The sequence below is a fragment of the Garra rufa genome, unplaced genomic scaffold (genome assembly GCF_049309525.1).
Source record: "Garra rufa unplaced genomic scaffold, GarRuf1.0 hap1_unplaced_003, whole genome shotgun sequence".
Lineage (NCBI taxonomy): Eukaryota > Metazoa > Chordata > Actinopteri > Cypriniformes > Cyprinidae > Garra > Garra rufa.
Window position 1 is genome coordinate 5,006,655 of NW_027394278.1, and position 72,089 is coordinate 5,078,743.

Here is a 72,089-nt window from a genome sequence, read left to right on the forward strand (position 1 = left end):
CTTTGTTCTGCGCTGAAAAGCTGTTTTCTGACATTTCAGGGTCTAACTTCAAAAATCATGCAAAACACTTCTAACACCTTCAGATATGTTTCTCTGTGTTGCAAAATAGGTTTTATTCATGCATAGAGTGTAAATTTAAAGTGGGACAGAGATTCAGCTTGCATTGCCTGAACCAACTTTGTTCTGCGCTGAAACGCTGTTTTCTGACATTTCAGGGTCTAACTTCAAAAATCATGCAAAACACTTCTAACACCTTCAGATATGTTTCTCTGTGTTGCAAAATAGCTTTTATTCTTGCACAGAGTGTAAATTTAAAGTGGGACAGAGATTCAGCTTGCATTGCCTGAACCAACTTTGTTCTGCGCTGAAACGCTGTTTTCTGACATTTCAGGGTCTAACTTCAAAAATCATGCAAAACACTTCTAACACCTTCATATATGTTTCTCTGTGTTGCAAAATAGCTTTTCTTCATGCACAGAGTGTAAATTTAAAGTGGGACAGAGATTCAGCTTGCATTGCCTGAACCAACTTTGTTCTGCGCTGAAACGCTGTTTTCTGACATTTCAGGGTCTAACTTCAAAAATCATGCAAAACACTTCTAACACTTTCAGATATGTTTCTCTGTGTTGCAAAATAGGTTTTATTCATGAATAGAGTGTAAATTTAAAGTGGGACAGAGATTCAGCTTGCATTGCCTGAACCAACTTTGTTCTGCGCTGAAACGCTGTTTTCTGACATTTCAGGGTCTAACTTCAAAAATCATGCAAAACACTTCTAACACCTTCAGATATGTTTCTCTGTGTTGCAAAATAGGTTTTATTCATGCACAGACTGCAAAGTTAAAGTGGGACCGAGATTCAGCTTGCATTGCCTGAACCAACTTTGTTCTGCGCTGAAAAGCTGTTTTCTGACATTTCAGGGTCTAACTTCAAAAATCATGCAAAACACTTCTAAAACCTTCAGATATGTTTCTCTGTGTTGAAAAATAGGTTTTATTCATGAACAGAGTGTAAATTTAAAGTGGGACAGAGATTCAGCTTGCATTGCCTGAACCAACTTTGTTCTGCACTGAAACGCTGTTTTCTGACATTTCAGGGTATAACTTCAAAAATCATGCAAAACACTTCTAACACCTTCAGATATGTTTCTCTGTGTTGCAAAATAGGTTTTATTCATGCACAGACTGCAAATTTAAAGTGGGACAGAGATTCAGCTTGCATTGCCTGAACCAACTTTGTTCTGCGCTGAAAGGCTGTTTTCTGACATTTCAGGGTCTAACTTCAAAAATCATGCAAAACACTTCTAACACCTTCAGATATGTTTCTCTGTGTTGCAAAATAGCTTTTATTCATGCACAGAGTGTAAATTTAAAGTGGGACAGAGATTCAGCTTGCATTGCCTGAACCAACTTTGTTCTGCGCTGAAAAGCTGTTTTCTGACATTTCAGGGTCTAACTTCAAAAATCATGCAAAACACTTCTAACACCTTCAGATATGTTTCTCTGTGTTGCAAAATAGGTTTTATTCATGCATAGAGTGTAAATTTAAAGTGGGACAGAGATTCAGCTTGCATTGCCTGAACCAACTTTGTTCTGCGCTGAAACGCTGTTTTCTGACATTTCAGGGTCTAACTTCAAAAATCATGCAAAACACTTCTAACACCTTCAGATATGTTTCTCTGTGTTGCAAAATAGCTTTTATTCTTGCACAGAGTGTAAATTTAAAGTGGGACAGAGATTCAGCTTGCATTGCCTGAACCAACTTTGTTCTGCGCTGAAACGCTGTTTTCTGACATTTCAGGGTCTAACTTCAAAAATCATGCAAAACACTTCTAACACCTTCAGATATGTTTCTCTGTGTTGCAAAATAGGTTTTATTCTTGCACAGACTGCAAATTTAAAGTGGGACAGAGATTCAGCTTGCATTGCCTGAACCAACTTTGTTCTGCGCTGAAACGCTGTTTTCTGACATTTCAGGGTCTAACTTCAAAAATCATGCAAAACACTTCTAACACCTTCAGATATGTTTCTCTGTGTTGCAAAATAGGTTTTATTCATGCACAGAGTGTAAATTTAAAGTGGGACAGAGATTCAGCTTGCATTGCCTGAACCAACTTTGTTCTGCGCTGAAACGCTGTTTTCTGACATTTCAGGGTCTAACTTCAAAAATCATGCAAAACACTTCTAACACCTTCAGTTATGTTTCTCTGTGTTGCAAAATAGGTTTTATTCATGCACAGACTGCAAATTTAAAGTGGGACAGAGATTCAGCTTGCATTGCCTGAACCAACTTTGTTCTGCGCTGAAACGCTGTTTTCTGACATTTCAGGGTCTAACTTCAAAAATCATGCAAAACACTTCTAACACCTTCAGATATGTTTCTCTGTGTTGCAAAATAGCTTTTATTCTTGCACAGAGTGTAAATTTAAAGTGGGACAGAGATTCAGCTTGCATTGCCTGAACCAACTTTGTTCTCCGCTGAAACGCTGTTTTCTGACATTTCAGGGTCTAACTTCAAAAATCATGCAAAACACTTCTAACACCTTCAGATATGTTTCTGTGTTGCAAAATAGATTTTATTCATGCACAGACTGCAAAGTTAAAGTGGGACCGAGATTCAGCTTGCATTGCCTGAACCAACTTTGTTCTGCGCTGAAAAGCTGTTTTCTGACATTTCAGGGTCTAACTTCAAAAATCATGCAAAACACTTCTAACACCTTCAGATATGTTTCTCTGTGTTGCAAAATAGCTTTTATTCATGCACAGAGTGTAAATTTAAAGTGGGACAGAGATTCAGCTTGCATTGCCTGAACCAACTTTGTTCTGCGCTGAAACGCTGTTCCCTGTCGATACTACACTCGTACTGCGTCGTTAAGACGCTTATGGGAAAAAGCTCCTTTTTCTCCTGAGACTGAAGTATTTCAATAACGCAGTGTAACTGCACGACCATTGGTTTGTGCAGTGAGATGAAAACAAACCAATGGCTCGGCAGCGGAGCTGCACGAGCCTGTGGCAATGATTCGCGCCCGAACGCGCCAAAAGGGGCGGAGAATTCGGCTATATAAGCGTGCATTTTGCCACAGGATCTCAGATCCTTCTCCTTCAGCGACGACTTCACATCTTCGCTGACACTGACTGACCTTCGCTCGAGAAAGAAGCCTCTCGCCGTTGAAGAGCCTCGCAGCGGATCCGCCTGCTCGTCGGTTTTGACGCTTCAAGCAGCTGACAGTGATTCCCTGCCGCGATCCGGCGATAGAAGAGCATATTCCAAAAGAGCAAATTTCATTGGCGTTGTTGCAAATGCCACGGCGTTTCTGTTGCTCGTGCAGAGCCCCTCTGCACGCTGTCGATAGTCACGCTGAGTGCGTCTCGTGTTTGGGCTCCGCCCATGCCGAGGCTGCGCTCGCTGAGACAGATTGTTCCCATTGCGGGGACATGAGTCTCGCCTCTTTGCGCTCGCGGCTCGCTTTCTTTTCAGAGAGCAGCCCCGCCCCTCGCGCCCTCCCGCTTTCTTCTTCACAAGAGCCTGTGAAGAAAAAGCAGCGGGGCAGAGTGACTCGGTGCACGGTGATTGGTGAGCTCACGCCGGCTGATCCCCCGCGTGCCTCACCTTCACCACATGAAGAGGAATCTCCCGTTCTCTTCACTCATCCAGACCAAAATCCCTCGGCTGCCGCGAGCGATCTGGTTTCTTTTGGAGTGAGTGAGGAGGAAGCCATGGATGACAGCATGTCTCTGGCTGCATCTGATGGAGAGGAGTTGTCGGGCTCGCCGCAAGACCCCGCCCCCTTTCCATCTGTTCAACCCAGCACCGCCAGCGCTGGTATGGACGCCGAACTCTTCCGCGTTCTATCTAAGGCTGTTGAAGAGCTGGGACTGGATTGGTCTCCTCCTGAGGAGCCTGTACGGAGTCGTTTGGACGAATGGTTCCTGCCGGGGCGCCGCCAAGCCCCTCGTCAGCGAGCCTCACCGTTCTTCCCGGAAGTTCACGGTGAGATCTCTAAATCCTGGCGCGCTCCGTACTCCGCCCGCCTTCGTACCTCTTCTTCCTCCGCCCTCACGACGGTTGACGGCGCCGAAGAGAAAGGATATGACAAGTTGCCCCCCCTGGATGAGTCTGTGGCCGCGCATTTGTGCCCGCCCACTGCCATCGGCTGGAAGGCAAAGGCGACTCACGTGCTTATTCTTCGGCTGGACAGGCAGCATCAGCGCTGCACTCAATGGCGGTCCTCCAAGTCTATCAAGCGAAACTCCTCCGCAGTATGGATGAGGCTGGCATAGATGACGCTGCGTTCCGTGAACTACGCAGCGCGACCGACCTGGCGTTGCGTGCTACTAAGATGACGGCACAGGCGATTGGCAGATCGATGGCCAGCTTGGTGGTGCTGGAGCGCCACCTGTGGCTAAACCTAACGGAGATCAAGGACGCTGACAAGGTCGCCTTCCTTGACTCCCCCATCTCTCCTACCGGTCTGTTCGGTCCAGCAGTAGAGGGGTTTGCGGAGCGCTTCACCGCCGCTCAGAAGTCGTCCCAGGCTATGCGACACTTCCTGCCAAAGCGCACAAGCTCTGCAACGGCTCCTAGTCGCCCCAAACCGGCGCCGACTCAGCAGCCTGCAAAGACCGCCCCGCCAGCTGCTCGGCCAGCCCCCCAGGTGGAGCCACGTCATCGCTCCCGCTCGGCCAGACGCTACCCTTTCCCTAGACGTCAGGGACCCCGACCCAAGGTCGTGTTGGACCAGGCGCCTCCAGCGTCTTCCTGATTTAAAAAACAGGAAGAGGAAGGGGTCAAGTCTCGCCAGAGCCGGACCAGCCCCCAAGATGTCTCTCTTCAGCCTCCAAACACCCCGTTCTGTTCCGGGTTCAGAGCGCTGCATGTTTCCAAACAAACTGGCTGTAACTCACGGGCCCTTTCTGTCAGCGCCCTTACAGCTTACCGCTGTGATAGCGGAAAAAATAAAAAACAAACATTTTCAAAAAGAGAGCAAATTTCCTCTTCCAGAGTTGTTAAGCGGCACCCAACCGCTCAAACCAATGCAACCCCTCAGCACACGGGCCGAGGCTTGGAAAGCCATCCCCGGGGTGTCGAAATGGGTTATGGGCATAATAGAACGAGGTTATACACTGCAGTTCGCTCGAAGACCACCCCGCTTTCGCGGAGTGGTCTCCACCTCAGTTCACAGCAAAAACATAGAGGTTTTGCGTACAGAGGTGAGGAATCTGCTGGCAAAAGGTGCCGTGGAAACGGTTCCCCCAGCACAGAGCGAGTCAGGCTTTTACAGCCGCTACTTCCTCGTCCCAAAAAAGGATGGCGGTCTGAGGCCCATCCTCGACCTCAGGCGTTTGAATTGCGCCCTCATGAGACGGCCATTCAAAATGCTCACGCTAAAACAGATCCTTTCGCACATACGCACAAAGGACTGGTTTTGCTCGCTGGATCTGAAAGATGCATACTTTCACATCCAGATTGCCCCCCACCACAGGCAATTCTTGAGATTTGCCTTCGAGGGAGCGGCCTATCAATATACAGTCCTTCCGTTCGGACTGTCTCTAGCTCCTCGCACATTTACGAAGTGCATGGACGCGGCTCTTTCCCCCCTGAGGCAGAAGGGAATCCGCGTCTTGAACTACCTCGACGACTGGCTTATCCTGGCCCAGTCAGAGAACGAGCTAATACATCACAGATCCGTGATCCTCAGCCACTTGCAATGCCTAGGACTCAGGGTCAATTTTGCCAAGAGCACTCTGTCTCCCAGCCAACGTATTGCGTTCCTGGGAGCAGTTTTCGACTCCATTCAAATGAAGGCAATGGTTGCGCCGCAGCGAGCTCAAGCCATCCGAAAGCTCGCGGCCTCCTTCAAAATCGGAGCCCTTCGCCCTCTCAAAGCTTTTCAGAAGATGCTGGGTCTTATGGCTTCAGCATCTCCAGTACTCCAGCTGGGCCTACTTCAAATGCGCCCTCTGCAGTACTGGTTGAAACCGAAAGTTCCGCCTCAGGCCTGGCGTCTAGGACGCCTGCGCATCAGGGTAGATCAGACCTGTGTCACAGCGCTGACTCCTTGGAAGAATTTTTCTTGGATGGAACAGGGCGTTCCCCTGGACATGGCGTGCAGAAGGAAGATGGTCTCGACAGATGCGTCCAACTCAGGTTGGGGAGCTCTGTGCGATGGCCAGCCGGCATTCGGCCAGTGGTCAGAAGCCGAAAAACGCCTTCACATCAACTGCCTAGAAATGCTAGCAGTGTGTTTAGGCCTCCATACACTTCTGCCAGTCTTAAAGGGACACCACGTCTTAGTCCGCTCGGACAACATGACGGTGGTATCGTACATAAATCACCAGGGAGGTCTTTCGTCGAGACGCCTTTTCACATTAGTGGAACGTCTCTTGCGATGGGCTCAGCTCAACTTTCGCTCGCTCAGAGCAACTCATGTGCCTGGCAGGCTGAATCAAGGAGCAGACATGCTGTCTCGGAGCAACGTCTCCTCAGACGAATGGATGCTTCATCCCCAGACGATTCAGGAAATATGGGCAGTCTTTGGCAAGGCTCAGGTAGACCTGTTCGCCTCAAAAGACAATTGTCACTGCCCAATTTATTTTTCAAAGGAGCAGGATGCATTGGCCCACGACTGGCCCAATCTCCTGTTATATGCTTTTCCCCCGATCGCCCTGATACCACACGTAGTCAGGCGGGTCAGGGAACAGAGACTCAAAATCCTGCTAGTGGCCCCCTTCTGGCAGAACCAACATTGGTTCCCAGATCTCCACCGGCTGCTGTCTTCAGCACCGTGGCCTGTTCCGTTGAGACGAGATCTCTTAACGCAGGCGAACAAAACGCTTTGGCACCCCCAACCGGAACTGTGGGCGCTGCACGTCTGGTCTCTCGACGGGAGCCTTTAGATCTCCCCGAGACCGTTTTAAATACTATTTCTGAGGCCAGAGCACCCTCTACCAGGCGACTCTATGGACTCAAGTGGTCTGTCTTTTCCGCCTGGTGTTCCACCCACGGTGCAGACCCGAGTTTGTGTGACATATCATTGATTTTGTCATTTCTTCAGGAGCTGTTGGACAAGGGACGCTCTCCCTCCACGCTCAGGGTTTATGTGGCGGCCATAGCGGCATTTCATGTCCCTATGGACGGTCAGTCTGTGGGAAAGAACGATCTGATCGTTCGCTTTCTGAAGGGGTCGAGAAGGCTCAACCCTCCTCGCCCCGTCACAGTTCCTACTTGGGACCTACCCACAGTGCTGAGAGCTCTGAAGAGCCCTCCATTTGAGCCGCTGCAGTCTGTTGACCTTCGACCTCTAACGCTAAAAACTGCCCTGCTACTAGCATTGGCATCAGTCAAGCGTATGGGCGACCTACAGGCTCTATCCATAAATCCTGTATGCCTAGAATTCGGGCCAAATGACTCTAAAGTCATCCTGAAGCCGAGATGCGGCTATGTACCTAAGAGTCTCTCAACACCGTTTAGAGACCAGGTTATCTCTCTCTTGGCACTTCCCCCCTCGGAGCAAGACCAAGGCTTTAATCCCCTCTGCCCCGTGAGAGCATTGAGGTGTTATTTGGAGCGTTCGGCTTCTTTTAGGAAGTCAGAACAGCTCTTTGTGTGTTTTGGAGGCCGCAACAAAGGGTTATCGGTCACAAAACATAGACTATCCAAGTGGATAGTGGAAGCTATAATGCTGGCTTACTCTTCCTTGGGTCTGCCATGTCCCATGGGGGTAAGAGCCCATTCGACTAGAGGCGTCGCCTCGTCATGGGCCCGGTCCAGCGGAGTATCCATTGCAGAAATATGTGCGGCGGCAGGCTGGGCCTCACCGTCCACATTTGCTAGGTTTTATAATCTAGATGTCCCTGTCTTGCAGACTAGGGTCCTTTCTGCATGAGGAATTCTGTTACCAGTATTGCTATGTATGCACTTGGCCTCTGGGAGTTTCCAAGTGTATCGTTTTTCCTTGGAACGGAATGTTCATTAGGTTATCCTATTGAGCAAATTGGCTCCTACTAGCCCATCCTGTGCTAGGGCCATACAGTCGTTCCTCTACCTTAGCAACGGCGGGATTGTACTGGTTCCCCATAAGCGTCTTAACGACGCAGTACGAGTGTAGTATCGACAGGGAACGTACTCGGTTACTTTCGTAACCTCGGTTCCCTGAGATACGGGAACGAGTACTGCGTTGCTTGCCGTTGCTAAGTAGCTGCACGACTCAGTCGTCGCTTCAGTCGAAGAACCTGAGATCCTGTGGCAAAATGCACGCTTATATAGCCGAATTCTCCGCCCCTTTTGGCGCGTTCGGGCGCGAATCATTGCCACAGGCTCGTGCAGCTCCGCTGCCGAGCCATTGGTTTGTTTTCATCTCACTGCACAAACCAATGGTCGTGCAGTTACACTGCGTTATTGAAATACTTCAGTCTCAGGAGAAAAAGGAGCTTTTTCCCATAAGCGTCTTAACGACGCAGTACTCGTTCCCGTATCTCAGGGAACCGAGGTTACGAAAGTAACCGAGTACGTTTTCTGACATTTCAGGGTCTAACTTCAAAAATCATGCAAAACACTTCTAACACCTTCAGATACGTTTCTCTGTGTTGCAAAATAGGTTTTATTCATGCACAGACTGCAAATTTAAAGTGGGACAGAGATTCAGCTTGCATTGCCTGAACCAACTTTGTTCTGCGCTGAAACGCTGTTTTCTGACATTTCAGGGTCTAACTTCAAAAATCATGCAAAACACTTCTAACACCTTCATATATGTTTCTCTGTGGTGCAAAATAGCTTTTATTCATGCACAGAGTGTAAATTTAAAGTGGGACAGAGATTCAGCTTGCATTGCCTGAACCAACTTTGTTCTGCTCTGAAACGCTGTTTTCTGACATTTCAGGGTCTAACTTCAAAAATCATGCAAAACACTTCTAACACTTTCAGATATGTTTCTCTGTGTTGCAAAATAGGTTTTATTCATGAACAGAGTGTAAATTTAAAGTGGGACAGAGATTCAGCTTGCATTGCCTGAACCAACTTTGTTCTGCGCTGAAAAGCTGTTTTCTGACATTTCAGGGTCTAACTTCAAAAATCATGCAAAACACTTCTAAAACCTTCAGATATGTTTCTCTGTGTTGCAAAATAGGTTTTATTCATGCACAGACTGCAAATTTAAAGTGGGACAGAGATTCAGCTTGCATTGCCTGAACCAACTTTGTTCTGCGCTGAAACGCTGTTTTCTGACATTTCAGGGTCTAACTTCAAAAATCATGCAAAACACTTCTAACACCTTCAGATATGTTTCTCTGTGTTGCAAAATAGCTTTTATTCTTGCACAGAGTGTAAATTTAAAGTGGGACAGAGATTCAGCTTGCATTGCCTGAACCAACTTTGTTCTCCGCTGAAACGCTGTTTTCTGACATTTCAGGGTCTAACTTCAAAAATCATGCAAAACACTTCTAACACCTTCAGATATGTTTCTCTGTGTTGCAAAATAGGTTTTATTCATGCACAGACTGCAAAGTTAAAGTGGGACCGAGATTCAGCTTGCATTGCCTGAACCAACTTTGTTCTGCGCTGAAAAGCTGTTTTCTGACATTTCAGGGTCTAACTTCAAAAATCATGCAAAACACTTCTAAAACCTTCAGATATGTTTCTCTGTGTTGCAAAATAGGTTTTATTCATGAACAGAGTGTAAATTTAAAGTGGGACAGAGATTCAGCTTGCATTGCCTGAACCAACTTTGTTCTGCACTGAAACGCTGTTTTCTGACATTTCAGGGTATAACTTCAAAAATCATGCAAAACACTTCTAACACCTTCAGATATGTTTCTCTGTGTTGCAAAATAGGTTTTATTCATGCACAGACTGCAAATTTAAAGTGGGACAGAGATTCAGCTTGCATTGCCTGAACCAACTTTGTTCTGCGCTGAAACGCTGTTTTCTGACATTTCAGGGTCTAACTTCAAAAATCATGCAAAACACTTCTAACACCTTCAGATATGTTTCTCTGTGTTGCAAAATAGCTTTTATTCATGCACAGAGTGTAAATTTAAAGTGGGACAGAGATTCAGCTTGCATTGCCTGAACCAACTTTGTTCTGCGCTGAAAAGCTGTTTTCTGACATTTCAGGGTCTAACTTCAAAAATCATGCAAAACACTTCTAACACCTTCAGATATGTTTCTCTGTGTTGCAAAATATGTTTTATTCATGCATAGAGTGTAAATTTAAAGTGGGACAGAGATTCAGCTTGCATTGCCTGAACCAACTTTGTTCTGCGCTGAAACGCTGTTTTCTGACATTTCAGGGTCTAACTTCAAAAATCATGCAAAACACTTCTAACACCTTCAGATATGTTTCTCTGTGTTGCAAAATAGCTTTTATTCTTGCACAGAGTGTAAATTTAAAGTGGGACAGAGATTCAGCTTGCATTGCCTGAACCAACTTTGTTCTGCGCTGAAACGCTGTTTTCTGACATTTCAGGGTCTAACTTCAAAAATCATGCAAAACACTTCTAACACCTTCATATATGTTTCTCTGTGTTGCAAAATAGCTTTTATTCATGCACAGAGTGTAAATTTAAAGTGGGACAGAGATTCAGCTTGCATTGCCTGAACCAACTTTGTTCAGCGCTGAAACGCTGTTTTCTGACATTTCAGGGTCTAACTTCAAAAATCATGCAAAACACTTCTAACACTTTCAGATATGTTTCTCTGTGTTGCAAAATAGGTTTTATTCATGCATAGAGTGTAAATTTAAAGTGGGACAGAGATTCAGCTTGCATTGCCTGAACCAACTTTGTTCTGCGCTGAAACGCTGTTTTCTGACATTTCAGGGTCTAACTTCAAAAATCATGCAAAACACTTCTAACACCTTCAGATATGTTTCTCTGTGTTGCAAAATAGGTTTTATTCATGCACAGACTGCAAAGTTAAAGTGGGACCGAGATTCAGCTTGCATTGCCTGAACCAACTTTGTTCTGCGCTGAAAAGCTGTTTTCTGACATTTCAGGGTCTAACTTCAAAAATCATGCAAAACACTTCTAAAACCTTCAGATATGTTTCTCTGTGTTGCAAAATAGGTTTTATTCATGAACAGAGTGTAAATTTAAAGTGGGACAGAGATTCAGCTTGCATTGCCTGAACCAACTTTGTTCTGCACTGAAACGCTGTTTTCTGACATTTCAGGGTATAACTTCAAAAATCATGCAAAACACTTCTAACACCTTCAGATATGTTTCTCTGTGTTGCAAAATAGGTTTTATTCATGCACAGACTGCAAATTTAAAGTGGGACAGAGATTCAGCTTGCATTGCCTGAACCAACTTTGTTCTGCGCTGAAACGCTGTTTTCTGACATTTCAGGGTCTAACTTCAAAAATCATGCAAAACACTTCTAACACCTTCAGATATGTTTCTCTGTGTTGCAAAATAGGTTTTCTTCATGCACAGACTGCAAAGTTAAAGTGGGACCGAGATTCAGCTTGCATTGCCTGAACCAACTTTGTTCTGCGCTGAAACGCTGTTTTCTGACATTTCAGGGTCTAACTTCAAAAATCATGCAAAACACTTCTAACACCTTCAGATATGTTTCTCTGTGTTGCAAAATAGGTTTTATTCATGCATAGTGTAACATAGGCTCAGAGACATTCGGATCCATGTGCAAGGCTTTATTCAGGATAACACAACTCACGGGAATTCCAATAGAGTAGTCACAAAGCAGGCGGGAATCAACAAGGCTGGCAGCAAGAATCGTCAACGATAGAAACAGTCCAGGGTCATACACGGAAAGGCAATCACAGGGAATAACGCTCAGAAATATGTCCATGGGAACGATAAGACTTCGCAAAGAAGTTCAGAATGTCCGCGCCTTATAAAGGCTAGAAATCATTGTGAAAATAGACAACACCTGAAGCGGAACAGACCGAGGTACGTGAGTAAACTGGGTCCGGGTAGGAACTAAAATGCGGGCGAAGGTTCCCGCTGCGACCGTTCGGAGAGGGCCACAGAGGCACCGTCTGTGACAGAGCCCCTCCCCTGCGAGCGGCTCCCGAAGCGAGCCACTCCTCGGCGCCGAGGTCTACCACGGGGGCGAGGGGCCGGCTTACCCGGGTGATCCCGGTGGAACGAGGCGGTGAGTTGAGGGTCGAGAATGTCCTTGGAATTGACCCATGACCTCTCCTCGGGACCGTACCCCTCCCAGTCGACAAGGTATTGGAGTACTCCCCCTCGACGCCGAGAGTCCAGGATCTGATTAACCTGATATATGTTCTCCACATCAGGTAGCAGGGAAGGGGTCTCAGCCTGGTCAGCCTCGTCCTGGTCCCCCTCTCCACCAGGGTCCGCAGCGGGCTTGAACAAAGAGACGTGAAAGGTGGGTGAGATACGATAATGGGACGGTAATTGTAAACGGAAAGAAACAGGGGTTATTTGTTTAATAATTTTGAAGGGACCCACGTACCTCGGACTGAGTTTCTTGCAGGGGAGCCGGAGGCGAAGATCTCGGGATGATAACCACACCCACTGGCCCACTTGGTAATGAGGTGCCCTCCTGCGGAGCCGATTGGCCTGACGAGTAACCCGTTGAACTGCTCTCTGTAGGTTAGTATGGGCGGCCTCCCAGGTAGCCTCACTCCTTTGCAACCAAGCGTCCAGTGTGGGGAGGTTGGTGGGTTCGCCGGACCAGGGAAACAATGGTGGTTGAAAGCCCAATACACATTGGAACGGGGTTAACTGAGTAGAGGGCTTTTTGAGTGAGTTCTGGGCGTACTCTGCCCACAGCAAGTAGTCACTCCAGTTATCTTGATTCAGATGGCAGTAGGCTCTGAGAAATTTGGTTAGTTCCTGGTTGAGCCTCTCTGCCTGCCCGTTGGATTGAGGATGATAGCCTGACGTCAGACTCACGTTGATATTTAGCTGGGAGCAGAAGGCCTTCCAGACTCGGGAGGTGAACTGAGGACCACGATCTGATACTATGTCCTCAGGTAAGCCATAGAAACGAAATACTTGATGTAGGAGCGCCTGAGCCGTCTCCCAGGCGGTGGGCAGTTTGGGGAGGGGAATGAGTCGGCAAGCCTTAGAGAAACGGTCAATAATGGTTAAAATTGTGGTGTTATGGTTAGAGGGAGGTAGATCTGTGATGAAGTCCACAGCCACGTGGGACCACGGTCGTTCAGGAACAGGCAAGGGCTGAAGGAGACCCGCTGGGCGTTGGTGCTGTGACTTAGATTTGTTGCAGGTAGCACAAGCCTTCACATAGCTGGTAATATGTTGATTCATTTTGGGCCACCAGAATTTGTTCAACACGAGTTCCTTCGTTGCTTGGATACCAGGATGTCCAGAACTGGGATTTTCATGGATTAGGGTTAGGAGACGCTGGCGAAGAGTTTCCGGCACATAAGTCAATTCGGCAGGACATTCGGGAGGCGTGGGATCGGTTTGCTGGGCGTCGGAGATCTCCGTCATAATATCCCACTGAACTGGAGAAACGATCAATGTGGCTGGTATGATAGTAGCGGGCTGTGAATCCAATTGAGAGTGATCGTGTTGTCGAGACAGAGCGTCGGCCTTGCCATTTTTCGACCCGGGGCGATAGGTGATCTGGAAGTGGAATCGTGAGAAGAATAGAGACCATCTAGCTTGACGAGCATTGAGACGTCGAGCCGACCGTAAATACTCTAAATTCTTATGATCAGTAAGAACGAGGAATGGGGTGCTGGATCCCTCCAGCCAATGCCTCCACTCCTCCAAGGCTACTTTCATGGCCAGGAGTTCCCTGTCCCCAACGTCGTAATTGCTCTCCGCAGGACTGAGTTTTCTGGAGTGGTATGCGCAGGGGTATAGTTTGGGTGGGTTACCATGACGTTGTGAGAGAATGGCCCCTGTGCCCGTGTTGGAGGCGTCTACCTCTACTACGAACTGCTTGTCGGGGTCTGGGTGCCGTAGAATGGGAGCGGACGTAAATCTGGATTTTAAATCTTGAAAAGCCTTCTCACTGGAAGGGTTCCACGCCAACTTGCCGGTGCCCTTACGGGTGAGGGAGGTGAGCGGAGCGGCCACCTGGCTGAAACCACGGATGAACCTCCTGTAAAAGTTAGCAAACCCCAGAAAGCGCTGTAACTCCTTGACAGAGTGGGGACGTGGCCATTGCACCACGGCGGATACCTTGTTGTCCTCCATAGTTATGCCCTCTGAGCTGACGATGTATCCCAGAAAGGAGACCGTAGACAGGTGAAACTGACACTTGGGAAGCTTGGCGTAAAGTTGATGCTCAATGAGTCTTTGTAGCACTGCGCGGACGTGTTCTACGTGTTCCTGTAGGTTCCTGGAGTAAATGAGGATGTCGTCAATATAGACTATTACATATTGGTTCAGCATGTCCCGGAAAATGTCATTGACTAAAGCCTGAAACACAGAGGGACTGTTGGACAATCTGAAGGGCATCACAAGATACTCGTAGTGACCAGTGGTAGTTGAAAAGGCGGTCTTCCACTCGTCGCCTGCTCGGATGCGTACAAGGTTGTAAGCGCTCCTCAAGTCCAGTTTGGTGAAGATGCGGGCCGAGCGGAGTTGTTCTAGGGCTGCAGGTACCAGGGGTAGAGGGTAACGGTACTTAACAGTAACTTCATTGAGGGCTCTATAATCAATGCATGGGCGGAGAGAGCCGTCTTTCTTCTTGACGAAGAAGAATCCGGCTGAAGCCGGTGAGGTTGAAGGACGTATGAAGCCTTTAGCCAATTCCTCCTCAATGTACTGCTGCATGCTCAGGGTTTCGGGTTGTGAAAGTGGATAGACTCGTCCCCTGGGGGGAATGACTCCTGGCAGAAGGTCGATGGCACAGTCTGAGTCGCGATGAGGTGGCAGTTGTGTTGCCTTCACTTTGCTAAAGGCCAGGCTAAGGTCCTGATAGTGCGCTGGTAGGTTCTCTAGGGTCACGGGCTCGGAAGGGACAGTGGAGGATCCTGAAGAAGTTCTCTGTGGATAGTTCAAGCAGTTCAGTTGACAGGTCGTGGACCACTGTGATATCTCTTGATCCTTCCAGGAGATCTGAGGATCATGAAGGGTTAGCCAGGGATGGCCGAGGATGATGGCGTGACTGGGTGACTGTGTTACCAGAAGCTGTATAGATTCCTGGTGCAGTGAGCTGGTGATCAGAGTGAGGTGCTGGGTGGTGAAGTGAATTCTTCCAGCCCCTAGTGGTCGTCCGTCGAGGGCTGCCACAGCCATGGGGGGTTCACATGGAATAAGAGAAATGCGGTTACGGTTAGCAAAGTCTCTGTCAATAAAATTGCCCGCAGCTCCCGAATCAACTAAAGCCTTGGTCCTAATCTGACGATTCTGAATTACTATGCATACATCTAGAAGTAATGATGGAGTCAGAGGAACATGGCTTACCCGGTTGTTAGGACGCCGAGGGGCTCGCGTCGGACATTGTGCCCGAAGGTGTCCTGGTTGGCCACAGTACAGTACACTTCTAACACCTTCAGATATGTTTCTCTGTGTTGCAAAATAGGTTTTATTCATGCACAGACTGCAAAGTTAAAGTGGGACCGAGATTCAGCTTGCATTGCCTGAACCAACTTTGTTCTGCGCTGAAAAGCTGTTCCCTTTCGATACTTTCACTCGTACTGCGTCTGAAAGACGCTTATGGGAAAAGCTCCTTTTCTCCTGAGACTGAAGCATTTCAATAACGCAGTGTAACTGCACGGCCATTGGTTCGTGCAGTGTTAAAGAAACGAACCAATGGCTCGGCAGCGGAGATGCACAAACCTATGGCGATGATTCGCGCCCGATCGCGCCAAAAGGGGCGGAGCATCTGGCTATATAAGCGAGCATTTCGCCATAGGGAACTCAGATCCTTCTTCTTCAGCGACGACTTCTGATCTTCGCAGAGACTGACTACGCAGACTTCGCTCAAGCAAGCCTCTTCTTCGCCGTTGACGAGCCTCGCAGCGGATCCTCACTGCTCGGCGGATTGACGCTCCGGAGCTGATTCCCTGCTGCTATCCGGCGAACATCTAAAAGAGCAAATTAAGAGCAAATTTCTACGGCGTTGTTTCAAATGCCACAGCGTTTTTGTCGCTCGTGCAGAGCCCCTCTGCACGCCGCTGACACTCACGCTGAGTGCGTCTCGTGCCTGGGTCACGCCCACGCTGAGGCTGCGCTCAATGAGACGGAATGTTCCCATTGCGGGAATATGAGTCTCACTTCCCTCCGCTCGCGGCTAGCTTTCTTTTCAGAGAGCGACGCCGCTTCTCACGCCCTCCCGCTTACTTCCTCGCAAGAGCCTGCTAGGAAGAAGCAGCGGGGCAGGAGAGCTAAGAGCGCGGTGACAGGCGAGCTCACGCCGGCTCAGACCCCGCGTGCCTCGCCTTCACCACATGGAGAGGAATCACCAGTTCTCTTCCTGCATCCTGACCAGCGTCCCTCTGCGGCTGCGAGCGATCTGGTCTCCTTCGGAGGAAGTGAATGCGAGGATGACAGCATGTCATTGGCCGCATCTGACGCAGAGGAGTTGTCGGGCTCTTCCCATGACCCCGCCCCCTTGCCGTCTGCGCAATCCAGCGCCGCCAGCGCCGGTATGGACGCCGAACTGTTCCGTGTCCTATCTAAAGCTGTCGAGGAGCTGGATCTTCAATGGTCTCCTCCCGAGGAGCCCTCTAGGAGCCGGTTGGACGAATGGTTTCTGCCGGGGCGCCGCCAGGCCCCTCGTCAGCGAGCTTCGCCATTCTTCCCCGAAGTCCATGACGAAATTTCTAAGTCCTGGCGTGCTCCATACTCAGCCCGCCTCCATACTTCCTCTTCTGCTGCCCTCACTACGGTCGACGGCGCCGAGGAAAAGGGCTACGAGAAGCTGCCCCCGCTGGACGAGTCAGTTGCTGCGCACCTTTGCCCGCCCACCGCTATCGGTTGGAAGGCGAGGGCGTCACACCCGTCTAAGCCTTGCAGGACGACCTCTACCCTCGCTGGACGAGCGTATTCGTCTGCTGGACAGGCAGCTTCAGCGCTTCACTCTATGGCGGTACTCCAGGTGTACCAAGCAAAGCTCCTCCGCGGTCTGGACGAGTTGAGCCTGGACGATTCCCCGCTCAGAGAAATACGTAGCGCTACGGATTTGGCGTTACGCGCCACGAAGATGACGGCTCAGGCGATCGGGCGATCGATGGCCAGTTTAGTGGTGCTGGAGCGCCACTTGTGGCTTAACCTTACGGAGATTAAGGACGCGGATAAGGTCGCCTTCCTTGACTCCCCCATCTCGCCGACCGGCCTGTTCGGCCCAGCTGTTGAGGGTTTCGCGGAGCGCTTCACCGCGGCGCAGAAATCGTCCCAAGCCATGCGACACTTTCTGCCAAAACGCTCAAGCTCCGCAACGGCTCCTAGTCGCCCCAAGCCGGCGCCGACTCAGCAGCCTGCAAAAGCCACGCCCCCAGCTGCGCAACCAGCTCCTCAGACGGAGCTCCGTCCACGTTCACGCCCAGCCAAGCGCTTTCCCTTCCCCAAGCGCCAGGGACCTCGGCCAAGAGTGGTGTTGGACCAGGCGCCGCCAGCATCTTCCTGATCTCAACAGCAGGAAGAGGGAGGGGCCAAGTCTCGCAGCAGCCGGACCAGCCCCCAAAGTGCCTCTTTTGAACCCTTCTACACTCCGTTCTGTTCCGAGTGTAAGGGAACTCATGTTTGTAAACAATGTAGCTGTAACTCACGGGCCCTTTGTATCAGCGCCCTTACAGCAAACCGCTGTGATAGCGGGAAAAATAAAAAACAAACATTTTCAAGAAAAGAGCAAATTTCCTCTTCCAATGCTTTCAGCCCCTAGCGACACGATCCGTGGCATGGCAAGCCATCCCCGGAGTGTCAAAATGGGTTTTGGGTATAATAGAACGAGGCTATGTACTCCAGTTCGCTCGAAGACCTCCTCGCTTTCATGGTGTGATCACCACCTCAGTTCGCAGCAAAGACGCAGACGTCTTGCGATTAGAGGTAAAGAATCTGTTGGCCAAGGGCGCCGTGGAAACGGTCCCCCCAACACAGAGCGAGTCAGGTTTTTACAGCCGTTACTTCCTCGTTCCAAAGAAGGATGGCGGCCTACGTCCCATCCTCGACCTCAGACAGCTGAATCGCGCCCTCATGAGACGGCCGTTCAGAATGCTTACACTAAAACAGATCCTCTCGCAGATACGCAAAGGGGACTGGTTTTGTTCACTGGATCTGAAGGATGCATACTTCCACATTCAGATCGCCCCCCATCACAGGCAATTCTTGAGATTCGCCTTCGAGGGAGTGGCATATCAATATACAGTCCTTCCGTTCGGACTGTCGTTAGCCCCTCGCACGTTTACAAAGTGCATGGACGCAGCACTTTCCCCTCTGAGACAGATGGGAATCCGCGTCCTGAACTATCTGGACGACTGGCTCATCCTAGCCCAGTCAGAGAGCGAGCTAACACACCACAGAGCCTTAATCCTCAGCCACTTAGAGTGCCTAGGACTCAAGGTCAATTTTGCCAAGAGCGTGCTGTCTCCCAGCCAACGCATTGCGCTCCTGGGAGCAGTTTTCGACTCACGTCAAATGAAGGCAGCAGTTGCGCCGCAGAGAGCCCAAGCCATTCGCAGGCTCGCGGCTTCCTTCAAAATAGGAGCCCTTCGCCCACTCAAGATTTTTCAGAAGATGCTCGGCCTTATGGCCTCAGCATCTCCAGTACTTCAGTTGGGTCTGCTTCAAATGCGCACCCCTGCAGTTCTGGTTGAAACCAAAGGTTCCTCCTCAAGCGTGGCGTTTGGGACGCCAGCGCATCAAGGTAGATCGGGCCTGTATAGCAGCCCTGGCTCCTTGGAGGTGCGCTCAATGGATGGAACAGGGCGTTCCCCTGGACTTGGTGGTCAGAAGGAAAGCGGTCTCGACAGACGCCTCCAACTTAGGTTGGGGGGCGCTGTGCGACGGCCAGCCTGCTTTCGGCCTATGGTCGAAAGCGGAGAGTCGCCTTCACATCAACTGCTTGGAAATGCTAGCAGTATGTTTAGGCCTTCACACCCTTCTACCTGCACTGAAGGGTCACCATGTCTTAGTCCATTCGGACAGCATGACAGTGGTGTCCTTCATAAATCACCAAGGGGGCCTCTCGTCGAGACGTCTATTTACGATGGTAGAACGTCTCCTGACATGGGCTCAGCTGCACTTCCGCTCTCTAAGAGCGACGCATGTGCCAGGCAAACTGAACCAGGGAGCAGACATGTTGTCTCGGAGCAACGTCTCCTCAGACGAATGGACGCTTCACCCTCACACGGTTCAGCAAATATGGGCTGTCTTTGGCAAGGCGCGAGTAGATCTTTTCGCCTCAAAAGACAATCATCACTGCCCAATTTATTTTTCGAAGGAACAGGACGCATTGACCCAAGAATGGCCCAATCTCCTGTTATACGCATTCCCTCCTATCGCTCTGCTGCCACAAGTCATCAGGCGAGTGCGGGAACAGAAACTCAAAGTCCTGTTAGTGGCTCCATTCTGGCAGAACCAGCATTGGTTTCCAGATCTTCCCAGGCTGCTCTCAAGAGCACCATGGGCCGTGCCACTGAGACGAGATCTCTTAACACAGGCGAACAGAACGATATGGCACCCCCAACCGGAATTGTGGGCGCTGCACGTTTGGGCTCTAGACGGGAGCCTTTAAGTCTCCCTGAGTCGGTTTTGAGTACTATTTCACAAGCTAGAGCACCCTCTACGAGGCGGCTCTACGATCTCAAGTGGTCTGTCTTTTCCGCCTGGTGTTCCACCCGCGGTACGGACCCAATTTTATGTGACATATCTGTGATATTGTCCTTCTTGCAAGAGCTGTTGGATAAGGGGAGATCCCCTTCTACGCTCAAGGTCTATGTTGCAGCTATAGCGGTATTCCATGACCTGGTAAACGGTCAATCTGTGGGAAGAAACGACTTGGTCGTTCGTTTTTTAAAGGGGTCAAGGCGGCTTAATCCCCCTCGCCCCGTCACGGTTCCGTCCTGGGACTTACCCACAGTATTGAGGGCCCTGAAAAGCCCTCCCTTCGAACCGCTTCAGTCCATAGGCCTTCGCCCCCTGACGTTGAAGACTGCCCTGCTATTGGCATTAGCATCAGTCAAACGCATGGGTGATTTACAGGCGCTCTCTGTGAGCCCCGTTTGCTTGGAATTCGGGCCAAATGACTCCAAGGTCATCCTGAAGCCAAGGCGTGGGTATGTTCCCAAAAGTCTCTCTACACCCTTTAGAGACCAGATTATTTCCCTTTTGGCTCTTCCTCCTGCGGAGCAAGACCAGGGATTTAACCCTCTCTGCCCTGTCAGGGCTCTGAGATGTTATATGGAGCGTTCTGCCCCTTTTAGGCAGTCAGAACAGCTGTTTGTATGTTTTGGTGGCCGCACCAAGGGGTGTTCGGTCACAAAACAGAGATTATCCAGATGGATTGTGGAAGCCATCACGCTGGCTTACTCCTCTTTGGGCCTACAATGTCCCATGGGAGTAAGGGCCCATTCGACTAGGGGCATCGCCTCGTCTTGGGCGTGGTCTAGTGGGGTTTCCATTGCAGAAATTTGTGCGGCGGCAGGCTGGGCCTCACCGTCCACATTTGCTAGATTCTATAACTTGGACGTTCCAGTCTTACAGACTCGGGTCCTTTCCACATAGTGGTATGTTGTTACCAGTATGTTATATATAGTGCATCTTGGCCTCTGTGGAGCTCCAAGTGTACTTATTCCTTGGAACGGATGTTTATCAGGCTATCTGATCGAACAAATTGGCCCTTATTAGCCCTTTAGTGCTAGGGTCATGTTAGTCGTTCCTCTACCTTAGCAACGGCGGGATTGTACTGGTTCCCCATAAGCGTCTTTCAGACGCAGTACGAGTGAAAGTATCGAAAGGGAACGTACTCGGTTACTTTCGTAACCTCGGTTCCCTGAGATACGGGAACGAGTACTGCGTTGCTGGCCGTGCTAGGTAGCTGCACGACTCAGTCGTCGCTTCAGTCGAAGTACCTGAGTTCCCTATGGCGAAATGCTCGCTTATATAGCCAGATGCTCCGCCCCTTTTGGCGCGATCGGGCGCGAATCATCGCCATAGGTTTGTGCATCTCCGCTGCCGAGCCATTGGTTCGTTTCTTTAACACTGCACGAACCAATGGCCGTGCAGTTACACTGCGTTATTGAAATGCTTCAGTCTCAGGAGAAAAGGAGCTTTTCCCATAAGCGTCTTTCAGACGCAGTACTCGTTCCCGTATCTCAGGGAACCGAGGTTACGAAAGTAACCGAGTACGTTTTCTGACATTTCAGGGTCTAACTTCAAAAATCATGCAAAACACTTCTAACACTTTCAGATATGTTTCTCTGTGTTGCAAAATAGCTTTTATTCATGCACAGAGTGTAAATTTAAAGTGGGACAGAGATTCAGCTTGCATTGCCTGAACCAACTTTGTTCTGCGCTGAAACGCTGTTTTCTGACATTTCAGGGTCTAACTTCAAAAATCATGCAAAACACTTCACCTTCAGATATGTTTCTCTGTGTTGCAAAATAGGTTTTATTCATGCACAGACTGCAAAGTTAAAGGAGAACTCCGGTGTGATATTGACCTAAAGTGTATTGAATCATGATACCGAGTGTGAACGTACCTTGCATATTTCATCTCGGTTTGTGTCCAGCTGTCCGAAATCTGGGGTCAGTTAGCCGATGCTCACAACAGCTTGTCAATGAAAGTCAATCGGGCATCGAAGGAGCCATGTAAATAAATCACTGTTTTACGCCATTTACGAGGCACAAAGTAGCTCCACACTTCATCGGTAGACTTCCTAGGGCCCTGACATTTAAAACGAGACATTGAGAACTCAGAAAAAGCACCGGTAGTTTATTTACAAGAAGATTTATACAGACATCTTCCACCAGGAACAGAGCAGTCGCCGCCATCTTAAATGTAGTCACGATAAGTCGAGTGTCGAGCACGAAGGAAACTACAACCTGATACGTTGATAACCTGATAAATTCATTGGTGCTCCACACTCGATTTATCGTGACTACATTTAAGATGGCGGCGACTGCTCTGTTCCTGGTGGAAGATGTCTGTATAAATCTTCTTGTAAATAAACTACCGGTGCTTTTTCTGAGTTCTCAATGTCTCGTTTTAAATGTCAGGGCCCTAGGAAGTCTACCGATGAAGTGTGGAGCTACTTTGTGCCTCGTAAATGGCGTAAAACAGTGATTTATTTACATGGCTCCTTCGATGCCCGATTGACTTTCATTGACAACCTGTTGTGAGCATCGGCTAACTGACCCCAGATTTCGGACAGCTGGACACAAACCGAGATGAAATATGCAAGGTACGTTCACACTCGGTATCATGATTCAATACACTTTAGGTCAATATCACACCGGAGTTCTCCTTTAAAGTGGGACCGAGATTCAGCTTGCATTGCCTGAACCAACTTTGTTCTGCGCTGAAAAGCTGTTTTCTGACATTTCAGGGTCTAACTTCAAAAATCATGCAAAACACTTCTAACACCTTCAGATATGTTTCTCTGTGTTGCAAAATAGCTTTTATTCATGCACAGAGTGTAAATTTAAAGTGGGACAGAGATTCAGCTTGCATTGCCTGAACCAACTTTGTTCTGCGCTGAAACGCTGTTTTCTGACATTTCAGGGTCTAACTTCAAAAATCATGCAAAACACTTCTAACACCTTCAGATATGTTTCTCTGTGTTGCAAAATAGCTTTTATTCATGCACAGACTGCAAATTTAAAGTGGGACAGAGATTCAGCTTGCATTGCCTGAACCAACTTTGTTCTGCGCTGAAACGCTGTTTTCTGACATTTCAGGGTCTAACTTCAAAAATCATGCAAAACACTTCTAACACCTTCAGATATGTTTCTCTGTGTTGCAAAATAGCTTTTATTCTTGCACAGAGTGTAAATTTAAAGTGGGACAGAGATTCAGCTTGCATTGCCTGAACCAACTTTGTTCTCCGCTGAAACGCTGTTTTCTGACATTTCAGGGTCTAACTTCAAAAATCATGCAAAACACTTCTAACACCTTCAGATATGTTTCTCTGTGTTGCAAAATAGGTTTTATTCATGCACAGACTGCAAAGTTAAAGTGGGACCGAGATTCAGCTTGCATTGCCTGAACCAACTTTGTTCTGCGCTGAAAAGCTGTTTTCTGACATTTCAGGGTCTAACTTCAAAAATCATGCAAAACACTTCTAACACCTTCAGATATGTTTCTCTGTGTTGCAAAATAGCTTTTATTCATGCACAGAGTGTAAATTTAAAGTGGGACAGAGATTCAGCTTGCATTGCCTGAACCAACTTTGTTCTGCGCTGAAACGCTGTTTTCTGACATTTCAGGGTCTAACTTCAAAAATCATGCAAAACACTTCTAACACCTTCAGATATGTTTCTCTGTGTTGCAAAATAGGTTTTATTCATGCACAGACTGCAAATTTAAAGTGGGACAGAGATTCAGCTTGCATTGCCAGAACCAACTTTGTTCTGCGCTGAAAAGCAGTTTTCTGATATTTCAGGGTCTAACTTCAAAAATCATGCAAAACACTTCTAACACCTTCAGATACGTTTCTCTGTGTTGCAAAATAGCTTTTATTCATGCACAGACTGCAAATTTAAAGTGGGACAGAGATTCAGCTTGCATTGCCTGAACCAACTTTGTTCTGCGCTGAAAAGCTGTTTTCTGACATTTCAGGGTCTAACTTCAAAAATCATGCAAAACACTTCTAACACCTTCAGATATGTTTCTCTGTGTTGCAAAATAGGTTTTATTCATGCACAGAGTGTAAATTTAAAGTGGGACAGAGATTCAGCTTGCATTGCCTGAACCAACTTTGTTCTGCACTGAAACGCTGTTTTCTGACATTTCAGGGTCTAACTTCAAAAATCATGCAAAACACTTCTAACACCTTCATATATGTTTCTCTGTGTTGCAAAATAGCTTTTATTCATGCACAGAGTGTAAATTTAAAGTGGGACAGAGATTCAGCTTGCATTGCCTGAACCAACTTTGTTCTGCACTGAAACGCTGTTTTCTGACATTTCAGGGTCTAACTTCAAAAATCATGCAAAACACTTCTAACACTTTCAGATATGTTTCTCTGTGTTGCAAAATAGGTTTTATTCATGCATAGAGTGTAAATTTAAAGTGGGACAGAGATTCAGCTTGCATTGCCTGAACCAACTTTGTTCTGCGCTGAAACGCTGTTCCCTGTCGATACTACACTCGTACTGCGTCGTTAAGACGCTTATGGGGAAAAAGCTCCTTTTTCTCCTGAGACTGAAGTATTTCAATAACGCAGTGTAACTGCACGACCATTGGTTTGTGCAGTGAGATGAAAACAAACCAATGGCTCGGCAGCGGAGCTGCACGAGCCTGTGGCAATGATTCGCGCCCGAACGCGCCAAAAGGGGCGGAGAATTCGGCTATATAAGCGTGCATTTTGCCACAGGATCTCAGATCCTTCTCCTTCAGCGACGACTTCACATCTTCGCTGACACTGACTGACCTTCGCTCGAGAAAGAAGCCTCTCGCCGTTGAAGAGCCTCGCAGCGGATCCGCCTGCTCGTCGGTTTTGACGCTTCAAGCAGCTGACAGTGATTCCCTGCCGCGATCCGGCGATAGAAGAGCATATTCCAAAAGAGCAAATTTCATTGGCGTTGTTGCAAATGCCACGGCGTTTCTGTTGCTCGTGCAGAGCCCCTCTGCACGCTGTCGATAGTCACGCTGAGTGCGTCTCGTGTTTGGGCTCCGCCCATGCCGAGGCTGCGCTCGCTGAGACAGATTGTTCCCATTGCGGGGACATGAGTCTCGCCTCTTTGCGCTCGCGGCTCGGTTTCTTTTCAGAGAGCAGCCCCGCCCCTCGCGCCCTCCCGCTTTCTTCTTCACAAGAGCCTGTGAAGAAAAAGCAGCGGGGCAGAGTGACTCGGCGCACGGTGATTGGTGAGCTCACGCCGGCTGATCCCCCGCGTGCCTCACCTTCACCACATGAAGAGGAATTTCCCGTTCTCTTCACTCATCCAGACCAAAATCCCTCGGCTGCCGCGAACGATCTGGTTTCTTTTGGAGTGAGTGAGGAGGAAGCCATGGATGACAGCATGTCTCTGGCTGCATCTGATGGAGAGGAGTTGTCGGGCTCGCCGCAAGACCCCGCCCCCTTTCCATCTGTTCAACCCAGCTCCGCCAGCGCTGGTATGGACGCCGAACTCTTCCGCGTTCTATCTAAGGCTGTTGAAGAGCTGGGACTGGATTGGTCTCCTCCTGAGGAGCCTGTACGGAGTCGTTTGGACGAATGGTTCCTGCCGGGGCGCCGCCAAGCCCCTCGTCAGCGAGCCTCACCGTTCTTCCCGGAAGTTCACGGTGAGATCTCTAAATCCTGGCGCGCTCCGTACTCCGCCCGCCTTCGTACCTCTTCTTCCTCCGCCCTCACGACGGTTGACGGCGCCGAAGAGAAAGGATATGACAAGTTGCCCCCCCTGGATGAGTCTGTGGCCGCGCATTTGTGCCCGCCCACTGCCATCGGCTGGAAGGCAAAGGCGACTCACCCGTCCAAGCCATGCAGAACTACTTCAGCTCTCGCTGGACGTGCTTATTCTTCGGCTGGACAGGCAGCATCAGCGCTGCACTCAATGGCGGTCCTCCAAGTCTATCAAGCGAAACTCCTCCGCAGTATGGATGAGGCTGGCATAGATGACGCTGCGTTCCGTGAACTACGCAGCGCGACCGACCTGGCGTTGCGTGCTACTAAGATGACGGCACAGGCGATTGGCAGATCGATGGCCAGCTTGGTGGTGCTGGAGCGCCACCTGTGGCTAAACCTGACGGAGATCAAGGACGCTGACAAGGTCGCCTTCCTTGACTCCCCCATCTCTCCTACCGGTCTGTTCGGTCCAGCAGTAGAGGGGTTTGCGGAGCGCTTCACCGCCGCTCAGAAGTCGTCCCAGGCTATGCGACACTTCCTGCCAAAGCGCACAAGCTCTGCAACGGCTCCTAGTCGCCCCAAACCGGCGCCGACTCAGCAGCCTGCAAAGACCGCCCCGCCAGCTGCTCAGCCAGCCCCCCAGGTGGAGCCACGTCATCGCTCCCGCTCGGCCAGACGCTACCCTTTCCCTAGACGTCAGGGACCCCGACCCAAGGTCGTGTTGGACCAGGCGCCTCCAGCGTCTTCCTGATTTAAAAAACAGGAAGAGGAAGGGGTCAAGTCTCGCCAGAGCCGGACCAGCCCCCAAGATGTCTCTCTTCAGCCTCCAAACACCCCGTTCTGTTCCGGGTTCAGAGCGCTGCATGTTTCCAAACAAACTGGCTGTAACTCACGGGCCCTTTCTGTCAGCGCCCTTACAGCTTACCGCTGTGATAGCGGAAAAAATAAAAAACAAACATTTTCAAAAAGAGAGCAAATTTCCTCTTCCAGAGTTGTTAAGCGGCACCCAACCGCTCAAACCAATGCAACCCCTCAGCACACGGGCCGAGGCTTGGAAAGCCATCCCCGGGGTGTCGAAATGGGTTATGGGCATAATAGAACGAGGTTATACACTGCAGTTCGCTCGAAGACCACCCCGCTTTCGCGGAGTGGTCTCCACCTCAGTTCACAGCAAAAACATAGAGGTTTTGCGTACAGAGGTGAGGAATCTGCTGGCAAAAGGTGCCGTGGAAACGGTTCCCCCAGCACAGAGCGAGTCAGGCTTTTACAGCCGCTACTTCCTCGTCCCAAAAAAGGATGGCGGTCTGAGGCCCATCCTCGACCTCAGGCGTTTGAATTGCGCCCTCATGAGACGGCCATTCAAAATGCTCATGCTAAAACAGATCCTTTCGCACATACGCACAAAGGACTGGTTTTGCTCGCTGGATCTGAAAGATGCATACTTTCACATCCAGATTGCCCCCCACCACAGGCAATTCTTGAGATTTGCCTTCGAGGGAGCGGCCTATCAATATACAGTCCTTCCGTTCGGACTGTCTCTAGCTCCTCGCACATTTACGAAGTGCATGGACGCGGCTCTTTCCCCCCTGAGGCAGAAGGGAATCCGCGTCTTGAACTACCTCGACGACTGGCTCATCCTGGCCCAGTCAGAGAACGAGCTAATACATCACAGATCCGTGATCCTCAGCCACTTGCAATGCCTAGGACTCAGGGTCAATTTTGCCAAGAGCACTCTGTCTCCCAGCCAACGTATTGCGTTCCTGGGAGCAGTTTTCGACTCCATTCAAATGAAGGCAATGGTTGCGCCGCAGCGAGCTCAAGCCATCCGAAAGCTCGCGGCCTCCTTCAAAATCGGAGCCCTTCGCCCTCTCAAAGCTTTTCAGAAGATGCTGGGTCTTATGGCTTCAGCATCTCCAGTACTCCAGCTGGGCCTACTTCAAATGCGCCCTCTGCAGTACTGGTTGAAACCGAAAGTTCCGCCTCAGGCCTGGCGTCTAGGACGCCTGCGCATCAAGGTAGATCAGACCTGTGTCACAGCGCTGACTCCTTGGAAGAATTTTTCTTGGATGGAACAGGGCGTTCCCCTGGACATGGCGTGCAGAAGGAAGATGGTCTCGACAGATGCGTCCAACTCAGGTTGGGGAGCTCTGTGCGATGGCCAGCCGGCATTCGGCCAGTGGTCAGAAGCCGAAAAACGCCTTCACATCAACTGCCTAGAAATGCTAGCAGTGTGTTTAGGCCTCCATACACTTCTGCCAGTCTTAAAGGGACACCACGTCTTAGTCCGCTCGGACAACATGACGGTGGTATCGTACATAAATCACCAGGGAGGTCTTTCGTCGAGACGCTTTTTCACATTAGTGGAACGTCTCTTGCGATGGGCTCAGCTCAACTTTCGCTCGCTCAGAGCAACTCATGTGCCTGGCAGGCTGAATCAAGGAGCAGACATGCTGTCTCGGAGCAACGTCTCCTCAGACGAATGGATGCTTCATCCCCAGACGATTCAGGAAATATGGGCAGTCTTTGGCAAGGCTCAGGTAGACCTGTTCGCCTCAAAAGACAATTGTCACTGCCCAATTTATTTTTCAAAGGAGCAGGATGCATTGGCCCACGACTGGCCCAATCTCCTGTTATATGCTTTTCCCCCGATCGCCCTGATACCACACGTAGTCAGGCGGGTCAGGGAACAGAGACTCAAAATCCTGCTAGTGGCCCCCTTCTGGCAGAACCAACATTGGTTCCCAGATCTCCACCGGCTGCTGTCATCAGCACCGTGGCCTGTTCCGTTGAGACGAGATCTCTTAACGCAGGCGAACAAAACGCTTTGGCACCCCCAACCGGAACTGTGGGCGCTGCACGTCTGGTCTCTCGACGGGAGCCTTTAGATCTCCCAGAGACCGTTTTAAATACTATTTCTGAGGCCAGAGCACCCTCTACCAGGCGACTCTATGGACTCAAGTGGTCTGTCTTTTCCGCCTGGTGTTCCACCCACGGTGCAGACCCGAGTTTGTGTGACATATCATTGATTTTGTCATTTCTTCAGGAGCTGTTGGACAAGGGACGCTCTCCCTCCACGCTCAGGGTTTATGTGGCGGCCATAGCGGCATTTCATGTCCCTATGGACGGTCAGTCTGTGGGAAAGAACGATCTGATCGTTCGCTTTCTGAAGGGGTCGAGAAGGCTCAACCCTCCTCGCCCCGTCACAGTTCCTACTTGGGACCTACCCACAGTGCTGAGAGCTCTGAAGAGCCCTCCATTTGAGCCGCTGCAGTCTGTTGACCTTCGACCTCTAACGCTAAAAACTGCCCTGCTACTAGCATTGGCATCAGTCAAGCGTATGGGCGACCTACAGGCTCTATCCATAAATCCTGTATGCCTAGAATTCGGGCCAAATGACTCTAAAGTCATCCTGAAGCCGAGATGCGGCTATGTACCTAAGAGTCTCTCAACACCGTTTAGAGACCAGGTTATCTCTCTCTTGGCACTTCCCCCCTCGGAGCAAGACCAAGGCTTTAATCCCCTCTGCCCCGTGAGAGCATTGAGGTGTTATTTGGAGCGTTCGGCTTCTTTTAGGAAGTCAGAACAGCTCTTTGTGTGTTTTGGAGGCCGCAACAAAGGGTTATCGGTCACAAAACATAGACTATCCAAGTGGATAGTGGAAGCTATAATGCTGGCTTACTCTTCCTTGGGTCTGCCATGTCCCATGGGGGTAAGAGCCCATTCGACTAGAGGCGTCGCCTCGTCATGGGCCCGGTCCAGCGGAGTATCCATTGCAGAAATATGTGCGGCGGCAGGCTGGGCCTCACCGTCCACATTTGCTAGGTTTTATAATCTAGATGTCCCTGTCTTGCAGACTAGGGTCCTTTCTGCATGAGGAATTCTGTTACCAGTATTGCTATGTATGCACTTGGCCTCTGGGAGTTTCCAAGTGTATCGTTTTTCCTTGGAACGGAATGTTCATTAGGTTATCCTATTGAGCAAATTGGCTCCTACTAGCCCATCCTGTGCTAGGGCCATACAGTCGTTCCTCTACCTTAGCAACGGCGGGATTGTACTGGTTCCCCATAAGCGTCTTAACGACGCAGTACGAGTGTAGTATCGACAGGGAACGTACTCGGTTACTTTCGTAACCTCGGTTCCCTGAGATACGGGAACGAGTACTGCGTTGCTTGCCGTTGCTAAGTAGCTGCACGACTCAGTCGTCGCTTCAGTCGAAGAACCTGAGATCCTGTGGCAAAATGCACGCTTATATAGCCGAATTCTCCGCCCCTTTTGGCGCGTTCGGGCGCGAATCATTGCCACAGGCTCGTGCAGCTCCGCTGCCGAGCCATTGGTTTGTTTTCATCTCACTGCACAAACCAATGGTCGTGCAGTTACACTGCGTTATTGAAATACTTCAGTCTCAGGAGAAAAAGGAGCTTTTTCCCCATAAGCGTCTTAACGACGCAGTACTCGTTCCCGTATCTCAGGGAACCGAGGTTACGAAAGTAACCGAGTACGTTTTCTGACATTTCAGGGTCTAACTTCAAAAATCATGCAAAACACTTCTAACACCTTCAGATATGTTTCTCTGTGTTGCAAAATAGGTTTTATTCATGCACAGACTGCAAAGTTAAAGTGGGACCGAGATTCAGCTTGCATTGCCTGAACCAACTTTGTTCTGCGCTGAAAAGCTGTTTTCTGACATTTCAGGGTCTAACTTCAAAAATCATGCAAAACACTTCTAACACCTTCAGATATGTTTCTCTGTGTTGCAAATGTAACCAGGTTGAAAAGTTGTTGTTCCAAACATAAGACTGGTTTATTTCACACCGTGGTTTGAATGTACTGCACATAGAGTGTGTTTTCATGTCTTTCTCATCTTTTGCCATAATGTTACGCTGGCCCTTTAAGAAACACGGCTGTGTGAGAGTCATGAAGTGTCGCGAGAGCTACAGATGAGCAGCGCGAGTTATCAGTGCAGAGTAAATGTTCCACATGCGGTGGAGGATTGAGATCGTTAAAAGCCATTAGATCACACAATATAGAGAAATATGCACATGCAGTGAGTTATACACTCGTTCTCAATTATAGGGTGACTCGGATGGCTGTGTAGTTTGGCATAGGGACAGCGATTGCTGACGAAATTGTCAGTTTGGGGAAGATAACCACCAAAGCAGGGGAGAAAAGTGTTTCGTAGACCCTTTGTGTTTCCAGTGCGCTGTAAAGCATTCAAAGGGAAGTCGAGTCAGCATTAACATGTTCTTGTGCTAGACTGCTGATGGACTCATGAGAGGCTACTGCCGTTGTCTATGTTAGCTGGTTATTGTGAATGTGGAAAAAGACACATACTCAATTTGTAGCGAAGATCATTTTATTGGTCTTGTTGTTTTAAGCTTGAACTTTTCTGTTTTAATTCCCCAAAATTTGCATTCTTAACGCTGCGCTGATCCAAGTGCAGTCTGGATTAAAAGACCCCTTTAAATTCTTCATCCTGTGTCCGGTGTCTCAAATTCATATTCCGTGCCACAGAGATTTTGGTACCAGGAGTGGGGTCCCTATTGCTAAATTTGGGGAGCATAGACAACGGTAGTGGTGAAGAAGGGTCGAGTGCTGGTGGCGAGGAGGTCGACGACGTGAAGTGTGGCTTGCCTGGGGAGCCTGCGGGGAAGCAAGGGACCAGCTTTTGGAAACGCAGGAGGGTGTTCACTTCACCGCTGAAATAGTTGGCAAAAGAGACTGTGAAGAATCGCCCCTTTCAGGTTGGACTGTAGTGACTTTTGACTGTGTGCTATTCAAGTAAGAGACATCATATGAACATGGATCTGGACAGCGATGTGCCGGCTGCTCGGGCTGGAACCAGCCAGAATGTGAACAGTGCTGGTGCTGCGAGTCGGGAAGATGAAGGTAATCCAGTAGCAGAACTGCAGTCACAAATACTGGAGCTAGGTCGAAGACACGACCAAGTAATGTCAACCCTTGCTAATATGAGTAATGTCGCCAGTAGGTCATATGTTTATATTCCAAGGGAGCGTCAGATTGTGCCCTTTAGTGGTGACTATGTTAAAGATGGTCAATCTGTTGATGAGTTCATTGACGAGGTCGAACGTGTAATTCGGGTAAGGGGTTTGAACACTGATGACCAAGTGGACTTCATAATTTCACATTTAAGAGGTTCGGCCTTAGATGAAGTAAAGTTACGCATGGGGGGAGAGACCAAACAACCCAGTGATTTGTTTTCATATTTGCGGGGGGCCTTTAGGGAGAAACGCACAACACCCCAATTATTGCATGCTTTTTATGCGCGCAAACAGTTAGAGGGGGAAGACTTCCGTGACTTTTCTCATTCTCTCTCTCAGCTTTTGAGTTCTGCTCTCCAACACTCCCATAACGCTGTGTCCGATCCCCAGGTCGCTTTAAGAGATCAGTTCATTGAAGGCATACGAGATGTGACTTTGCGTAGAGAGCTGCGCAAGCTTGTCAGGGAAAAGCCTCAGTCCACCTTATTTGATGTCCGCGAAGAGGCCATGATGTGGGTTGTGGAGGACAGGCCCCGTGGTTCAAATGTGGCTAGGAATCGAAATATTGTGAGTACATTTTCTGGAGAGATGTCAGAGCAGTTTAGTCCGGTCAGTGCTGCACAAAGTGACATAGCAGTGGCCTTGCAGGAGGTAGTAAAGACCATCACTCAGCAGGGTAAAGCTATTGGAGAACTCACTAATGCAGTTCGTGAACTCACTGTACAAAAGGTCAGTTCCAGTGGTAGTCAGGGTGGAAAACCCAAAGTCAAGCCCAAGTATACAGATGATGGCCAACCCATTTGTTTAAGGTGTGAAGGGGTGGGACATGTAGCTAGACAGTGTCCCGTTCCACGTAACTTCAAAAGTCAGTCCACTGCCAACACAGGTTCTGCGGCACAGGGAAATGGGGCCCCTCCGTTGCTGTGAGCCAAGCAATGCGAGGCAAACCAGAAGGCTCACGTTGTAGTACATTAACAAAAGAACGGTTCCTGGAGCGTGCAGTTGGCAAGTGCCCTGAAGTTGATATTCACATCGGGGGTGTTTTAGTTAGATGTCTGCTAGACACAGGAAGTAATGTGAGTACCCTAACCGAAAGTTTCTTCAGAGAAAACCTCAATGGAGAAGACAAGGACCTTCACTGCACCTCTAAGTGGCTAAGAATTACTGCAGCAAACAAGCTACCATTGCCATACTTGGGCTATGTTGAATTGGACATCCAGGTGATGGGGCTAACTATACCTGAGTGTGGGTTTTTGATTGTCCGAGACGGGGACACTGCTGAGTCAGATCCCATGCCCCCTGGTATCATAGGCATGAACATCACCCAGAGATGCAGAGAGTTTGCACTGACTGAGTTCGACACCACTTTGGGAGGGAAGTTGGACTCTGTGTGGAGGGATGCCTTCAGTCATGTACAGGAAGTTGAGCTCGTAGAAAGAATGTTGTCTGCCAGAGTTAGTGGTAGGGGCAAAACCCATGTACCAGCATCCTCTGTAGCCACAGTCTATGCCAGAGTAAACAAGAAAGCCACTGAAACCAGAGCATGGCTCCTGCTGGAACCAGGGAGTGTACCTTTACCAAGCGGATTGATCCCCCTGCCTACCTTAGTGTCACCCCGAAGTCGGATGTTTCCAGTTCAAGTGGTTAACTTCTCGCAGGAAGATGTTTGGCTGCCTCCTAAAGTTCGACTTGGGATACTCACTCACTGTCAATGTGCTGGAAGTGACACTTGTGAGGTAAGATTCCAACGCATCTCTGCCAACCACGAGGAGGTGAGAATCGATCAGAGAGATAAGCCAATGACTGATTCTGATCTAAGTAATCTGTTAAGTCGGCTGCATATAGGAGGTACTCCTGAACAGCAGGCCAGGCTTGGTGTACTACTCATGAAGCATGCCGATGTGTTTGCAGTTTGTGATGAAGACCTGGGATACACCGATCGGGTAAAGCATGAGATCCACTTGACAGATGATACTCCCGTTTCTCAGCCATATCGCAGGATAACACCAACTCAGTTTGAAGAGGTCAAAGAGCATATCTCAGGTTTACTTCGGACGGGTGTCATACAGGGAAGCTCAAGTTCCTACGCGTCACCCATCGTCCTAGTGCGCAAGGCTGATGGAAGTCTGAGGCTATGTGTGGATTATAGGAGACTAAACTCCAAGACTAAGCGTGATGCTTTCCCATTGCCGCGCATTGATGAGAGCTTGGATGCGTTGGGTGGGGCACAAGTTTTCTCGACAATAGATCTTGCTAGCGGTTACCATCAAGTTGCGGTCCATGAGAGGGACAGACCTAAAACAGCCTTCACTACACCCTTTGGCCTCTATGAATATCGCCGGATGCCCTTCGGGCTATGCAACGCGCCTGCAACGTTTCAGCGGCTCATGCAGGCCAGCATGAGTGACCTAGTCTTCCAAATTGTGCTCATCTACTTAGATGACTTGTTGGTGTACTCGTCCACCTTTCAGGAACATCTGGTGCGCCTTGAAACAGTGTTTAAAAGGCTGAGAGAAACTGGGCTGAAGGTGAAAATAGAGAAGTGTCATTTTCTGCAAGCAGAAGTGAGATTCCTAGGCCATCAAGTTTCAGCTCGAGGCGTGAGTACGGACCCTGATAAGATAAGTGCAGTTCAAGAATGGCCAGTCCCTAGCACGCTCAAGGAACTCAGGTCATTCTTAGGGTTCTGTAGTTATTATAGAAGATTCATCGAAGGGTTCTCTCAGATAGCTGGGCCACTGCATGATGTAGTGAATGTGTGCCTTAAAGAGACAACTCCCAGCAAGGGAGCTCAGGTGTTTAAGAGCTCTTGGTCTTCCCAGTGCCAGACGGCATTTGAAAGTCTCAAACAGAAACTCACCAGTGCACCAACACTGGGGTATGCTGATTTCACGCTTCCATTTGTGATTGAGACGGATGCGAGCAACCTAGGGTTGGGAGCAGTCTTGTATCAGCATCAAAAGGGCAAGAAGACTGTGATCGCGTATGCCAGTAGGAGGTTGAGAGGGGCTGAGAAAAATGATCAAAATTACAGCAGCATGAAGCTGGAACTGTTAGCGCTTAAATGGGCGGTCACTGAAAAGTTCCGAAGTTATTTACTGGGATCCAAATTTACCATCATAACGGATAACAACCCCCTTTGCCACCTCGTGACTGCCAAATTAGGAGCCATTGAGCAACGTTGGGCGGCCCAGCTTGCTGTTTTTGATTTTGAAGTGAAATACCGTCCTGGACGATGCAACACTGCTGCTGATGCACTTTCCAGGAGACCAGGGTCAAGTGAACCAGACTCCGAAAGTGAAGACGCAGAGTATGATGGTTGCGTGTCGATCTGTAACTTACTCAGGACAGGGACACCTCTGGGGCCAGACCTGTTAGCAGCTGGTATGGAGTGCAGCAAAGTCTGGCAGATACAGGCATCCTTGGCTGGAGAAGATGATGTTGCAGGTGAGAATACTCCGACTCTGCCGGGGTATTCAAAAACAGAACTTCGTCAGTTTCAGGAGTCAGATCCAATGCTCTCTGTGTTTAAGACGTTCTGGAGTCGACAAAAGAAACCTACCAAGCCAGAGAGGTTAAGCTTGCCCAGATCTGTGCATTTCCTATTAAAGCAGTGGCCGAAGATCAGAGAAAAGGATGGTCTCTTATACCGTGCAATCGATGATGTCCATACTGGTGAATGTCACCAGCTGCTGTTACCTACCTGTCTGAAAGATCAAGTCCTCAAAAATGTTCATGATCAGATGGGACATCAAGGGATAGAGAGAACTTTAGGTCTGTTGAGACAGAGATGTTTCTGGGGAGGAATGCATGAGGATGTGGAACAGTGGGTGAAGCGATGTCAACGCTGTGTGTTAGCGAAGATGCCGCAACCCAAGATTAAGGCACCTTGGGCTTCATTCTTGGCCTCCCGGCCACTGGAGGTGGTAGCAGTCGACTTTACAACCCTTGAACCAGCCACGGATGGGCGAGAAAATGTTTTAGTAGTGACTGATGTGTTTACAAAGTTCAGTCAAGCTTTTCCCACTCGTGATCAGAAAGCCGAAACCACCGCCAAGATCCTCCTCAGAGAATGGTTCCTGAAGTATGGAGTTCCCCAGCGACTACATTCTGATCAGGGCAGGAACTTTGAAAGCGCTGTTATTGCGGAGCTCTGCAAGTTGTACGGGGTCAAGAAAACTCGCACAACACCACATCACCCCCAAGGCAATCCGCAGTGTGAAAGGTTCAATAGAACACTCCATGACCTCTTGAAGTCTCTCCCGCCTGAAAAGAAACGCAGATGGCCAGAACATTTATCTGAGCTTGTTTATGCATATAATGTAACGCCACACTCATCTACAGGGTACTCGCCGTACTATCTATTGTTCGGGATCCAGCCGCATCTGCCAGTTGATGCTCTGTTGGGCCAGGAGCCTGTAACAGATGATAAGCCTGACTGGTTAAAAGTGCACCAAGAACGTCTCCGAGATGCCCATGTTCGAGCAAAGGAATATGCTGAACGGAAAGCGGCGGAAAGAGCAAGGCAGCATGAAGAGAAGGTATATTGCCCAGCTGTGGATGTGGGGCAACATGTGTACCTGCGACACCGCCCACCTGGACGAAACAAGATTCAGGATGCCTGGTCTTCCACTGTGTACAGGGTGTTGGAGGTACAAGGGACCACGTACACTGTGGAGCCTGTTGATGGGGGTCCAGCAAAGAGGGTGCACAGATCCAACCTCAGGCTTTGCACTAACCCAGTCCCACTGCCAAAGCCAAGGTGTCAGAAACCACCTGTCCAAGATGTGATGACCTCAGGTTCAGGGCCAGAGATGCCATTACTGGAGGCAGAGTGTGTTGTAGTGGAGGAAGTGCTGCGTCCTAGGGAGAAAGCAACAGCAGCTGTAATACCTGAGTGTCCAGAACAGCCTATTCCTGAGCTCGGAGACCTTCAGGTGGAGCATCCTGCTGGGAGTGGTGACAGTGCAAGACCCGATGATAGCCCGGAAACGACATCAGCATCTGTTGAGCCAGAGGCGGAAGGTGTCAACTTACCGGTGCAGGATCCAATGATGAGACCTGTTCCTACTCCTAGAAAAATAAGGAAAGAGGGTGTTAGGCAAGAAGAGAATTGTCCCGCTGCACGTAAAACGCAGAGAACGACTGCAGGAATACACAATAACCCTTACCGATTGCCCAAGTCTACATGCAATGCAGTGTCTTTTAGCCCTGATGTGCTCTCCCAGGTGCTAGCTGGAATGGTCCTTTATACCACAGGGCAGCTTCAAGGGGAGCAAGATGATTAGTGTTCATAGTCACCGAGGACGTTGACATTCAGCAGGGGAGAGTGTAACCAGGTTGAAAAGTTGTTGTTCCAAACATAAGACTGGTTTATTTCACACCGTGGTTTGAATGTACTGCACATAGAGTGTGTTTTCATGTCTTTCTCATCTTTTGCCATAATGTTACGCTGGCCCTTTAAGAAACACGGCTGTGTGAGAGTCATGAAGTGTCGCGAGAGCTACAGATGAGCAGCGCGAGTTATCAGTGCAGAGTAAATGTTCCACATGCAGTGGAGGATTGAGATCGTTAAAAGCCATTAGATCACACAATATAGAGAAATATGCACATGCAGTGAGTTATACACTCGTTCTCAATTATAGGGTGACTCGGATGGCTGTGTAGTTTGGCATAGGGACAGCGATTGCTGACGAAATTGTCAGTTTGGGGAAGATAACCACCAAAGCAGGGGAGAAAAGTGTTTCGTAGACCCTTTGTGTTTACAGTGCGCTGTAAAGCATTCAAAGGGAAGTCGAGTCAGCATTAACATGTTCTTGTGCTAGACTGCTGATGGACTCATGAGAGGCTACTGCCGTTGTCTATGTTAGCTGGTTATTGTGAATGTGGAAAAAGACACATACTCAATTTGTAGCGAAGATCATTTTATTGGTCTTGTTGTTTTAAGCTTGAACTTTTCTGTTTTAATTCCCCAAAATTTGCATTCTTAACGCTGCGCTGATCCAAGTGCAGTCTGGATTAAAAGACCCCTTTAAATTCTTCATCCTGTGTCCGGTGTCTCAAATTCATATTCCGTGCCACACAAAATAGCTTTTATTCATGCACAGAGTGTAAATTTAAAGTGGGACAGAGATTCAGCTTGCATTGCCTGAACCAACTTTGTTCTGCGCTGAAACGCTGTTTTCTGACATTTCAGGGTCTAACTTCAAAAATCATGCAAAACACTTCTAACACCTTCAGATATGTTTCTCTGTGTTGCAAAATAGGTTTTATTCATGCACAGACTGCAAAGTTAAAGTGGGACCGAGATTCAGCTTGCATTGCCTGAACCAACTTTGTTCTGCGCTGAAAAGCTGTTTTCTGACATTTCAGGGTCTAACTTCAAAAATCATGCAAAACACTTCTAACACCTTCAGATATGTTTCTCTGTGGTGCAAAATAGGTTTTATTCATGCACAGAGTGTAAATTTAAAGTGGGACAGAGATTCAGCTTGCATTGCCTGAACCAACTTTGTTCTGCGCTGAAACGCTGTTTTCTGACATTTCAGGGTATAACTTCAAAAATCATGCAAAACACTTCTAACACCTTCAGATATGTTTCTCTGTGTTGCAAAATAGGTTTTATTCATGCACAGACTGCAAATTTAAAGTGGGACAGAGATTCAGCTTGCATTGCCTGAACCAACTTTGTTCTGCGCTGAAACGCTGTTTTCTGACATTTCAGGGTCTAACTTCAAAAATCATGCAAAACACTTCTAACACCTTCAGATATGTTTCTCTGTGTTGCAAAATAGCTTTTATTCATGCACAGAGTGTAAATTTAAAGTGGGACAGAGATTCAGCTTGCATTGCCTGAACCAACTTTGTTCTGCGCTGAAAAGCTGTTTTCTGACATTTCAGGGTCTAACTTCAAAAATCATGCAAAACACTTCTAACACCTTCAGATATGTTTCTCTGTGTTGCAAAATAGGTTTTCTTCATGCACAGACTGCAAAGTTAAAGTGGGACCGAGATTCAGCTTGCATTGCCTGAATCAACTTTGTTCTGCGCTGAAAAGCTGTTTTCTGACATTTCAGGGTCTAACTTCAAAAATCATGCAAAACACTTCTAACACCTTCAGATATGTTTCTCTGTGTTGCAAAATAGCTTTTATTCATGCACAGAGTGTAAATTTAAAGTGGGACAGAGATTCAGCTTGCATTGCCTGAACCAACTTTGTTCTGCGCTGAAACGCTGTTTTCTGACATTTCAGGGTCTAACTTCAAAAATCATGCAAAACACTTCTAACACCTTCAGATATGTTTCTCTGTGTTGCAAAATAGGTTTTATTCATGCACAGACTGCAAAGTTAAAGTGGGACCGAGATTCAGCTTGCATTGCCTGAACCAACTTTGTTCTGCGCTGAAAAGCTGTTTTCTGACATTTCAGGGTCTAACTTCAAAAATCATGCAAAACACTTCTAACACCTTCAGATATGTTTCTCTGTGGTGCAAAATAGGTTTTATTCATGCACAGACTGCAAATTTAAAGTGGGACAGAGATTCAGCTTGCATTGCCTGAACCAACTTTGTTCTGCGCTGAAACGCTGTTTTCTGACATTTCAGGGTCTAACTTCAAAAATCATGCAAAACACTTCACCTTCAGATATGTTTCTCTGTGTTGCAAAATAGGTTTTATTCATGCACAGACTGCAAAGTTAAAGTGGGACCGAGATTCAGCTTGCATTGCCTGAACCAACTTTGTTCTGCGCTGAAAAGCTGTTTTCTGACATTTCAGGGTCTAACTTCAAAAATCATGCAAAACACTTCTAACACCTTCAGATATGTTTCTCTGTGTTGCAAAATAGCTTTTATTCATGCACAGACTGCAAATTTAAAGTGGGACAGAGTTTCAGCTTGCATTGCTTGAACCAACTTTGTTCTGCGCTGAAACGCTGTTTTCTGACATTTCAGGGTCTAACTTCAAAAATCATGCAAAACACTTCTAACACCTTCAGATATGTTTCTCTGTGTTGCAAAATAGCTTTTATTCTTGCACAGAGTGTAAATTTAAAGTGGGACAGAGATTCAGCTTGCATTGCCTGAACCAACTTTGTTCTCCGCTGAAACGCTGTTTTCTGACATTTCAGGGTCTAACTTCAAAAATCATGCAAAACACTTCTAACACCTTCAGATATGTTTCTCTGTGTTGCAAAATAGGTTTTATTCATGCACAGACTGCAAAGTTAAAGTGGGACCGAGATTCAGCTTGCATTGCCTGAACCAACTTTGTTCTGCGCTGAAAAGCTGTTTTCTGACATTTCAGGGTCTAACTTCAAAAATCATGCAAAACACTTCTAACACCTTCAGATATGTTTCTCTGTGTTGCAAAATAGCTTTTATTCATGCACAGAGTGTAAATTTAAAGTGGGACAGAGATTCAGCTTGCATTGCCTGAACCAACTTTGTTCTGCGCTGAAACGCTGTTTTCTGACATTTCAGGGTCTAACTTCAAAAATCATGCAAAACACTTCTAACACCTTCAGATATGTTTCTCTGTGTTGCAAAATAGGTTTTATTCATGCACAGACTGCAAATTTAAAGTGGGACAGAGATTCAGCTTGCATTGCCAGAACCAACTTTGTTCTGCGCTGAAAAGCTGTTTTCTGACATTTCAGGGTCTAACTTCAAAAATCATGCAAAACACTTCTAACACCTTCATATATGTTTCTCTGTGTTGCAAAATAGCTTTTATTCATGCACAGAGTGTAAATTTAAAGTGGGACAGAGATTCAGCTTGCATTGCCTGAACCAACTTTGTTCTGCGCTGAAACGCTGTTTTCTGACATTTCAGGGTCTAACTTCAAAAATCATGCAAAACACTTCTAACACTTTCAGATATGTTTCTCTGTGTTGCAAAATAGGTTTTATTCATGCACAGAGTGTAAATTTAAAGTGGGACAGAGATTCAGCTTGCATTGCCTGAACCAACTTTGTTCTGCGCTGAAACGCTGTTTTCTGACATTTCAGGGTCTAACTTCAAAAATCATGCAAAACACTTCTAACACCTTCAGATATGTTTCTCTGTGTTGCAAAATAGGTTTTATTCATGCACAGACTGCAAAGTTAAAGTGGGACCGAGATTCAGCTTGCATCGCCTGAACCAACTTTGTTTTGCGCTGAAAAGCTGTTTTCTGACATTTCAGGGTCTAACTTCAAAAATCATGCAAAACACTTCTAAAACCTTCAGATATGTTTCTCTGTGTTGCAAAATAGGTTTTATTCATGAACAGAGTGTAAATTTAAAGTGGGACAGAGATTCAGCTTGCATTGCCTGAACCAACTTTGTTCTGCGCTGAAACGCTGTTTTCTGACATTTCAGGGTATAACTTCAAAAATCATGCAAAACACTTCTAACACCTTCAGATATGTTTCTCTGTGTTGCAAAATAGGTTTTATTCATGCACAGACTGCAAATTTAAAGTGGGACAGAGATTCAGCTTGCATTGCCTTAACCAACTTTGTTCTGCGCTGAAACGCTGTTTTCTGACATTTCAGGGTCTAACTTCAAAAATCATGCAAAACACTTCTAACACCTTCAGATATGTTACTCTGTGTTGCAAAATAGCTTTTATTCATGCACAGAGTGTAAATTTAAAGTGGGACAGAGATTCAGCTTGCATTGCCTGAACCAACTTTGTTCTGCGCTGAAAAGCTGTTTTCTGACATTTCAGGGTCTAACTTCAAAAATCATGCAAAACACTTCTAACACCTTCAGATATGTTTCTCTGTGTTGCAAAATAGGTTTTATTCATGCACAGACTGCAAAGTTAAAGTGGGACCGAGATTCAGCTTGCATTGCCTGAACCAACTTTGTTCTGCGCTGAAAAGCTGTTTTCTGACATTTCAGGGTCTAACTTCAAAAATCATGCAAAACACTTCTAACACCTTCAGATATGTTTCTCTGTGTTGCAAAATAGCTTTTATTCATGCACAGACTGCAAATTTAAAGTGGGACAGAGTTTCAGCTTGCATTGCTTGAACCAACTTTGTTCTGCGCTGAAACGCTGTTTTCTGACATTTCAGGGTCTAACTTCAAAAATCATGCAAAACACTTCTAACACCTTCAGATATGTTTCTCTGTGTTGCAAAATAGCTTTTATTCTTGCACAGAGTGTAAATTTAAAGTGGGACAGAGATTCAGCTTGCATTGCCTGAACCAACTTTGTTCTCCGCTGAAACGCTGTTTTCTGACATTTCAGGGTCTAACTTCAAAAATCATGCAAAACACTTCTAACACCTTCAGATATGTTTCTCTGTGTTGCAAAATAGGTTTTATTCATGCACAGACTGCAAAGTTAAAGTGGGACCGAGATTCAGCTTGCATTGCCTGAACCAACTTTGTTCTGCGCTGAAAAGCTGTTTTCTGACATTTCAGGGTCTAACTTCAAAAATCATGCAAAACACTTCTAACACCTTCAGATATGTTTCTCTGTGTTGCAAAATAGCTTTTATTCATGCACAGAGTGTAAATTTAAAGTGGGACAGAGATTCAGCTTGCATTGCCTGAACCAACTTTGTTCTGCGCTGAAACGCTGTTTTCTGACATTTCAGGGTCTAACTTCAAAAATCATGCAAAACACTTCTAACACCTTCAGATATGTTTCTCTGTGTTGCAAAATAGGTTTTATTCATGCACAGACTGCAAATTTAAAGTGGGACAGAGATTCAGCTTGCATTGCCTGAACCAACTTTGTTCTGCGCTGAAACGCTGTTTTCTGACATTTCAGGGTCTAACTTCAAAAATCATGCAAAACACTTCTAACACCTTCATATATGTTTCTCTGTGTTGCAAAATAGCTTTTATTCATGCACAGAGTGTAAATTTAAAGTGGGACAGAGATTCAGCTTGCATTGCCTGAACCAACTTTGTTCTGCACTGAAACGCTGTTTTCTGACATTTCAGGGTCTAACTTCAAAAATCATGCAAAACACTTCTAACACTTTCAGATATGTTTCTCTGTGTTGCAAAATAGCTTTTATTCATGCACAGAGTGTAAATTTAAAGTGGGACAGAGATTCAGCTTGCATTGCCTGAACCAACTTTGTTCTGCGCTGAAACGCTGTTTTCTGACATTTCAGGGTCTAACTTCAAAAATCATGCAAAACACTTCACCTTCAGATATGTTTCTCTGTGTTGCAAAATAGGTTTTATTCATGCACAGACTGCAAAGTTAAAGGAGAACTCCGGTGTGATATTGACCTAAAGTGTATTGAATCATGATACCGAGTGTGAACGTACCTTGCATATTTCATCTCGGTTTGTGTCCAGCTGTCCGAAATCTGGGGTCAGTTAGCCGATGCTCACAACAGCTTGTCAATGAAAGTCAATCGGGCATCGAAGGAGCCATGTAAATAAATCACTGTTTTACGCCATTTACGAGGCACAAAGTAGCTCCACACTTCATCGGTAGACTTCCTAGGGCCCTGACATTTAAAACGAGACATTGAGAACTCAGAAAAAGCACCGGTAGTTTATTTACAAGAAGATTTATACAGACATCTTCCACCAGGAACAGAGCAGTCGCCGCCATCTTAAATGTAGTCACGATAAGTCGAGTGTCGAGCACGAAGGAAACTACAACCTGATACGTTGATAACCTGATAAATTCATTGGTGCTCCACACTCGATTTATCGTGACTACATTTAAGATGGCGGCGACTGCTCTGTTCCTGGTGGAAGATGTCTGTATAAATCTTCTTGTAAATAAACTACCGGTGCTTTTTCTGAGTTCTCAATGTCTCGTTTTAAATGTCAGGGCCCTAGGAAGTCTACCGATGAAGTGTGGAGCTACTTTGTGCCTCGTAAATGGCGTAAAACAGTGATTTATTTACATGGCTCCTTCGATGCCCGATTGACTTTCATTGACAACCTGTTGTGAGCATCGGCTAACTGACCCCAGATTTCGGACAGCTGGACACAAACCGAGATGAAATATGCAAGGTACGTTCACACTCGGTATCATGATTCAATACACTTTAGGTCAATATCACACCGGAGTTCTCCTTTAAAGTGGGACCGAGATTCAGCTTGCATTGCCTGAACCAACTTTGTTCTGCGCTGAAAAGCTGTTTTCTGACATTTCAGGGTCTAACTTCAAAAATCATGCAAAACACTTCTAACACCTTCAGATATGTTTCTCTGTGTTGCAAAATAGCTTTTATTCATGCACAGAGTGTAAATTTAAAGTGGGACAGAGATTCAGCTTGCATTGCCTGAACCAACTTTGTTCTGCGCTGAAACGCTGTTTTCTGACATTTCAGGGTCTAACTTCAAAAATCATGCAAAACACTTCTAACACCTTCAGATATGTTTCTCTGTGTTGCAAAATAGCTTTTATTCATGCACAGACTGCAAATTTAAAGTGGGACAGAGATTCAGCTTGCATTGCCTGAACCAACTTTGTTCTGCGCTGAAACGCTGTTTTCTGACATTTCAGGGTCTAACTTCAAAAATCATGCAAAACACTTCTAACACCTTCAGATATGTTTCTCTGTGTTGCAAAATAGCTTTTATTCTTGCACAGAGTGTAAATTTAAAGTGGGACAGAGATTCAGCTTGCATTGCCTGAACCAACTTTGTTCTCCGCTGAAACGCTGTTTTCTGACATTTCAGGGTCTAACTTCAAAAATCATGCAAAACACTTCTAACACCTTCAGATATGTTTCTCTGTGTTGCAAAATAGGTTTTATTCATGCACAGACTGCAAAGTTAAAGTGGGACCGAGATTCAGCTTGCATTGCCTGAACCAACTTTGTTCTGCGCTGAAAAGCTGTTTTCTGACATTTCAGGGTCTAACTTCAAAAATCATGCAAAACACTTCTAACACCTTCAGATATGTTTCTCTGTGTTGCAAAATAGCTTTTATTCATGCACAGAGTGTAAATTTAAAGTGGGACAGAGATTCAGCTTGCATTGCCTGAACCAACTTTGTTCTGCGCTGAAACGCTGTTTTCTGACATTTCAGGGTCTAACTTCAAAAATCATGCAAAACACTTCTAACACCTTCAGATATGTTTCTCTGTGTTGCAAAATAGGTTTTATTCATGCACAGACTGCAAATTTAAAGTGGGACAGAGATTCAGCTTGCATTGCCAGTACCAACTTTGTTCTGCGCTGAAAAGCTGTTTTCTGATATTTCAGGGTCTAACTTCAAAAATCATGCAAAACACTTCTAACACCTTCAGATACGTTTCTCTGTGTTGCAAAATAGCTTTTATTCATGCACAGACTGCAAATTTAAAGTGGGACAGAGATTCAGCTTGCATTGCCTGAACCAACTTTGTTCTGCGCTGAAAAGCTGTTTTCTGACATTTCAGGGTCTAACTTCAAAAATCATGCAAAACACTTCTAACACCTTCAGATATGTTTCTCTGTGTTGCAAAATAGGTTTTATTAATGCACAGACTGCAAATTTAAAGTGGGACAGAGATTCAGCTTGCATTGCCTGAACCAACTTTGTTCTGCGCTGAAACGCTGTTTTCTGACATTTCAGGGTCTAACTTCAAAAATCATGCAAAACACTTCTAACACCTTCATATATGTTTCTCTGTGTTGCAAAATAGCTTTTATTCATGCACAGAGTGTAAATTTAAAGTGGGACAGAGATTCAGCTTGCATTGCCTGAACCAACTTTGTTCTGCACTGAAACGCTGTTTTCTGACATTTCAGGGTCTAACTTCAAAAATCATGCAAAACACTTCTAACACTTTCAGATATGTTTCTCTGTGTTGCAAAATAGGTTTTATTCATGCATAGAGTGTAAATTTAAAGTGGGACAGAGATTCAGCTTGCATTGCCTGAACCAACTTTGTTCTGCGCTGAAACGCTGTTTTCTGACATTTCAGGGTCTAACTTCAAAAATCATGCAAAACACTTCTAACACCTTCAGATATGTTTCTCTGTGTTGCAAAATAGGTTTTATTCATGCACAGACTGCAAAGTTAAAGTGGGACCGAGATTCAGCTTGCATTGCCTGAACCAACTTTGTTCTGCGCTGAAAAGCTGTTTTCTGACATTTCAGGGTCTAACTTCAAAAATCATGCAAAACACTTCTAACACCTTCAGATATGTTTCTCTGTGTTGCAAATGTAACCAGGTTGAAAAGTTGTTGTTCCAAACATAAGACTGGTTTATTTCACACCGTGGTTTGAATGTACTGCACATAGAGTGTGTTTTCATGTCTTTCTCATCTTTTGCCATAATGTTACGCTGGCCCTTTAAGAAACACGGCTGTGTGAGAGTCATGAAGTGTCGCGAGAGCTACAGATGAGCAGCGCGAGTTATCAGTGCAGAGTAAATGTTCCACATGCGGTGGAGGATTGAGATCGTTAAAAGCCATTAGATCACACAATATAGAGAAATATGCACATGCAGTGAGTTATACACTCGTTCTCAATTATAGGGTGACTCGGATGGCTGTGTAGTTTGGCATAGGGACAGCGATTGCTGACGAAATTGTCAGTTTGGGGAAGATAACCACCAAAGCAGGGGAGAAAAGTGTTTCGTAGACCCTTTGTGTTTCCAGTGCGCTGTAAAGCATTCAAAGGGAAGTCGAGTCAGCATTAACATGTTCTTGTGCTAGACTGCTGATGGACTCATGAGAGGCTACTGCCGTTGTCTATGTTAGCTGGTTATTGTGAATGTGGAAAAAGACACATACTCAATTTGTAGCGAAGATCATTTTATTGGTCTTGTTGTTTTAAGCTTGAACTTTTCTGTTTTAATTCCCCAAAATTTGCATTCTTAACGCTGCGCTGATCCAAGTGCAGTCTGGATTAAAAGACCCCTTTAAATTCTTCATCCTGTGTCCGGTGTCTCAAATTCATATTCCGTGCCACAGAGATTTTGGTACCAGGAGTGGGGTCCCTATTGCTAAATTTGGGGAGCATAGACAACGGTAGTGGTGAAGAAGGGTCGAGTGCTGGTGGCGAGGAGGTCGACGACGTGAAGTGTGGCTTGCCTGGGGAGCCTGCGGGGAAGCAAGGGACCAGCTTTTGGAAACGCAGGAGGGTGTTCACTTCACCGCTGAAATAGTTGGCAAAAGAGACTGTGAAGAATCGCCCCTTTCAGGTTGGACTGTAGTGACTTTTGACTGTGTGCTATTCAAGTAAGAGACATCATATGAACATGGATCTGGACAGCGATGTGCCGGCTGCTCGGGCTGGAACCAGCCAGAATGTGAACAGTGCTGGTGCTGCGAGTCGGGAAGATGAAGGTAATCCAGTAGCAGAACTGCAGTCACAAATACTGGAGCTAGGTCGAAGACACGACCAAGTAATGTCAACCCTTGCTAATATGAGTAATGTCGCCAGTAGGTCATATGTTTATATTCCAAGGGAGCGTCAGATTGTGCCCTTTAGTGGTGACTATGTTAAAGATGGTCAATCTGTTGATGAGTTCATTGACGAGGTCGAACGTGTAATTCGGGTAAGGGGTTTGAACACTGATGACCAAGTGGACTTCATAATTTCACATTTAAGAGGTTCGGCCTTAGATGAAGTAAAGTTACGCATGGGGGGAGAGACCAAACAACCCAGTGATTTGTTTTCATATTTGCGGGGGGCCTTTAGGGAGAAACGCACAACACCCCAATTATTGCATGCTTTTTATGCGCGCAAACAGTTAGAGGGGGAAGACTTCCGTGACTTTTCTCATTCTCTCTCTCAGCTTTTGAGTTCTGCTCTCCAACACTCCCATAACGCTGTGTCCGATCCCCAGGTCGCTTTAAGAGATCAGTTCATTGAAGGCATACGAGATGTGACTTTGCGTAGAGAGCTGCGCAAGCTTGTCAGGGAAAAGCCTCAGTCCACCTTATTTGATGTCCGCGAAGAGGCCATGATGTGGGTTGTGGAGGACAGGCCCCGTGGTTCAAATGTGGCTAGGAATCGAAATATTGTGAGTACATTTTCTGGAGAGATGTCAGAGCAGTTTAGTCCGGTCAGTGCTGCACAAAGTGACATAGCAGTGGCCTTGCAGGAGGTAGTAAAGACCATCACTCAGCAGGGTAAAGCTATTGGAGAACTCACTAATGCAGTTCGTGAACTCACTGTACAAAAGGTCAGTTCCAGTGGTAGTCAGGGTGGAAAACCCAAAGTCAAGCCCAAGTATACAGATGATGGCCAACCCATTTGTTTAAGGTGTGAAGGGGTGGGACATGTAGCTAGACAGTGTCCCGTTCCACGTAACTTCAAAAGTCAGTCCACTGCCAACACAGGTTCTGCGGCACAGGGAAATGGGGCCCCTCCGTTGCTGTGAGCCAAGCAATGCGAGGCAAACCAGAAGGCTCACGTTGTAGTACATTAACAAAAGAACGGTTCCTGGAGCGTGCAGTTGGCAAGTGCCCTGAAGTTGATATTCACATCGGGGGTGTTTTAGTTAGATGTCTGCTAGACACAGGAAGTAATGTGAGTACCCTAACCGAAAGTTTCTTCAGAGAAAACCTCAATGGAGAAGACAAGGACCTTCACTGCACCTCTAAGTGGCTAAGAATTACTGCAGCAAACAAGCTACCATTGCCATACTTGGGCTATGTTGAATTGGACATCCAGGTGATGGGGCTAACTATACCTGAGTGTGGGTTTTTGATTGTCCGAGACGGGGACACTGCTGAGTCAGATCCCATGCCCCCTGGTATCATAGGCATGAACATCACCCAGAGATGCAGAGAGTTTGCACTGACTGAGTTCGACACCACTTTGGGAGGGAAGTTGGACTCTGTGTGGAGGGATGCCTTCAGTCATGTACAGGAAGTTGAGCTCGTAGAAAGAATGTTGTCTGCCAGAGTTAGTGGTAGGGGCAAAACCCATGTACCAGCATCCTCTGTAGCCACAGTCTATGCCAGAGTAAACAAGAAAGCCACTGAAACCAGAGCATGGCTCCTGCTGGAACCAGGGAGTGTACCTTTACCAAGCGGATTGATCCCCCTGCCTACCTTAGTGTCACCCCGAAGTCGGATGTTTCCAGTTCAAGTGGTTAACTTCTCGCAGGAAGATGTTTGGCTGCCTCCTAAAGTTCGACTTGGGATACTCACTCACTGTCAATGTGCTGGAAGTGACACTTGTGAGGTAAGATTCCAACGCATCTCTGCCAACCACGAGGAGGTGAGAATCGATCAGAGAGATAAGCCAATGACTGATTCTGATCTAAGTAATCTGTTAAGTCGGCTGCATATAGGAGGTACTCCTGAACAGCAGGCCAGGCTTGGTGTACTACTCATGAAGCATGCCGATGTGTTTGCAGTTTGTGATGAAGACCTGGGATACACCGATCGGGTAAAGCATGAGATCCACTTGACAGATGATACTCCCGTTTCTCAGCCATATCGCAGGATAACACCAACTCAGTTTGAAGAGGTCAAAGAGCATATCTCAGGTTTACTTCGGACGGGTGTCATACAGGGAAGCTCAAGTTCCTACGCGTCACCCATCGTCCTAGTGCGCAAGGCTGATGGAAGTCTGAGGCTATGTGTGGATTATAGGAGACTAAACTCCAAGACTAAGCGTGATGCTTTCCCATTGCCGCGCATTGATGAGAGCTTGGATGCGTTGGGTGGGGCACAAGTTTTCTCGACAATAGATCTTGCTAGCGGTTACCATCAAGTTGCGGTCCATGAGAGGGACAGACCTAAAACAGCCTTCACTACACCCTTTGGCCTCTATGAATATCGCCGGATGCCCTTCGGGCTATGCAACGCGCCTGCAACGTTTCAGCGGCTCATGCAGGCCAGCATGAGTGACCTAGTCTTCCAAATTGTGCTCATCTACTTAGATGACTTGTTGGTGTACTCGTCCACCTTTCAGGAACATCTGGTGCGCCTTGAAACAGTGTTTAAAAGGCTGAGAGAAACTGGGCTGAAGGTGAAAATAGAGAAGTGTCATTTTCTGCAAGCAGAAGTGAGATTCCTAGGCCATCAAGTTTCAGCTCGAGGCGTGAGTACGGACCCTGATAAGATAAGTGCAGTTCAAGAATGGCCAGTCCCTAGCACGCTCAAGGAACTCAGGTCATTCTTAGGGTTCTGTAGTTATTATAGAAGATTCATCGAAGGGTTCTCTCAGATAGCTGGGCCACTGCATGATGTAGTGAATGTGTGCCTTAAAGAGACAACTCCCAGCAAGGGAGCTCAGGTGTTTAAGAGCTCTTGGTCTTCCCAGTGCCAGACGGCATTTGAAAGTCTCAAACAGAAACTCACCAGTGCACCAACACTGGGGTATGCTGATTTCACGCTTCCATTTGTGATTGAGACGGATGCGAGCAACCTAGGGTTGGGAGCAGTCTTGTATCAGCATCAAAAGGGCAAGAAGACTGTGATCGCGTATGCCAGTAGGAGGTTGAGAGGGGCTGAGAAAAATGATCAAAATTACAGCAGCATGAAGCTGGAACTGTTAGCGCTTAAATGGGCGGTCACTGAAAAGTTCCGAAGTTATTTACTGGGATCCAAATTTACCATCATAACGGATAACAACCCCCTTTGCCACCTCGTGACTGCCAAATTAGGAGCCATTGAGCAGCGTTGGGCGGCCCAGCTTGCTGTTTTTGATTTTGAAGTGAAATACCGTCCTGGACGATGCAACACTGCTGCTGATGCACTTTCCAGGAGACCAGGGTCAAGTGAACCAGACTCCGAAAGTGAAGACGCAGAGTATGATGGTTGCGTGTCGATCTGTAACTTACTCAGGACAGGGACACCTCTGGGGCCAGACCTGTTAGCAGCTGGTATGGAGTGCAGCAAAGTCTGGCAGATACAGGCATCCTTGGCTGGAGAAGATGATGTTGCAGGTGAGAATACTCCGACTCTGCCGGGGTATTCAAAAACAGAACTTCGTCAGTTTCAGGAGTCAGATCCAATGCTCTCTGTGTTTAAGACGTTCTGGAGTCGACAAAAGAAACCTACCAAGCCAGAGAGGTTAAGCTTGCCCAGATCTGTGCATTTCCTATTAAAGCAGTGGCCGAAGATCAGAGAAAAGGATGGTCTCTTATACCGTGCAATCGATGATGTCCATACTGGTGAATGTCACCAGCTGCTGTTACCTACCTGTCTGAAAGATCAAGTCCTCAAAAATGTTCATGATCAGATGGGACATCAAGGGATAGAGAGAACTTTAGGTCTGTTGAGACAGAGATGTTTCTGGGGAGGAATGCATGAGGATGTGGAACAGTGGGTGAAGCGATGTCAACGCTGTGTGTTAGCGAAGATGCCGCAACCCAAGATTAAGGCACCTTGGGCTTCATTCTTGGCCTCCCGGCCACTGGAGGTGGTAGCAGTCGACTTTACAACCCTTGAACCAGCCACGGATGGGCGAGAAAATGTTTTAGTAGTGACTGATGTGTTTACAAAGTTCAGTCAAGCTTTTCCCACTCGTGATCAGAAAGCCGAAACCACCGCCAAGATCCTCCTCAGAGAATGGTTCCTGAAGTATGGAGTTCCCCAGCGACTACATTCTGATCAGGGCAGGAACTTTGAAAGCGCTGTTATTGCGGAGCTCTGCAAGTTGTACGGGGTCAAGAAAACTCGCACAACACCACATCACCCCCAAGGCAATCCGCAGTGTGAAAGGTTCAATAGAACACTCCATGACCTCTTGAAGTCTCTCCCGCCTGAAAAGAAACGCAGATGGCCAGAACATTTATCTGAGCTTGTTTATGCATATAATGTAACGCCACACTCATCTACAGGGTACTCGCCGTACTATCTATTGTTCGGGATCCAGCCGCATCTGCCAGTTGATGCTCTGTTGGGCCAGGAGCCTGTAACAGATGATAAGCCTGACTGGTTAAAAGTGCACCAAGAACGTCTCCGAGATGCCCATGTTCGAGCAAAGGAATATGCTGAACGGAAAGCGGCGGAAAGAGCAAGGCAGCATGAAGAGAAGGTATATTGCCCAGCTGTGGATGTGGGGCAACATGTGTACCTGCGACACCGCCCACCTGGACGAAACAAGATTCAGGATGCCTGGTCTTCCACTGTGTACAGGGTGTTGGAGGTACAAGGGACCACGTACACTGTGGAGCCTGTTGATGGGGGTCCAGCAAAGAGGGTGCACAGATCCAACCTCAGGCTTTGCACTAACCCAGTCCCACTGCCAAAGCCAAGGTGTCAGAAACCACCTGTCCAAGATGTGATGACCTCAGGTTCAGGGCCAGAGATGCCATTACTGGAGGCAGAGTGTGTTGTAGTGGAGGAAGTGCTGCGTCCTAGGGAGAAAGCAACAGCAGCTGTAATACCTGAGTGTCCAGAACAGCCTATTCCTGAGCTCGGAGACCTTCAGGTGGAGCATCCTGCTGGGAGTGGTGACAGTGCAAGACCCGATGATAGCCCGGAAACGACATCAGCATCTGTTGAGCCAGAGGCGGAAGGTGTCAACTTACCGGTGCAGGATCCAATGATGAGACCTGTTCCTACTCCTAGAAAAATAAGGAAAGAGGGTGTTAGGCAAGAAGAGAATTGTCCCGCTGCACGTAAAACGCAGAGAACGACTGCAGGAATACACAATAACCCTTACCGATTGCCCAAGTCTACATGCAATGCAGTGTCTTTTAGCCCTGATGTGCTCTCCCAGGTGCTAGCTGGAATGGTCCTTTATACCACAGGGCAGCTTCAAGGGGAGCAAGATGACTAGTGTTCATAGTCACCGAGGACGTTGACATTCAGCAGGGGAGAGTGTAACCAGGTTGAAAAGTTGTTGTTCCAAACATAAGACTGGTTTATTTCACACCGTGGTTTGAATGTACTGCACATAGAGTGTGTTTTCATGTCTTTCTCATCTTTTGCCATAATGTTACGCTGGCCCTTTAAGAAACACGGCTGTGTGAGAGTCATGAAGTGTCGCGAGAGCTACAGATGAGCAGCGCGAGTTATCAGTGCAGAGTAAATGTTCCACATGCAGTGGAGGATTGAGATCGTTAAAAGCCATTAGATCACACAATATAGAGAAATATGCACATGCAGTGAGTTATACACTCGTTCTCAATTATAGGGTGACTCGGATGGCTGTGTAGTTTGGCATAGGGACAGCGATTGCTGACGAAATTGTCAGTTTGGGGAAGATAACCACCAAAGCAGGGGAGAAAAGTGTTTCGTAGACCCTTTGTGTTTACAGTGCGCTGTAAAGCATTCAAAGGGAAGTCGAGTCAGCATTAACATGTTCTTGTGCTAGACTGCTGATGGACTCATGAGAGGCTACTGCCGTTGTCTATGTTAGCTGGTTATTGTGAATGTGGAAAAAGACACATACTCAATTTGTAGCGAAGATCATTTTATTGGTCTTGTTGTTTTAAGCTTGAACTTTTCTGTTTTAATTCCCCAAAATTTGCATTCTTAACGCTGCGCTGATCCAAGTGCAGTCTGGATTAAAAGACCCCTTTAAATTCTTCATCCTGTGTCCGGTGTCTCAAATTCATATTCCGTGCCACACAAAATAGCTTTTATTCATGCACAGAGTGTAAATTTAAAGTGGGACAGAGATTCAGCTTGCATTGCCTGAACCAACTTTGTTCTGCGCTGAAACGCTGTTTTCTGACATTTCAGGGTCTAACTTCAAAAATCATGCAAAACACTTCTAACACCTTCAGATATGTTTCTCTGTGTTGAAAAATAGGTTTTATTCATGCACAGACTGCAAAGTTAAAGTGGGACCGAGATTCAGCTTGCATTGCCTGAACCAACTTTGTTCTGCGCTGAAAAGCTGTTTTCTGACATTTCAGGGTCTAACTTCAAAAATCATGCAAAACACTTCTAACACCTTCAGATATGTTTCTCTGTGGTGCAAAATAGGTTTTATTCATGCACAGAGTGTAAATTTAAAGTGGGACAGAGATTCAGCTTGCATTGCCTGAACCAACTTTGTTCTGCGCTGAAACGCTGTTTTCTGACATTTCAGGGTATAACTTCAAAAATCATGCAAAACACTTCTAACACCTTCAGATATGTTTCTCTGTGTTGCAAAATAGGTTTTATTCATGCACAGACTGCAAATTTAAAGTGGGACAGAGATTCAGCTTGCATTGCCTGAACCAACTTTGTTCTGCGCTGAAACGCTGTTTTCTGACATTTCAGGGTCTAACTTCAAAAATCATGCAAAACACTTCTAACACCTTCAGATATGTTTCTCTGTGTTGCAAAATAGCTTTTATTCATGCACAGAGTGTAAATTTAAAGTGGGACAGAGATTCAGCTTGCATTGCCTGAACCAACTTTGTTCTGCGCTGAAAAGCTGTTTTCTGACATTTCAGGGTCTAACTTCAAAAATCATGCAAAACACTTCTAACACCTTCAGATATGTTTCTCTGTGTTGCAAAATAGGTTTTCTTCATGCACAGACTGCAAAGTTAAAGTGGGACCGAGATTCAGCTTGCATTGCCTGAATCAACTTTGTTCTGCGCTGAAAAGCTGTTTTCTGACATTTCAGGGTCTAACTTCAAAAATCATGCAAAACACTTCTAACACCTTCAGATATGTTTCTCTGTGTTGCAAAATAGCTTTTATTCATGCACAGAGTGTAAATTTAAAGTGGGACAGAGATTCAGCTTGCATTGCCTGAACCAACTTTGTTCTGCGCTGAAACGCTGTTTTCTGACATTTCAGGGTCTAACTTCAAAAATCATGCAAAACACTTCTAACACCTTCAGATATGTTTCTCTGTGTTGCAAAATAGGTTTTATTCATGCACAGACTGCAAAGTTAAAGTGGGACCGAGATTCAGCTTGCATTGCCTGAACCAACTTTGTTCTGCGCTGAAAAGCTGTTTTCTGACATTTCAGGGTCTAACTTCAAAAATCATGCAAAACACTTCTAACACCTTCAGATATGTTTCTCTGTGGTGCAAAATAGGTTTTATTCATGCACAGACTGCAAATTTAAAGTGGGACAGAGATTCAGCTTGCATTGCCTGAACCAACTTTGTTCTGCGCTGAAACGCTGTTTTCTGACATTTCAGGGTCTAACTTCAAAAATCATGCAAAACACTTCACCTTCAGATATGTTTCTCTGTGTTGCAAAATAGGTTTTATTCATGCACAGACTGCAAAGTTAAAGTGGGACCGAGATTCAGCTTGCATTGCCTGAACCAACTTTGTTCTGCGCTGAAAAGCTGTTTTCTGACATTTCAGGGTCTAACTTCAAAAATCATGCAAAACACTTCTAACACCTTCAGATATGTTTCTCTGTGTTGCAAAATAGCTTTTATTCATGCACAGACTGCAAATTTAAAGTGGGACAGAGTTTCAGCTTGCATTGCTTGAACCAACTTTGTTCTGCGCTGAAACGCTGTTTTCTGACATTTCAGGGTCTAACTTCAAAAATCATGCAAAACACTTCTAACACCTTCAGATATGTTTCTCTGTGTTGCAAAATAGCTTTTATTCTTGCACAGAGTGTAAATTTAAAGTGGGACAGAGATTCAGCTTGCATTGCCTGAACCAACTTTGTTCTCCGCTGAAACGCTGTTTTCTGACATTTCAGGGTCTAACTTCAAAAATCATGCAAAACACTTCTAACACCTTCAGATATGTTTCTCTGTGTTGCAAAATAGGTTTTATTCATGCACAGACTGCAAAGTTAAAGTGGGACCGAGATTCAGCTTGCATTGCCTGAACCAACTTTGTTCTGCGCTGAAAAGCTGTTTTCTGACATTTCAGGGTCTAACTTCAAAAATCATGCAAAACACTTCTAACACCTTCAGATATGTTTCTCTGTGTTGCAAAATAGCTTTTATTCATGCACAGAGTGTAAATTTAAAGTGGGACAGAGATTCAGCTTGCATTGCCTGAACCAACTTTGTTCTGCGCTGAAACGCTGTTTTCTGACATTTCAGGGTCTAACTTCAAAAATCATGCAAAACACTTCTAACACCTTCAGATATGTTTCTCTGTGTTGCAAAATAGGTTTTATTCATGCACAGACTGCAAATTTAAAGTGGGACAGAGATTCAGCTTGCATTGCCAGAACCAACTTTGTTCTGCGCTGAAAAGCTGTTTTCTGACATTTCAGGGTCTAACTTCAAAAATCATGCAAAACACTTCTAACACCTTCATATATGTTTCTCTGTGTTGCAAAATAGCTTTTATTCATGCACAGAGTGTAAATTTAAAGTGGGACAGAGATTCAGCTTGCATTGCCTGAACCAACTTTGTTCTGCGCTGAAACGCTGTTTTCTGACATTTCAGGGTCTAACTTCAAAAATCATGCAAAACACTTCTAACACTTTCAGATATGTTTCTCTGTGTTGCAAAATAGGTTTTATTCATGCACAGACTGCAAAGTTAAAGTGGGACCGAGATTCAGCTTGCATCGCCTGAACCAACTTTGTTTTGCGCTGAAAAGCTGTTTTCTGACATTTCAGGGTATAACTTCAAAAATCATGCAAAACACTTCTAACACCTTCAGATATGTTTCTCTGTGTTGCAAAATAGGTTTTATTCATGCACAGACTGCAAATTTAAAGTGGGACAGAGATTCAGCTTGCATTGCCTTAACCAACTTTGTTCTGCGCTGAAACGCTGTTTTCTGACATTTCAGGGTCTAACTTCAAAAATCATGCAAAACACTTCTAACACCTTCAGATATGTTACTCTGTGTTGCAAAATAGCTTTTATTCATGCACAGAGTGTAAATTTAAAGTGGGACAGAGATTCAGCTTGCATTGCCTGAACCAACTTTGTTCTGCGCTGAAAAGCTGTTTTCTGACATTTCAGGGTCTAACTTCAAAAATCATGCAAAACACTTCTAACACCTTCAGATATGTTTCTCTGTGTTGCAAAATAGGTTTTATTCATGCACAGACTGCAAAGTTAAAGTGGGACCGAGATTCAGCTTGCATTGCCTGAACCAACTTTGTTCTGCGCTGAAAAGCTGTTTTCTGACATTTCAGGGTCTAACTTCAAAAATCATGCAAAACACTTCTAACACCTTCAGATATGTTTCTCTGTGGTGCAAAATAGGTTTTATTCATGCACAGACTGCAAATTTAAAGTGGGACAGAGATTCAGCTTGCATTGCCTGAACCAACTTTGTTCTGCGCTGAAACGCTGTTTTCTGACATTTCAGGGTCTAACTTCAAAAATCATGCAAAACACTTCACCTTCAGATATGTTTCTCTGTGTTGCAAAATAGGTTTTATTCATGCACAGACTGCAAAGTTAAAGTGGGACCGAGATTCAGCTTGCATTGCCTGAACCAACTTTGTTCTGCGCTGAAAAGCTGTTTTCTGACATTTCAGGGTCTAACTTCAAAAATCATGCAAAACACTTCTAACACCTTCAGATATGTTTCTCTGTGTTGCAAAATAGCTTTTATTCATGCACAGACTGCAAATTTAAAGTGGGACAGAGTTTCAGCTTGCATTGCTTGAACCAACTTTGTTCTGCGCTGAAACGCTGTTTTCTGACATTTCAGGGTCTAACTTCAAAAATCATGCAAAACACTTCTAACACCTTCAGATATGTTTCTCTGTGTTGCAAAATAGCTTTTATTCTTGCACAGAGTGTAAATTTAAAGTGGGACAGAGATTCAGCTTGCATTGCCTGAACCAACTTTGTTCTCCGCTGAAACGCTGTTTTCTGACATTTCAGGGTCTAACTTCAAAAATCATGCAAAACACTTCTAACACCTTCAGATATGTTTCTCTGTGTTGCAAAATAGGTTTTATTCATGCACAGACTGCAAAGTTAAAGTGGGACCGAGATTCAGCTTGCATTGCCTGAACCAACTTTGTTCTGCGCTGAAAAGCTGTTTTCTGACATTTCAGGGTCTAACTTCAAAAATCATGCAAAACACTTCTAACACCTTCAGATATGTTTCTCTGTGTTGCAAAATAGCTTTTATTCATGCACAGAGTGTAAATTTAAAGTGGGACAGAGATTCAGCTTGCATTGCCTGAACCAACTTTGTTCTGCGCTGAAACGCTGTTTTCTGACATTTCAGGGTCTAACTTCAAAAATCATGCAAAACACTTCTAACACCTTCAGATATGTTTCTCTGTGTTGCAAAATAGGTTTTATTCATGCACAGACTGCAAATTTAAAGTGGGACAGAGATTCAGCTTGCATTGCCAGAACCAACTTTGTTCTGCGCTGAAAAGCTGTTTTCTGACATTTCAGGGTCTAACTTCAAAAATCATGCAAAACACTTCTAACACCTTCATATATGTTTCTCTGTGTTGCAAAATAGCTTTTATTCATGCACAGAGTGTAAATTTAAAGTGGGACAGAGATTCAGCTTGCATTGCCTGAACCAACTTTGTTCTGCGCTGAAACGCTGTTTTCTGACATTTCAGGGTCTAACTTCAAAAATCATGCAAAACACTTCTAACACTTTCAGATATGTTTCTCTGTGTTGCAAAATAGGTTTTATTCATGCACAGAGTGTAAATTTAAAGTGGGACAGAGATTCAGCTTGCATTGCCTGAACCAACTTTGTTCTGCGCTGAAACGCTGTTTTCTGACATTTCAGGGTCTAACTTCAAAAATCATGCAAAACACTTCTAACACCTTCAGATATGTTTCTCTGTGTTGCAAAATAGGTTTTATTCATGCACAGACTGCAAAGTTAAAGTGGGACCGAGATTCAGCTTGCATCGCCTGAACCAACTTTGTTTTGCGCTGAAAAGCTGTTTTCTGACATTTCAGGGTCCAACTTCAAAAATCATGCAAAACACTTCTAAAACCTTCAGATATGTTTCTCTGTGTTGCAAAATAGGTTTTATTCATGAACAGAGTGTAAATTTAAAGTGGGACAGAGATTCAGCTTGCATTGCCTGAACCAACTTTGTTCTGCGCTGAAACGCTGTTTTCTGACATTTCAGGGTATAACTTCAAAAATCATGCAAAACACTTCTAACACCTTCAGATATGTTTCTCTGTGTTGCAAAATAGGTTTTATTCATGCACAGACTGCAAATTTAAAGTGGGACAGAGATTCAGCTTGCATTGCCTTAACCAACTTTGTTCTGCGCTGAAACGCTGTTTTCTGACATTTCAGGGTCTAACTTCAAAAATCATGCAAAACACTTCTAACACCTTCAGATATGTTACTCTGTGTTGCAAAATAGCTTTTATTCATGCACAGAGTGTAAATTTAAAGTGGGACAGAGATTCAGCTTGCATTGCCTGAACCAACTTTGTTCTGCGCTGAAAAGCTGTTTTCTGACATTTCAGGGTCTAACTTCAAAAATCATGCAAAACACTTCTAACACCTTCAGATATGTTTCTCTGTGGTGCAAAATAGGTTTTATTCATGCACAGAGTGTAAATTTAAAGTGGGACAGAGATTCAGCTTGCATTGCCTGAACCAACTTTGTTCTGCGCTGAAACGCTGTTTTCTGACATTTCAGGGTATAACTTCAAAAATCATGCAAAACACTTCTAAAACCTTCAGATATGTTTCTCTGTGTTGCAAAATAGGTTTTATTCATGCACAGACTGCAAATTTAAAGTGGGACAGAGATTCAGCTTGCATTGCCTGAACCAACTTTGTTCTGCGCTGAAACGCTGTTTTCTGACATTTCAGGGTCTAACTTCAAAAATCATGCAAAACACTTCTAACACCTTCAGATATGTTTCTCTGTGTTGCAAAATAGCTTTTATTCATGCACAGAGTGTAAATTTAAAGTGGGACAGAGATTCAGCTTGCATTGCCTGAACCAACTTTGTTCTGCGCTGAAAAGCTGTTTTCTGACATTTCAGGGTCTAACTTCAAAAATCATGCAAAACACTTCTAACACCTTCAGATATGTTTCTCTGTGTTGCAAAATAGGTTTTATTCATGCATAGAGTGTAAATTTAAAGTGGGACAGAGATTCAGCTTGCATTGCCTGAACCAACCTTGTTCTGCGCTGAAAGCTGTTTTCTGACATTTCAGGGTCTAACTTCAAAAATCATGCAAAACACTTCTAACACCTTCAGATATGTTTCTCTGTGTTGCAAAATAGGTTTTCTTCATGCACAGACTGCAAAGTTAAAGTGGGACCGAGATTCAGCTTGCATTGCCTGAACCAACTTTGTTCTGCGCTGAAAAGCTGTTTTCTGACATTTCAGGGTCTAACTTCAAAAATCATGCAAAACACTTCTAACACCTTCAGATATGTTTCTCTGTGTTGCAAAATAGCTTTTATTCATGCACAGAGTGTAAATTTAAAGTGGGACAGAGATTCAGCTTGCATTGCCTGAACCAACTTTGTTCTGCGCTGAAAAGCTGTTTTCTGACATTTCAGGGTCTAACTTCAAAAATCATGCAAAACACTTCTAACACCTTCAGATATGTTTCTCTGTGGTGCAAAATAGGTTTTATTCATGCACAGAGTGTAAATTTAAAGTGGGACAGAGATTCAGCTTGCATTGCCTGAACCAACTTTGTTCTGCGCTGAAACGCTGTTTTCTGACATTTCAGGGTATAACTTCAAAAATCATGCAAAACACTTCTAAAACCTTCAGATATGTTTCTCTGTGTTGCAAAATAGGTTTTATTCATGCACAGACTGCAAATTTAAAGTGGGACAGAGATTCAGCTTGCATTGCCTGAACCAACTTTGTTCTGCGCTGAAACGCTGTTTTCTGACATTTCAGGGTCTAACTTCAAAAATCATGCAAAACACTTCTAACACCTTCAGATATGTTTCTCTGTGTTGCAAAATAGCTTTTATTCATGCACAGAGTGTAAATTTAAAGTGGGACAGAGATTCAGCTTGCATTGCCTGAACCAACTTTGTTCTGCGCTGAAAAGCTGTTTTCTGACATTTCAGGGTCTAACTTCAAAAATCATGCAAAACACTTCTAACACCTTCAGATATGTTTCTCTGTGTTGCAAAATAGGTTTTATTCATGCATAGAGTGTAAATTTAAAGTGGGACAGAGATTCAGCTTGCATTGCCTGAACCAACTTTGTTCTGCGCTGAAAGCTGTTTTCTGACATTTCAGGGTCTAACTTCAAAAATCATGCAAAACACTTCTAACACCTTCAGATATGTTTCTCTGTGTTGCAAAATAGGTTTTCTTCATGCACAGACTGCAAAGTTAAAGTGGGACCGAGATTCAGCTTGCATTGCCTGAACCAACTTTGTTCTGCGCTGAAAAGCTGTTTTCTGACATTTCAGGGTCTAACTTCAAAAATCATGCAAAACACTTCTAACACCTTCAGATATGTTTCTCTGTGTTGCAAAATAGCTTTTATTCATGCACAGAGTGTAAATTTAAAGTGGGACAGAGATTCAGCTTGCATTGCCTGAACCAACTTTGTTCTGTGCTGAAACGCTGTTTTCTGACATTTCAGGGTCTAACTTCAAAAATCATGCAAAACACTTCTAACACCTTCAGATATGTTTCTCTGTGTTGCAAAATAGGTTTTATTCATGCACAGACTGCAAAGTTAAAGTGGGACCGAGATTCAGCTTGCATTGCCTGAACCAACTTTGTTCTGCGATGAAAAGCTGTTTTCTGACATTTCAGGGTCTAACTTCAAAAATCATGCAAAACACTTCTAACACCTTCAGATATGTTTCTCTGTGTTGCAAAATAGCTTTTATTCTTGCACAGAGTGTAAATTTAAAGTGGAACAGAGATTCAGCTTGCATTGCCTGAACCAACTTTGTTCTGCGCTGAAAAGCTGTTTTCTGACATTTCAGGGTCTAACTTCAAAAATCATGCAAAACACTTCTAACACCTTCAGATATAATTCTCTGTGTTGCAAAATAGCTTTTATTCATGCACAGAGTGTAAATTTAAAGTGGGACAGAGATTCAGCTTGCATTGCCTGAACCAACTTTGTTCTGCGCTGAAACGCTGTTTTCTGACATTTCAGGGTCTAACTTCAAAAATCATGCAAAACACTTCTAACACCTTCAGATATGTTTCTCTGTGTTGCAAAATAGGTTTTATTCATGCACAGACTGCAAAGTTAAAGTGGGACAGAGATTCAGCTTGCATTGCCTGAACCAACTTTGTTCTGCGCTGAAACGCTGTTTTCTGACATTTCAGGGTCTAACTTCAAAAATCATGCAAAACACTTCACCTTCAGATATGTTTCTCTGTGTTGCAAAATAGGTTTTATTCATGCACAGACTGCAAAGTTAAAGTGGGACCGAGATTCAGCTTGCATTGCCTGAACCAACTTTGTTCTGCGCTGAAAAGCTGTTTTCTGACATTTCAGGGTCTAACTTCAAAAATCATGAAAAACACTTCTAACACCTTCAGATATGTTTCTCTGTGTTGCAAAATAGCTTTTATTCATGCACAGAGTGTAAATTTAAAGTGGGACAGAGATTCAGCTTGCATTGCCTGAACCAACTTTGTTCTGCGCTGAAACGCTGTTTTCTGACATTTCAGGGTCTAACTTCAAAAATCATGCAAAACACTTCTAACACCTTCAGATATGTTTCTCTGTGTTGCAAAATAGGTTTTATTCATGCACAGACTGCAAATTTAAAGTGGGACAGAGATTCAGCTTGCATTGCCTGAACCAACTTTGTTCTGCGCTGAAACGCTGTTTTCTGACATTTCAGGGTCTAACTTCAAAAATCATGCAAAACACATCTAACACCTTCAGATATGTTTCTCTGTGTTGCAAAATAGCTTTTATTCATGCACAGGGTGTAAATTTAAAGTGGGACAGAGATTCAGCTTGCATTGCCTGAACCAACTTTGTTCTGCGCTGAAACGCTGTTTTCTGACATTTCAGGGTCTAACTTCAAAAATCATGCAAAACACTTCACCTTCAGATATGTTTCTCTGTGTTGCAAAATAGGTTTTATTCATGCACAGACTGCAAAGTTAAAGTGGGACCGAGATTCAGCTTGCATTGCCTGAACCAACTTTGTTCTGCGCTGAAAAGCTGTTTTCTGACATTTCAGGGTCTAACTTCAAAAATCATGCAAAACACTTCTAACACCTTCAGATATGTTTCTCTGTGTTGCAAAATAGCTTTTATTCATGCACAGAGTGTAAATTTAAAGTGGGACAGAGATTCAGCTTGCATTGCCTGAACCAACTTTGTTCTGCGCTGAAACGCTGTTTTCTGACATTTCAGGGTCTAACTTCAAAAATCATGCGAAACACTTCACCTTCAGATATGTTTCTCTGTGTTGCAAAATAGGTTTTATTCATGCACAGACTGCAAAGTTAAAGTGGGACCGAGATTCAGCTTGCATTGCCTGAACCAACTTTGTTCTGCGCTGAAAAGCTGTTTTCTGACATTTCAGGGTCTAACTTCAAAAATCATGAAAAACACTTCTAACACCTTCAGATATGTTTCTCTGTGTTGCAAAATAGCTTTTATTCATGCACAGAGTGTAAATTTAAAGTGGGACAGAGATTCAGCTTGCATTGCCTGAACCAACTTTGTTCTGCGCTGAAACGCTGTTTTCTGACATTTCAGGGTCTAACTTCAAAAATCATGCAAAACACTTCTAACACCTTCAGATATGTTTCTCTGTGTTGCAAAATAGGTTTTATTCATGCACAGACTGCAAATTTAAAGTGGGACAGAGATTCAGCTTGCATTGCCTGAACCAACTTTGTTCTGCGCTGAAACGCTGTTTTCTGACATTTCAGGGTCTAACTTCAAAAATCATGCAAAACACATCTAACACCTTCAGATATGTTTCTCTGTGTTGCAAAATAGCTTTTATTCATGCACAGGGTGTAAATTTAAAGTGGGACAGAGATTCAGCTTGCATTGCCTGAACCAACTTTGTTCTGCGCTGAAACGCTGTTTTCTGACATTTCAGGGTCTAACTTCAAAAATCATGCAAAACACTTCTAACACCTTCAGATATGTTTCTCTGTGTTGCAAAATAGGTTTTATTCATGCACAGACTGCAAATTTAAAGTGGGACAGAGATTCAGCTTGCATTGCCTGAACCAACTTTGTTCTGCGCTGAAACGCTGTTTTCTGACATTTCAGGGTCTAACTTCAAAAATCATGCAAAACACTTCACCTTCAGATATGTTTCTCTGTGTTGCAAAATAGGTTTTATTCATGCACAGACTGCAAAGTTAAAGTGGGACCGAGATTCAGCTTGCATTGCCTGAACCAACTTTGTTCTGCGCTGAAAAGCTGTTTTCTGACATTTCAGGGTCTAACTTCAAAAATCATGCAAAACACTTCTAACACCTTCAGATATGTTTCTCTGTGTTGCAAAATAGCTTTTATTCATGCACAGAGTGTAAATTTAAAGTGGGACAGAGATTCAGCTTGCATTGCCTGAACCAACTTTGTTCTGCGCTGAAACGCTGTTTTCTGACATTTCAGGGTCTAACTTCAAAAATCATGCAAAACACTTCTAACACCTTCAGATATGTTTCTCTGTGTTGCAAAATAGGTTTTATTCATGCACAGACTGCAAATTTAAAGTGGGACAGAGATTCAGCTTGCATTGCCTGAACCAACTTTGTTCTGCGCTGAAACGCTGTTTTCTGACATTTCAGGGTCTAACTTCAAAAATCATGCAAAACACATCTAACACCTTCAGATATGTTTCTCTGTGTTGCAAAATAGCTTTTATTCATGCACAGAGTGTAAATTTAAAGTGGGACACAGATTCAGCTTGCATTGCCTGAACCAACTTTGTTCTGCGCTGAAACGCTGTTTTCTGACATTTCAGGGTCTAACTTCAAAAATCATGCAAAACACTTCTAACACCTTCAGATATGTTTCTCTGTGTTGCAAAATAGGTTTTATTCATGCACAGACTGCAAATTTAAAGTGGGACAGAGATTCAGCTTGCATTGCCAGAACCAACTTTGTTCTGCGCTGAAAAGCTGTTTTCTGATATTTCAGGGTCTAACTTCAAAAATCATGCAAAACACTTCTAACACCTTCATATATGTTTCTCTGTGTTGCAAAATAGCTTTTATTCATGCACAGAGTGTAAATTTAAAGTGGGACAGAGATTCAGCTTGCATTGCCTGAACCAACTTTGTTCTGCGCTGAAACGCTGTTTTCTGACATTTCAGAGTCTAACTTCAAAAATCATGCAAAACACTTCTAACACTTTCAGATATGTTTCTCTGTGTTGCAAAATAGGTTTTATTCATGCATAGAGTGTAAATTTAAAGTGGGACAGAGATTCAGCTTGCATTGCCTGAACCAACTTTGTTCTGCGCTGAAACGCTGTTTTCTGACATTTCAGGGTCTAACTTCAAAAATCATGCAAAATACTTCTAACACCTTCAGATATGTTTCTCTGTGTTGCAAAATAGGTTTTATTCATGCACAGACTGCAAAGTTAAAGTGGGACCGAGATTCAGCTTGCATTGCCTGAACCAACTTTGTTCTGCGCTGAAAAGCTGTTTTCTGACATTTCAGGGTCTAACTTCAAAAATCATGCAAAACACTTCTAAAACCTTCAGATATGTTTCTCTGTGTTGCAAAATAGGTTTTATTCATGAACAGAGTGTAAATTTAAAGTGGGACAGAGATTCAGCTTGCATTGCCTGAACCAACTTTGTTCTGCGCTGAAAAGCTGTTTTCTGACATTTCAGGGTCTAACTTCAAAAATCATGCAAAATACTTCTAACACCTTCAGATATGTTTCTCTGTGTTGCAAAATAGGTTTTATTCATGCACAGACTGCAAAGTTAAAGTGGGACCGAGATTCAGCTTGCATTGCCTGAACCAACTTTGTTCTGCGCTGAAAAGCTGTTTTCTGACATTTCAGGGTCTAACTTCAAAAATCATGCAAAACACTTCTAACACCTTCAGATATGTTTCTCTGTGGTGCAAAATAGGTTTTATTCATGCACAGACTGCAAATTTAAAGTGGGACAGAGATTCAGCTTGCATTGCCTGAACCAACTTTGTTCTGCGCTGAAAAGCTGTTTTCTGACATTTCAGGGTCTAACTTCAAAAATCATGCAAAACACTTCTAACACCTTCAGATATGTTTCTCTGTGTTGCAAAATAGCTTTTATTCATGCACAGAGTGTAAATTTAAAGTGGGACAGAGATTCAGCTTGCATTGCCTGAACCAACTTTGTTCTGCGCTGAAACGCTGTTTTCTGACATTTCAGGGTCTAACTTCAAAAATCATGCAAAACACTTCTAACACCTTCAGATATGTTTCTCTGTGTTGCAAAATAGGTTTTATTCATGCACAGACTGCAAAGTTAAAGTGGGACCGAGATTCAGCTTGCATCGCCTGAACCAACTTTGTTTTGCGCTGAAAAGCTGTTTTCTGACATTTCAGGGTCTAACTTCAAAAATCATGCAAAACACTTCTAAAACCTTCAGATATGTTTCTCTGTGTTGCAAAATAGGTTTTATTCATGAACAGAGTGTAAATTTAAAGTGGGACAGAGATTCAGCTTGCATTGCCTGAACCAACTTTGTTCTGCGCTGAAACGCTGTTTTCTGACATTTCAGGGTATAACTTCAAAAATCATGCAAAACACTTCTAACACCTTCAGATATGTTTCTCTGTGTTGCAAAATAGGTTTTATTCATGCACAGACTGCAAATTTAAAGTGGGACAGAGATTCAGCTTGCATTGCCTTAACCAACTTTGTTCTGCGCTGAAACGCTGTTTTCTGACATTTCAGGGTCTAACTTCAAAAATCATGCAAAACACTTCTAACACCTTCAGATATGTTACTCTGTGTTGCAAAATAGCTTTTATTCATGCACAGAGTGTAAATTTAAAGTGGGACAGAGATTCAGCTTGCATTGCCTGAACCAACTTTGTTCTGCGCTGAAAAGCTGTTTTCTGACATTTCAGGGTCTAACTTCAAAAATCATGCAAAACACTTCTAACACCTTCAGATATGTTTCTCTGTGTTGCAAAATAGGTTTTATTCATGCACAGACTGCAAAGTTAAAGTGGGACCGAGATTCAGCTTGCATTGCCTGAACCAACTTTGTTCTGCGCTGAAAAGCTGTTTTCTGACATTTCAGGGTCTAACTTCAAAAATCATGCAAAACACTTCTAACACCTTCAGATATGTTTCTCTGTGGTGCAAAATAGGTTTTATTCATACACAGACTGCAAATTTAAAGTGGGACAGAGATTCAGCTTGCATTGCCTGAACCAACTTTGTTCTGCGCTGAAACGCTGTTTTCTGACATTTCAGGGTCTAACTTCAAAAATCATGCAAAACACTTCACCTTCAGATATGTTTCTCTGTGTTGCACAATAGGTTTTATTCATGCACAGACTGCAAAGTTAAAGTGGGACCGAGATTCAGCTTGCATTGCCTGAACCAACTTTGTTCTGCGCTGAAAAGCTGTTTTCTGACATTTCAGGGTCTAACTTCAAAAATCATGCAAAACACTTCTAACACCTTCAGATATGTTTCTCTGTGTTGCAAAATAGCTTTTATTCATGCACAGACTGCAAATTTAAAGTGGGACAGAGTTTCAGCTTGCATTGCTTGAACCAACTTTGTTCTGCGCTGAAACGCTGTTTTCTGACATTTCAGGGTCTAACTTCAAAAATCATGCAAAACACTTCTAACACCTTCAGATATGTTTCTCTGTGTTGCAAAATAGCTTTTATTCTTGCACAGAGTGTAAATTTAAAGTGGGACAGAGATTCAGCTTGCATTGCCTGAACCAACTTTGTTCTCCGCTGAAACGCTGTTTTCTGACATTTCAGGGTCTAACTTCAAAAATCATGCAAAACACTTCTAACACCTTCAGATATGTTTCTCTGTGTTGCAAAATAGGTTTTATTCATGCACAGACTGCAAAGTTAAAGTGGGACCGAGATTCAGCTTGCATTGCCTGAACCAACTTTGTTCTGCGCTGAAAAGCTGTTTTCTGACATTTCAGGGTCTAACTTCAAAAATCATGCAAAACACTTCTAACACCTTCAGATATGTTTCTCTGTGTTGCAAAATAGCTTTTATTCATGCACAGAGTGTAAATTTAAAGTGGGACAGAGATTCAGCTTGCATTGCCTGAACCAACTTTGTTCTGCGCTGAAACGCTGTTTTCTGACATTTCAGGGTCTAACTTCAAAAATCATGCAAAACACTTCTAACACCTTCAGATATGTTTCTCTGTGTTGCAAAATAGGTTTTATTCATGCACAGACTGCAAATTTAAAGTGGGACAGAGATTCAGCTTGCATTGCCAGAACCAACTTTGTTCTGCGCTGAAAAGCTGTTTTCTGACATTTCAGGGTCTAACTTCAAAAATCAAGCAAAACACTTCTAACACCTTCATATATGTTTCTCTGTGTTGCAAAATAGCTTTTATTCATGCACAGAGTGTAAATTTAAAGTGGGACAGAGATTCAGCTTGCATTGCCTGAACCAACTTTGTTCTGCGCTGAAACGCTGTTTTCTGACATTTCAGGGTCTAACTTCAAAAATCATGCAAAACACTTCTAACACTTTCAGATATGTTTCTCTGTGTTGCAAAATAGGTTTTATTCATGCACAGAGTGTAAATTTAAAGTGGGACAGAGATTCAGCTTGCATTGCCTGAACCAACTTTGTTCTGCGCTGAAACGCTGTTTTCTGACATTTCAGGGTCTAACTTCAAAAATCATGCAAAACACTTCTAACACCTTCAGATATGTTTCTCTGTGTTGCAAAATAGGTTTTATTCATGCACAGACTGCAAAGTTAAAGTGGGACCGAGATTCAGCTTGCATCGCCTGAACCAACTTTGTTTTGCGCTGAAAAGCTGTTTTCTGACATTTCAGGGTCCAACTTCAAAAATCATGCAAAACACTTCTAAAACCTTCAGATATGTTTCTCTGTGTTGCAAAATAGGTTTTATTCATGAACAGAGTGTAAATTTAAAGTGGGACAGAGATTCAGCTTGCATTGCCTGAACCAACTTTGTTCTGCGCTGAAACGCTGTTTTCTGACATTTCAGGGTATAACTTCAAAAATCATGCAAAACACTTCTAACACCTTCAGATATGTTTCTCTGTGTTGCAAAATAGGTTTTATTCATGCACAGACTGCAAATTTAAAGTGGGACAGAGATTCAGCTTGCATTGCCTTAACCAACTTTGTTCTGCGCTGAAACGCTGTTTTCTGACATTTCCGGGTCTAACTTCAAAAATCATGCAAAACACTTCTAACACCTTCAGATATGTTACTCTGTGTTGCAAAATAGCTTTTATTCATGCACAGAGTGTAAATTTAAAGTGGGACAGAGATTCAGCTTGCATTGCCTGAACCAACTTTGTTCTGCGCTGAAAAGCTGTTTTCTGACATTTCAGGGTCTAACTTCAAAAATCATGCAAAACACTTCTAACACCTTCAGATATGTTTCTCTGTGGTGCAAAATAGGTTTTATTCATGCACAGAGTGTAAATTTAAAGTGGGACAGAGATTCAGCTTGCATTGCCTGAACCAACTTTGTTCTGCGCTGAAACGCTGTTTTCTGACATTTCAGGGTATAACTTCAAAAATCATGCAAAACACTTCTAAAACCTTCAGATATGTTTCTCTGTGTTGCAAAATAGGTTTTATTCATGCACAGACTGCAAATTTAAAGTGGGACAGAGATTCAGCTTGCATTGCCTGAACCAACTTTGTTCTGCGCTGAAACGCTGTTTTCTGACATTTCAGGGTCTAACTTCAAAAATCATGCAAAACACTTCTAACACCTTCAGATATGTTTCTCTGTGTTGCAAAATAGCTTTTATTCATGCACAGAGTGTAAATTTAAAGTGGGACAGAGATTCAGCTTGCATTGCCTGAACCAACTTTGTTCTGCGCTGAAAAGCTGTTTTCTGACATTTCAGGGTCTAACTTCAAAAATCATGCAAAACACTTCTAACACCTTCAGATATGTTTCTCTGTGTTGCAAAATAGGTTTTATTCATGCATAGAGTGTAAATTTAAAGTGGGACAGAGATTCAGCTTGCATTGCCTGAACCAACCTTGTTCTGCGCTGAAAGCTGTTTTCTGACATTTCAGGGTCTAACTTCAAAAATCATGCAAAACACTTCTAACACCTTCAGATATGTTTCTCTGTGTTGCAAAATAGGTTTTCTTCATGCACAGACTGCAAAGTTAAAGTGGGACCGAGATTCAGCTTGCATTGCCTGAACCAACTTTGTTCTGCGCTGAAAAGCTGTTTTCTGACATTTCAGGGTCTAACTTCAAAAATCATGCAAAACACTTCTAACACCTTCAGATATGTTTCTCTGTGTTGCAAAATAGCTTTTATTCATGCACAGAGTGTAAATTTAAAGTGGGACAGAGATTCAGCTTGCATTGCCTGAACCAACTTTGTTCTGCGCTGAAAAGCTGTTTTCTGACATTTCAGGGTCTAACTTCAAAAATCATGCAAAACACTTCTAACACCTTCAGATATGTTTCTCTGTGGTGCAAAATAGGTTTTATTCATGCACAGAGTGTAAATTTAAAGTGGGACAGAGATTCAGCTTGCATTGCCTGAACCAACTTTGTTCTGCGCTGAAACGCTGTTTTCTGACATTTCAGGGTATAACTTCAAAAATCATGCAAAACACTTCTAAAACCTTCAGATATGTTTCTCTGTGTTGCAAAATAGGTTTTATTCATGCACAGACTGCAAATTTAAAGTGGGACAGAGATTCAGCTTGCATTGCCTGAACCAACTTTGTTCTGCGCTGAAACGCTGTTTTCTGACATTTCAGGGTCTAACTTCAAAAATCATGCAAAACACTTCTAACACCTTCAGATATGTTTCTCTGTGTTGCAAAATAGCTTTTATTCATGCACAGAGTGTAAATTTAAAGTGGGACAGAGATTCAGCTTGCATTGCCTGAACCAACTTTGTTCTGCGCTGAAAAGCTGTTTTCTGACATTTCAGGGTCTAACTTCAAAAATCATGCAAAACACTTCTAACACCTTCAGATATGTTTCTCTGTGTTGCAAAATAGGTTTTCTTCATGCACAGACTGCAAAGTTAAAGTGGGACCGAGATTCAGCTTGCATTGCCTGAACCAACTTTGTTCTGCGCTGAAAAGCTGTTTTCTGACATTTCAGGGTCTAACTTCAAAAATCATGCAAAACACTTCTAACACCTTCAGATATGTTTCTCTGTGTTGCAAAATAGCTTTTATTCATGCACAGAGTGTAAATTTAAAGTGGGACAGAGATTCAGCTTGCATTGCCTGAACCAACTTTGTTCTGCGCTGAAAAGCTGTTTTCTGACATTTCAGGGTCTAACTTCAAAAATCATGCAAAACACTTCTAACACCTTCAGATATGTTTCTCTGTGGTGCAAAATAGGTTTTATTCATGCACAGAGTGTAAATTTAAAGTGGGACAGAGATTCAGCTTGCATTGCCTGAACCAACTTTGTTCTGCGCTGAAACGCTGTTTTCTGACATTTCAGGGTATAACTTCAAAAATCATGCAAAACACTTCTAAAACCTTCAGATATGTTTCTCTGTGTTGCAAAATAGGTTTTATTCATGCACAGACTGCAAATTTAAAGTGGGACAGAGATTCAGCTTGCATTGCCTGAACCAACTTTGTTCTGCGCTGAAACGCTGTTTTCTGACATTTCAGGGTCTAACTTCAAAAATCATGCAAAACACTTCTAACACCTTCAGATATGTTTCTCTGTGTTGCAAAATAGCTTTTATTCATGCACAGAGTGTAAATTTAAAGTGGGACAGAGATTCAGCTTGCATTGCCTGAACCAACTTTGTTCTGCGCTGAAAAGCTGTTTTCTGACATTTCAGGGTCTAACTTCAAAAATCATGCAAAACACTTCTAACACCTTCAGATATGTTTCTCTGTGTTGCAAAATAGGTTTTATTCATGCATAGAGTGTAAATTTAAAGTGGGACAGAGATTCAGCTTGCATTGCCTGAACCAACTTTGTTCTGCGCTGAAAGCTGTTTTCTGACATTTCAGGGTCTAACTTCAAAAATCATGCAAAACACTTCTAACACCTTCAGATATGTTTCTCTGTGTTGCAAAATAGGTTTTATTCATGCACAGACTGCAAAGTTAAAGTGGGACCGAGATTCAGCTTGCATTGCCTGAACCAACTTTGTTCTGCGCTGAAAAGCTGTTTTCTGACATTTCAGGGTCTAACTTCAAAAATCATGCAAAACACTTCTAACACCTTCAGATATGTTTCTCTGTGTTGCAAAATAGCTTTTATTCATGCACAGAGTGTAAATTTAAAGTGGGACAGAGATTCAGCTTGCATTGCCTGAACCAACTTTGTTCTGTGCTGAAACGCTGTTTTCTGACATTTCAGGGTCTAACTTCAAAAATCATGCAAAACACTTCTAACACCTTCAGATATGTTTCTCTGTGTTGCAAAATAGGTTTTATTCATGCACAGACTGCAAAGTTAAAGTGGGACCGAGATTCAGCTTGCATTGCCTGAACCAACTTTGTTCTGCGATGAAAAGCTGTTTTCTGACATTTCAGGGTCTAACTTCAAAAATCATGCAAAACACTTCTAACACCTTCAGATATGTTTCTCTGTGTTGCAAAATAGCTTTTATTCTTGCACAGAGTGTAAATTTAAAGTGGAACAGAGATTCAGCTTGCATTGCCTGAACCAACTTTGTTCTGCGCTGAAAAGCTGTTTTCTGACATTTCAGGGTCTAACTTCAAAAATCATGCAAAACACTTCTAACACCTTCAGATATAATTCTCTGTGTTGCAAAATAGGTTTTATTCATGCACAGACTGCAAAGTTAAAGTGGGACAGAGATTCAGCTTGCATTGCCTGAACCAACT

At 44.9% G+C, this 72,089-nt stretch overlaps 1 protein-coding gene across 1 annotated transcript; it reads left to right on the top strand.

The window, feature by feature from the left end:
- Positions 1-15,345: 15,345 nt before the first annotated feature.
- On the top strand, positions 15,346-52,066 carry LOC141309775 (uncharacterized). Its single transcript, XM_073832555.1, has 9 exons — positions 15,346-15,373; positions 28,617-28,714; positions 33,272-34,706; positions 34,788-36,536; positions 46,291-46,399; positions 46,559-46,877; positions 47,169-47,507; positions 47,645-49,975; positions 50,897-52,066. Exons 1-9 carry the CDS (start codon positions 15,346-15,348, stop codon positions 52,064-52,066), a joined length of 7,578 nt encoding a protein of 2,525 aa, XP_073688656.1.
- Positions 52,067-72,089: the final 20,023 nt, after the last annotated feature.

What these genes read in the sequence shown, in the direction of transcription:
- LOC141309775 (XM_073832555.1), top strand. Translation starts at nt 15,346, where the DNA reads ATGGAGTCAGAGGAACATGGCTTACCCG. An exon ending in GACCTCTAACGCTAAAAACT is followed by an intron (nt 28,715 to 33,271) that starts GCCCTGCTACTA and finishes ACTCCTGAACAG; the next exon opens with CAGGCCAGGCTTGGTGTACT. An exon ending in AGGTCGAACGTGTAATTCGG is followed by an intron (nt 46,878 to 47,168) that starts GTAAGGGGTTTG and finishes TCCGATCCCCAG; the next exon opens with GTCGCTTTAAGAGATCAGTT.